At 46.5% G+C, this 72,089-nt stretch overlaps 1 protein-coding gene across 1 annotated transcript; it reads right to left on the reverse strand.

Moving 5' to 3' along the window:
• Positions 1-15,216: 15,216 nt before the first annotated feature.
• Positions 15,217-44,948, reverse strand: Dpt (dermatopontin). Its single transcript, XM_042674466.1, has 4 exons — positions 44,428-44,948; positions 35,403-35,528; positions 22,078-22,185; positions 15,217-16,296 (listed from the first exon to the last, which is right to left on the reverse strand). The coding sequence occupies exons 1-4, from the start codon at positions 44,730-44,732 to the stop codon at positions 16,230-16,232; spliced, it is 606 nt and encodes a 201-aa protein (XP_042530400.1). The 5' UTR covers positions 44,733-44,948; the 3' UTR covers positions 15,217-16,229.
• Positions 44,949-72,089: the final 27,141 nt, after the last annotated feature.

The following is a 72,089-nucleotide window of genomic DNA, read 5'->3' on the forward strand; positions in this document are numbered from 1 at the left end:
TTCATGAAGTGCTTATTCGGCAGCTCTCATGTTTTACAGAAAGCATTTGTGCCTTCTAAAAGAGCACTGAAATTGGACAGTTGGTTTCAACTATTAAATAACCAGAAAAGTTGACAATGGTTTGGATAAGGCCTCCTTGCCTTTGCCCATAGGGATTGGGAAACGATATAGGTAGATCAAGAGGTGAAGCCTAGTAGCTGCAGAACTTCAAGTCATTAGGAGCCTGCCCTCAACATAGATTTTTCTGGGGAACCTCACCCGTCCCCATCCTCCTGCTGGCCCCCAGACCCATCCAGAGTCTGTTTTACACTGCTGTCCATTCAAGGATAGATTGTTCATCTGTGATAAGATGCTATATTGGACTCCACAGTTCGGTATGATGATCTCTAGTTCCCTTCATTCTCCTGAAAATGGTATAATCTCATTTTTCTTTATGGCTAAATGGTGTATATGTATAGTGACTTTTGTTTTCCATTCATTGGCTGAGGGACACTTAGTTAGTCCCTAGGTGTTCTTTTCTTTTTCTCCTGATCAAAGACACGTTTGACAGAGTCTCATTTATGTCAGCCTCCAACTTGAGAATCTTGTATGGTTACTTGTTAGGAGTCATGTAAAGCAGGCTTTATGACTGTAATCTTGGGGAAATAGTATAGTTACTTACATTATTTTCCTCTTCTTTCTCATCTCCAAAGCTGAGACTTACTTTTCTCATAGGATTTTGGTGAGGATACATTCTCTGTTCATAATGATCAATGAATAAGTGACAGTCACAAGATATTCAAGAGTGCTTAAAGCATCTGATTGCTTTTGTCTGTCACTGGTCAGAGACACCGAGGAGCTGACATCTGGCCGGCTCAGAGACAGTCTCTTGATGATTTTAAATTTGACTTGAACTGAACATTTTCCAGGGCCCCTGGTCCTTCCAAACTTCAGTGTGTCATGCAGCCGTGACTCAGCAGTGTTCAGTGTGCACGTTACTGGCAGAAGGTTGACGTAATCCTTGACTCCTTGTTCGCGGCCGCTGCGAGGGGCGAGGGGCTCTTCCTCCAGCGTGCTGCCCTTCTTGGCAGGACGCCAGAGACACCGAGGTGCAGGCTTGGCGGCTCTGCAGCAGCCTCCAGGCCTCAAGCCCAGCAGCCCGCGCCTCTGCGGTGACGGCTATTTATAGCTCTAGTTCCCAAAGCTTCTGAGTAAGTCACCTCAAAGGAACTTAGCAAGGAAAACTGAAAAGCCCGGGAGAAGCCATTTTCTCTTATGTAATTGTGACTTTGACTGCACACATTGGAGACAATGTGGATCTCCATTATATTTCCAAGTTATGGGATGCTGATTCCTAAGGAAAAATAAAAGGAGAATGAACACTCTTATGGGATATCCAGCCTGCCAGTGCTTTATCCAAAATACTGGCATATTTTACCCTTGTATGCCTATCAATCAAAGTTTTCTTTTAAAATAGAGTCAGGGAAGCTGGGTGCTGATGGCTCATGCCTATAATCCTAGCTAAACTCAAGGCACTGAGATCTGAAGATCGCAGTTCAAAACCAGCCCAGGCAGGAAAGTCTATGAGATTCATCTCCAGTTAATCACCAAAATTCCAGAAGGGGTGCTATGGCTCAAGTGGTAGAGCACTAGCCTTGAGCACAAATGCTCAAGGACAGTGCCCTGGCCCTGAGTTCAAGCCCCAGGACCAGCAAAAACAAAGCAAAGCAAAGCAAAACAGAGCAATGCATCAATGTCAACTCAGGTCTTTAATCCTTCCACACAACACAACACAGAAAGTGCCCCACGATTACTTTTCTAGTGCTTCCACCATAATTTGAGAAATATATAAGTGCCTATCTCTAACACACATCTAAACTGAAGCAATGTGTCAACGGTGGTATTTTGGGTCACCGTGCAGGGGATATAACATTCTACCTTTGGGGGCATTTCAAGGAAGTGAAGGGACAAACAGAAGTCATTTCGATTGACTTTGGGGTGAGCACTGCAAAAGGATAATACGTAATAATTGAATAGGATTCACTGTGTTCTTTTAGGAACAAAATCATAAATGTACCTTCCTATATCCAATAGTGTGTAAGTATGTTTTCTGTCAGATTTGATATCATATAAATTAATTTGTGAGGCACTATCTTTTTGTTCTCATATAAAGACTAAATAAGCCAAGAGAATTGATCTATTGATTTTAAGTGATGATCCTTATGCACATTTCTTTCCTTTGGTTGAGTGTAAGCTATTCCCTCTTTCTCTCTCATTCTGTTGTACATATCACCTGATTTGGAAGAAATAGTTGTATTGTCAAAGTTCATAGAGTTCCTAAGCTTTATAGAGCAAGATAATGACAATTTGCCTGGTGAGGGTTAAAATGTGTTGGTGACTTTAGCTAAGTATAACCATCCCACAATACTGTGAAATTTATGTAATCACTTGATCTCAATAAAGAAATGAAAAAGAAGAAAGAAAAAAGATTATCCTTGATAATATGGGTGGGCCTCTCATCTAATTCATTGAAATGCCTTAAAAGCAAAGCACATTTTCCTGAATTCTGCCTGTGAAATGCAGTGTCAATTCCTTCCTGGGCCACAATACATCTTGATTAATGTCACCCCTTCCAGTTTCAAGTTTGAAACTAGAGAAAAGATAAGTTATTGTTATAAAGTACCAGAAAATCTGTGTTCTACAAATTTGGTTCTACATTTGGATAGAAGACAGAACTTGTAAGGGATGCAGATGAATATGTAGCTAAGGAATTTTCCAGCAAAATATTGAGGGCGAAGCCTGGTTTTCCTTTGCTCCTTACAGTAAATGTGAGAAGAAAGAGATATATTACCGAAGAAAATGGTGAGCCAAGAAGAACCATCTTTGGTTTTTTGAGAGGTTCCCACCTGACCTAGATTTGAAAGGATGCTAAAACAAGGAAATGCAATGTTGAACAAATATGCTCTGGAGAGAGGGTCAGGGGAGAGCAGGAAATCTCAGACATGTGGCTCATGGATACACTTACCCAGTGTAGACGCAGCCAGGGGTAGAGAGCGGTTAGCCAGGATGGTTCTGTGGAGAACAAGCTCATCTAATGGCTCTCAGTCTCTTGGTAGACGTCGAGGCCCAAGATACCTTAAGGAATGTGAGGTGCCAACGTGGACTGAAAAGGGACAAGAGACTGAACAAAATCAACGTTTTCCACCCTCCCAAGTCACTGTAGGTAGGAGATGAGTCAATAACACTGCTCAGGGCTGCAGTCATGTGCGGCCCTCCCAACAGAGGAACTATCATTCCCTCGGAAGGGCCGGCTGCAGAACCACAGGTGGCAGGTGACCAAGCAAGTGGCCAGACCAGGGCGATGGGCTGCGGCTGAGGGCTCAGGGACAGTGGTCACGGAGCTTCGGGCCACAGAGGGCATTCTCAGACACGGAAACGCTGGCCTTGGACGACTTTCAGTTTGATGGGGAGAACAGGGTCAGAAAGACCCGGAGCTGCCACTGCAACTCAGGGTAATGTTTACAAAACGCTGGGCTTGTCGAAACCACCTCTCACCCGGCTGCCTTTCATGGTGACTCGACTTCCCACAGCCCAACGGTGCTTTTCTCGGGGCTGTCTTGGATCTCAGCCTTGGGCATCGCCAAGTGTGAGAGAAAGCCAGTCCGTTTGCCGCCAGGAGCATTCTCGGGACCAGGCAAGGCTCCGTGCCTCTGCCTTTCTCCAAGCTTGTCATTTGTTTAGCAATGGTTTGCAAACCAAGTTCATGTCAGCAACGTTCCCTGCTCAGCAGCTAAAATGGTTAGTGCCGAAGTGTGCGCGCCTCACAGAGACGCCGAAAACAGAAGAATGGCGGACCCACCCTAATTCACAAGAACACGGCATTACACAACCAATTCACGTGAGCTGCTTTCTTATTAATGCTTGTGATCCTTCAAAACCTGAATGGACAGTAAAAATAGCAGTATTTGCAAAGGTGGTTGAAAATATGCTTTTTGGAAATCTAATTCTGCTATGGTGTGGGCAATTTAACTAAGATTCAGGTTTTGTGTGTGTGTGTGTGTGTGTGTGTGTGTGTGTGTGTGTGTGTGTGTGAGTGTGTGTGTTGTTTTGGGTCTTTTTGGTCTTTTTCTTTTTTGGAGGTCGAACCCAGGATGTTGCAGTTGCTAAGCAAGTGCTTTGACACGGAACTATTTCCCAGCACAAGACTCAGTTTGATCACTTAAAAAATGGTCATCTAAAATGCCTTGGCTCATTGAGTAATCGTATTTAATTAGATATTATAGGTAAAGACCTTAGTAGATTAACTTGCACGTTACACACTCAAAACTTCCCAACTTTCTTTAGAAGGATGGATATGCTTGAAAACATGAAATGTTAGCCTCTGTTAAAATAGTCCAGATCAACTGGACAATTTTCCCTCGGATGTATTCAGTAGAAGAATTTGCCCCCTTTCAACTGAAGAATCAATTAGACAATTTGACCTGTGCGAACAGAAATTCAATTGATCTGAAATTCCTTGATAATGAAAGTTTTTTTTTTGTTCTAGAGCAACTATGATATTTCATACCATGGATCAGGTGAATACCAATAGAGAGAAAGATTTAAGTTTTAAATTGCAATAGTTTTGTTGTGGTTGTTGTTGTTTTTGTTTTTAATAGATAGTGGGACTTGAACTCAGGGTCTGGGCTCTGTCCCTGAAACTCTTTGTGCTCAAAGCTAGTGCTCTACTACTTGAGCCACAATACCACTTTTGACTTTTTCTGAGTACTTTATTGGAAATAAGAGTCTCATGGAGACTTTTCTGCCTGGGCTAGCTTTGAACCACAATCCTCAGATCTCAGATTCCTTAGTACCTAGGATTATAGGCATGTGCCACTGGCCCTGGTACTTTTTTCTTTTCTTTTCTATTCTTTTTTTTTTCAAGGCTAGCACTCTGACACTTTTAGCCACAGTGTCACTTCCAGTTTTCTGGTGGTTAATTGGAGATACGAGTCTCATAGACTTTCCTGCCCAGGCTGGCTTTGAACCCTGATCCTCACGGGATCCTCAGATCTCAGCTTCCTGAGTAGTTAGGATTACAGGTGTGAGCCACCAGCACTGGGCTGCAATCGTTCCTTAAGGGAGGATATTTGTCTAGGAATTCAGCAATGGGATCCTATGCCTGGAAGTCAGGTCAAGGTGGAATGAAGCTGCCTCACACAGATGAACAAAGCGTAGCTGTAGCCAGCACATGCCTAAGCAAATCAGATGATTCAAACCCTGGGCTGCACCTAGGCGGTCTCTGTGGCTGAGTTACTTCAAAATTAGCTTCAGCAATACTACCTTGAGAAAGCAGCACGGCACAGTCCTTGTCTCCTGGGGATTCACTCTGGGGAAAAGAATGACCCAGCACTTGGAGTTAGAGGCCAGCTGACAATTGCCCCTAACACCGCCAAAAGGCCTTTGAAAACTCTCTTCAGAGAGATTCAGGTGAATAGATCAAATATACTTCATGTCCTAAGAAAGGAGAGAATCCTATAGATATTTAATACGTGTGATGCTCAAGTTATAACAACAGTACACTCAATAAAACTAAGGCAGAAGAGTATAGTGTAAGAGAACAAATGCAGGAAGGAAGCTAGAAGAACACCAGTGAATAATTCTGAATCATCTACATAAATTTTATTAGAAGCTCTCAGAGGCAAAATGCAATTTTAATTAGGATATGATATTGTTTATAAACAGGAATTTTGTCCTATTAAATATAACACTGAATGATGAGGTAACAGTAATCTCGATTAAGACTGTGGCTTTGTTTTACATTTTTAACTGATCTGCTTAAAATCTCTAATTTCGTAAGTCAGACATACTTTTTGGTTCTTCACTAACCTGATTGGTTGTTTGAAAACAACTCAGTCATAATGGCTGAAAGGTGACTGAATTGGTCGATGTCACAAATGCAGACTAGAGAGGATTCTTTACTTTGCATCAGAAGACATAGGATAGATGTGAGAGTACAATATACAAAACCAAATCTACCTTAACAGCACTGGTCTATGGCCTCATGCTACAGAGAATTTGGAATGTTACATTTTGGCCAAAGTTCGCAGGTACCTTTTGCATGGTAGTGCAGTGAGCTTCCTTAAGTTTGGATTTCAGAAGAATGGGTTCAAATTTTAGTTCTGTCTGTTCTAGCTATGTAAAGTTGGGCAGGTCACAATCCCTGAGTACCTAGTTCCTCATTTGTAAAATGAGTGCCATAGTACGCGCAGCATTTTTGGGGAGGAAGTGTATATCTGTTGGCTGTGTTTGGTTCATCGGTAGTTATCAAACATAGCACAAAGCCCTTGATGATGGAGGTGAATTTGTCTTGGACTCTCAATTTCAATGAATCTTTGCTAAACCAATAAACTGACAAACAAAAGAAACATGTTTCCTCTCAAGTTCTGTAAAAAACATTTCCAACTATCCAGATCTTCTGACTCCTACTTGCTCCATTAAGCCTTCATCTAATCAGCTCTGCGGTGGTAAATGCCTGGGTTTTGTATTTCTAGATTATCTTTGATTGTTCTTAGGTGTCTCTTTGTTCTGCCTAAATAAATGCTGAGTATAGAAACCTATTGCTTCATTATTCCCTGTTGCACCCAATATGATGTTATCTCCACAAGATATTTTTGATAAATACTTGTTGACCAATTGCCTGAAAGCTTGCCTGATGAAAGGGAATGTTACATGATGGCTAATGGAATGGAATGGAATTAGCTGTACTGTGCTATGGTGCTAATGCTACGTATCATTAGTTTTGCATACTGCACTCATAAATTGACATGTTGAGTTGAAACTCTTCTGTACAACTACTAAAAGATAATAAAAAGAAGTCTTGCCTTATGAAGTGAGCAGGAATTTTGTGAAGATTATTTGATTTTATTTTCGAATTACCTTCTATGGTATCATCAGATTTTGGTGTTTACCAAAGAGCAATATATGTATGTATGTGTGTGTGTGTATATATATATGTATATATACACAGAGAGAGAATCATATCTGCATATATAGTGTACATATGGAGGTTGGAGGAAGATGGTGGAGGAGAAGCTGGAGGCTAAACAAGCTGTCGGATAGAAAGCAGTTTTAGTGTTGCAGTGTAATATGCTGTAGGGGAGCAGCACATGCTTGGGTCATAGTCGGGCCCTACATATTCACTTGCTCTGCAATTCACCGGCAGCCCAGCCTCTTAGCAAGATTGGTTGAGCACCAGCAGCACACTCAGGCACACTCAGTATACTGCTATTACAAGTAAGCTTCGCTGCTGGGTTGATGGGTGCACATGCCCACGGAGCCAAGGCTGTGAGAGTCAACACGATTGAGCAGTCCATGCAGGGCCTACTGAAACCAGCTCAGCACAGTCCACACTGGCGTCTCAGGATGGCATAGAACATTCTAGAATACTCATGCCTTGTAGTGATTCAGACATGACTCTGAATTCTTCTCCACTGCATAGAGTCTGTTCCCCTGAGAACATAGCTCAATCTCTTCGACCTCTTAGTTTTCTCATTGGTGAAAGGAGGCTAATGATAGCCACCTTGGAAGTAGACGATGAATATTTAAATGAGGTGCAGGTACATTCCTGAGTAAAGGGTCTGGCTCAGGGTATGCATAAAAGTCATTAGCTGCTGTCATCCTCATTATCTAGGATCGTGTGTGTGTGTGTGTGTGTGTGTGTGTGTGTGTGTGTGTGTGTGTGTGTGTGTGTGTGTGTGTGTGTGTTAGAGCCACAGGTGAATCAGAGACCTGGAAGGAACCTCAGATGGACAAAGGACTCACAGGGGATTCACAGAGGCCAAATGCCCAAACCTGCCCCGAGGCCCTACCGCGTGGCAGTTAACACTGACTTTGTAGGAAAGGACCTCAAGGTGCTCTTTTCTCTGCTGTATGTTTTCTGATCTTCTTACTTTCAGTGAGACCTTTGCAATGTCTTATAGAACAGAACCACATTATTTCATGTCCTTAGACTAGGTGTTGAAATTCCTTAACTGAAAATAAAGGCTAATGAATAGTAATTTACCAGACTAGACTCTATTCGAACTGTCTAGTTCCAGTTTGGTTTCCATCGGGGATAGCCTGCCCACTCCTTAGATAACATGAAAAACGACCATCCAGCAATGCGGCGGGCTGGATGTATCAAGCCAGCACATTTCTGCTAATGGGCTGAGCATCCCGGGGCCTGAAGCCTCCGGAGAGTGCCAGTTCACCAGGCAGCGCATTCCACAGGGCAGTTACACAAAGATACACGAAGCCGAGGCTCGTGTGGAGAAGAGGAACCACTGGGGAGGCTGAGAGAGCAAGAAAAGGCAGCTGCCGTCCCACCCGACAGACCAGTCCTGATTTGGCCTAGAGCGTGGCGTTCAGATAGCATTGAGAGGACAATGAGACAACTCTCAGTGCTGGAGATGTGGTTTCCCACCATGGGCAAGATCTATGTTAATATGAAAAGCAGGAACAGCAACCTCATGATTTTCAACCCACAGACTTCCTTACAACGCCATCCCTCCCGAGGGTGAGACTTAAGATGCTGGAATCTATCTGTCAAGCGCTTCTTCCTGTTGGTCAATAGACACCGACGGTACTTCAAAAAGCAGAATTTAGAGAAGATGCCTCTCCTTAGTCCCAAAGGAAACCTTCAATCCAAGTTGGCATAGCAGAGACAGCTGGACTTGGACAACAGTTGGACTTGGGCTCAAAGTCCATTCCTGTCAGCGGTGTGACTTTCGTCAAGGTGCTATTTCAGGAGCCTTTCTCCAGCTCTCTACAGTGACAGCAGGCACCTGTCTGCAGAAGCTGAGAGTGTTCGATGGCAGCCTAAGAGCCGGCGGAAGCGAGAGCCTGCTGAGCACCATCCTCCCCTCACAAAACCACTACGCGAGAGCCCGACAGCATCTGTCAGCAAGCTAAGAGCTGACGGCTCTTCCTTCATTTGTTTGTGTTTGGGGACAGGGTCTCCTCAAGGCTGGCCTTGAACTTACAATCCTCCCTCCTTCACCTCCATTGTAAGGATTCTGTGCGTGTTTCTCACTGGAAGTCTTAGATTCTAGATGGATCCCTGTCATTTCCGGGTGTTGGACGTCACCAAGGCTCCCACTGAGTGACAGAGGATTCCCTCCGTGCCTTTGGGGGCAAAGACTTCCTCAGGCATCTCTGCTGCTGGCACGAACCTTCTGCTGCCTTCGCTCCTTCCAACTTCATAGGTTCACCTGCCCACCATGATCCTCTAGCTCAGAAGAAGCATACCCTTTCCTGTGCATGGCATTCACTGGGCTCGACCTTCTTTTATTCATCAGCCTTTCCAGGTTCCAATTCTTGTACCCCTCTCTAGACCCAAATACACCTGTCTAAATAAAAAAGTGTATTTTATGTCTCTTCATTTGGGGTCAGGAACAAAATAGGTGATTAATAAGTAATACTGTATGATACATTATGTATATATCATAGATACCTTGTGTGCACAAAAACTCAGCCATGAGAGATGACCAATTTGGAACAAGCAATGTTATTCTTGGAAGAACTGAGTCCTCAGGATCACCTGTCTGTTTGTTCCCAATGTTTTCAGCTCTCTGCAGGGATCTGTGGAATTTTGTGGGGTCTTTTTTTGGGGGGGGTTGCTCACTGTTAAATAGAAGAGAACCAAGAGCTCGGCCTCACCGCGTGAGTTTCTGTGAAATCTCTCCCGTATCGGCTGCGCAGCTTCACGGTGGAGAGATGCTCGGGTCCTTCCTCCTGGAAGCCTGTGGGTGGAACCAATCTGCATGACACGTCCTCCTGTGGTAGGGGACAGGAAGGTGTAACTCAGAGCGTGTTCGGCTTCCGAGAACATCTTTCCTAGGAGATCATGGCTAATGAGCTCAGCTTTGAGTCACCAAGAAAAGAGGCCCACAGAGGCAAAAATTAACGGGTGGATTGATATGGTTCTTATTTAGGGATGGCATTCATACGTAGAATGTGGAGATATTATCAGATAGCAGGAAGACACGTGGTTTTGAGCCAGCCCAGATACCTAGACAAGCTATTCACCTTTCAGTGCTTTACTTTTTTTGCTGTATGAGATAAAAGAAGTCAACGACCTTGCGTTAGCAGGGTTAAATAAATCAGTGCACATACTGTACTTTGAGCAGTATTGGGCACATACAACCTATGGGATAATATTGATAGTTTTAGAAATCTACATTGTGAATCATTTACTTTAACAATCTGCGCCTCACAGACCCTTGATCCTTGGTGTATTCAGAGGTTGGTCAACAAGGCTTGATTTCTAGCAAGTGCCTAATATTGTGTGAGCTACTGAGATCATCATTTCAGTATAGCTCATGGTTTGTAAAAACACCTTAACTGCTTCTCAGTTTCCTAGGATGGTGAAAGTTTCTGAAGGTGAAAGTGGTAACTGTGACAGACCGTATGCTGCGAAACTCACTCATCATCAACAAATCGTTCTTTAAAAGATTAAATTTAAACACAAATCTAAGCTGGAAGCCAGTGGCTATTTAGGAGACTAAGCTCTGAGGACTGCAGTTCAAAGTCAGCCTGGGCAAGAAAGTCTGTGAGACTCTTATCTCCAATTAACCAGTAAAAAAGCCAAACGTGGAGTTGTGGTTCAAGTGGTGGAATGAGAGCCTTGAGCAAAAAATGCTGACAGCTTACCCATCTTGAGTTTAAGCCCCAGGCCCAGCACACGTGTGTGTACACACGCTCACATGCACACACGCACATACAGAGTCTAAGAATGTCGGGGAACAAGAGTAGAAGTTGGCATCAATCCTTCTTGGAACCACAGTGCCATCATAATACTTCACATTTTAACGGAATCTCATAATTGTCCAAGTGCTTTTAGACACACTTTCAGTATCAATTACTGAGAATGCTGGCTCATCTTCTCACTAAAAACTGAAGAGCAACCAAATAGCGAGGTGAAATTGATAGCATTTCTCTTGATTGTCACCCTGTGTAAATCACCCTCCTCCGCACAAGAGATCCACGGTCAATGAGTGACACTGATTCCTGAATGGGAGCCAGGCTGAGGCAGCACCCCTGGGTGAAGTGGAAAGGCAGACCCGGAGTGCCCGTGAGAACCTCAGATTCGGGGAGGGGCTGCGTGTGGGGAAGAAGCCAGCTCTCTCCTTGGCCCTGACGTTGAGCGTCTGGGTGAGAGGGCGAGAGTTGGGGAGGAGGTTTCCAGCGACTGTCTTCAACGGTCCTTTCGCACTGGCCACATGACAGGGTGAACATCTGTTCTACTGTCTCTGGGGACAGTGAGAGACGTCGGAAAGTGCAGGTAGTTCTGCATATTAAATTACAACCCACCAGGCAGCTGTTTAGATGAAAGGGTCTCGGTTTATAATCTCATTCTTTCCGTGCAGTGGCCATCTGGTCACCTCTCAGCTGGAACACCACCCTAGGGTTCAACTGCTCGGCAGCCAGCAACTATTTTTGTTCCCTGAGCTTAAAATGACTTTCCTCTTTTGATGGTCAGCACCATCCATGCTAGTTGTTTATATGCTGGCAAAGGCAAATGGTATAAGAAGGGCAAAAAGCAATGCATGTGCATGCTCCAGAGAATATAATAATTTTCATTTTGCAAATGAAAATTTGTATTTTGTATTTGTCTCTGAAAGTATCATTCGTCCACAATGGTAGCTGGACTTCCTGCTTAGGCCTGCGTTGTGGTGAGGAGAGGTAACTGGTCACATACTGGTGGATTTAAGTTCTTAGCAGGAGTTAGAGGTGAGTAACAGAAAACCAGCAGGTTACTGTGTAGGGATTACATCCCCAGGAAGGCTCTGGGAAGGACTCCACATATCTGACCTCCCTGAATGATTCCAGAATGTTAACCCTGTGGTTTGACTAAACAGAGCTAAGCAGAGGTGCTTTGATTAAGATTGATTGGAGCTTCATAAGGAGAGTGTACGCTATTGACCATATCGTTTCTGTTCTGGGGGCCACCATATTGTGCATAGCTGTGTGGGTATGGACTGCACTGAGCAATGTTTTATCTGATTAACAGGAAGAGAAGAAATGTAAGCATCTAGATCAGGTCCCAGTTGAACACAGAAAAACTCCATTCTTTCATGACAGATGAAAATTGTTTGGAAGATGGAAATGTCTAGGTTTCTTTTCCTTTTCTTTTTACTTTGTGTATTCATTAATACCTTTGTGAGAATGTAGTCATCTGAAAGAAGTAAAAAAAGCTTTGAAGTTTATGTCTGAGGCAGGTTGAAGATAAAGACAAGATGTGGGAAGAAGAGCCAGGATGAAGGGAATACCTCATCTGGCCAAAGGAATAGTGCATGTGTGCATGGGCGTGTGTGTGTGTGTGTGTGTGTGTGTGTGTGTGTGTGTGTGTGTCTGTGTGTGTGTGCGTGTGTCTGTGTGTGTGTGTGTGTGTGTGTGTGTGTAAGAGAGTGAGTGAGAGGTATGTATTTCCTGTCCATAAATTCTTAGGACCATGAATCCCCACATTAAGAGTTCTAGATACATGTAATAAATAATAAATTGCAATAACATAAAGAGTGCCCTATCTATAGTGCTGACGTGAACTGCCAATCCTGCTTTTGACATAATGGTGGGACTCCCGGACCTCCTTCGTGAGGCTCATCGTCTGGAGGAAATTTCCTTAACTTGAAACATTGTTTTATGCCTATCATGGGCTTCTTTCAGTTGTCTGAAGTGGCACGTTCGAATCCTACCTCCTTACGACCCTCTCTTGAATGCCATCTGTCACTGACCCATCCAACTATACTATAATGCTTTAGCATATTTCCTTTTATCTGGCTCCTTTGGTTTATAATCCTCTGAGATGCAGGAGCTGTGCATTGATGATGCAGTAACTGAACAAATGAACGAACGAATCAGACCCAAACTTAAGTGAGTTCCACTATCTTATGAACTTTTTTTCTTATTATTGGAAAAACTCATAAAATTCCTATTAAAATTTACCTTACCTGAGGAACTTTATTTTCAATCCAAACTAATACTGTTCCCCTTCTCTTACTGCATTTATTGAGTGCATTTTATGCATAAAACATGTGCCCTCATTTAATTTTTACAACGATGTCATGATGCAGAAATTAGCCTCTCTACAGGGAAGCAAATACAATCAAGAAAGGTTAGTCAGAGTATGTTTTCTCTTATATCCAGAAGCTAGATCTAAAATATACAAGGCATTCACACACAGTGGGACCAAAGAAGAATATTCTTAGGGTAGGAACAGAAAGGGCGCACTACCTATGTGCCTCTGATCATATAAAATTTATCAAAATCAACTCTAGAAAATGGAAATACAAAGGTTTTTTTTTTCTTTTTTACTGTTTTGTTTTCTTTTTGTCTTATCTATCTTTGGGAGGGAAGGGGGCACAGAAATGGAGGGACCAAGGGTGAACCAACGCAGCAGTGGTACTCACGAGACACTGTTGAAAATGAATTATGCGACGTGTGTGTGCGATGAAGGAAAAACGGGGAGAGGGTGAGGGAAAGGTGTAACCATTCTGTCTACCAGCTTTATCACAGCAATAAAACTATTTACAAAATGAAGGAAAGCTTGGTAACGTGGCCAAGGTCATGAAGCCAGAACGCGACAGGAGGGATTAGAGCCCAGACCACAGTCCACAGTGTACTGCTCACTGCAGAAAGGGCCTGGGCCCTTCGTGGCCCACCGCAGTCTCAGTTTCATCAGAACGCTTTCCTGTACTCAAGTTCATGGCCTGCTTTCTCGCTGGCAGGCTCTGTGACAGAGGAATCTTATTTCTCCTCTTCACATCATCTCATCATATATGACCACCCTCTTGTGAGGCTGGTGGGAAAGAGATTCCTGTCTGTATTGGGCAGAAAAGCAAATGGCGGCCTTGAGATTTACTATTATAAATCCACTCTCTGTTGGAGCCAACAGCAGGAGCAATCTTCAATCATAGCTCCAGGCTGCTTCTCTCCAAAAACAAAATGCATTAGCATTCTCCATATAAACAATTCTGGGTAGATGGTAGAGTTCATAAAGCTTTAGAATTGTAAGAATGTGCTCGATTGCCTAGACTGGTGTCTTACTTTTAGAAAGACCTCCTACAAGAAGGCAGTGATTTCTCCTATTTTCTGAAGATGCTTAGCAGAAGGTGACAATGAAGAAAAATAAAGAACTTCAGTTGGATCTGGGATTTAATCCTCACGTTGATACTTGGTACTCACCGTCTGATACATAATGTTAAGTGTAAATTATTCAGATTCAAACCAAGCTGACAATGTTCTTCTTCTCATCGCTCTTGGCCTACTTACAAAGCATAGTTTCTGTCTCTGTGAAAATCTCTGCTCAGCCCCGTTGCTGTAGGCTCTTCTGGCTAAGCTGCTCTCGCTCTTCCCTGGACATGCGTGTTCTCCTGGAGTTTCCTCCCGCTGCAGGCCTCTCCTCAGCTCCCCCTTTGCTTTCCACTACTCTGATGCCAACCCAGCCAATCAGCACAGTTTGTCTTCCTTCCAGCTGTGCACCCCATGTCCGACTATGGCCACATCTGGGCTGTCATCAGGAACCGCTGCTGCTATGACTAAAATATTAACGACTCCCTCTGTGAAAAGTCACACCAGGCAGCTTCTGACTCTAAATTCAAGTTGCTGAGGAGGCAGAAACAATGAAATGGAGGAAATAAAACAAAATCCCAGTATGAGAAAAACCGGGAGAATCTCCTTAGCTCTGCGTGCCCGTCGATGGGCTGGGAGCTTCTGTAGTGGGGAATGTAGCCATCACTAGCTGAGAGTCACGGTCTGAACACCTACATGGGTGTGTAACAAAGTGTACACTAGAGTGCTGCGTGGCTGGTTCTGCTGGGCTGATTGGGAGAGAGAATGCGATCTGAGAAGAAAAGGCCAACTCTGCTAATGAAGGACCGAGGATCCTCTTTTGGCTAACATGATACCTGACATGCATGGGGCGTGAATGGTTTGAAGTCTACTGAAGAACAATCACGCTCAACTCAAATCCAGACACGTGTGGCTCCAGCTTTCATCCAGTCCTTAGGTAAAGTAAGGACGTATCGGGTCTTGTTTTGATTATCTTATGCCCCAACCACTCCGTCATCCACATCATTGCTTTCCTGGTGCTGTGACACGTCGCAATGCTAAGCAGTATTTTCAGAACGGGTCAATGACTACAAAGGAGACACGTAGAAAGTAAAACACAAAAGGCTCTTACTATTTGTACTACAGCGAATGTTCGTATTTTTTATTTGTTTTATAAGGAAGAGAGTACAAAAGGCTGGGGGCAGAGACATCACAGGAGAAAGAAAGATGGTGCTACCTCTGCACAGGACAATTCTCAGCTGTGCATGGGGGCAGTGGCTAGCCGACAGGCCGGGTGACGTGGTCGGCAGTGCCCTGTGGCTTCGGGATGCAGACACCCTTCCTGGGAACCTGGGGCTGCCTCTGCTTGCCAGTGGCTCCATGGCCTTTTCCATTTCCCAAGCCTCTCCAAGTTCCCAACCTGATCCCCATTCTCTGACCTCCTGGGGGTGAGTTTTCTTACCTGAGACTTCCTCTTATGGGTTCTTCCTAGCCCTGAATTCATTTTCATCACCGAGTACGCTAACACCCATCTTTGAGTTCAGGGAATTCTTGAAAGTCTTTCCGCACTGCCCGCAAATCTTTCCACTCCCCTCCCTCTTGGAACTCAGAGCCAGCCCTGGGGTTGGGGGCAGGAGTGGCTGGGGGGGGGGGGGGGGAGAGCAGGTGCAAGTCGCCTCAGGCCGAAAGCACACTCTTGGTGAGGACCCTGGAATCACTCAACCAGACCTCGCTAGAGAGCACCTACTGCACTCCTTCTCGAGCTCCGCCCTGCACTTCCTCCAAGGTCACCATGCTGAACTTGAAACTCATTGTACAGGAAAAGCAGTCCCAAGGCTCTTGGGGGAGGCTGGGGACCAACATGCATGCATGCTGTGTACGTGTGTGTGCATGTGTGTGTGTGTGTACACACACATGTGCGCTAGGCAGAGAAACTATTCTCCATCACTTGTCAGGGTCAGTCAGGAATGGGCTGAAAGTGAGCAATATGGTTTCATTGTGGATTTGAGTAGATGGCTGATACTAGGTCAGTAAGGCCCAGGCGGCTGGCCACGCAGCTGCCGGTTCAGGGGGAAGGAAAGAGAGCAGCCAGGGAGCTATAGGCGTCCCAACTGAAGTTAATGTATGGAAACGCTCGGAACCAGTGGCCCCTTTCCTTCGCCCAGCTTTGGAAGTTGGCAAAGCTAAACATTTTCGAATTCGCAGTCGTAAGTGGTCATCCGGCACATGATGAACTTCCACTGGCGGTCCCTGGGGGAGGAGAGTGAGAAATGAATGTCAGCCAGGCTCCTGTCATAGGAAAATTCCCTGCGAGGGAAGCAAGGGAGGCGGCTGGCGGGACCCCGGGACAGAAGGGCCCTGATCTCCCTGTGTTCCCAGAAGATTCCTCTGTGGCGTCTGCAGAGAACTGAAGAACTTTCACAAGGCTGAGGCATCACCTAAAATCATGCTCGGTGACAGGCACCTGGCGTGGCTGGCGGTCAGCCCTGCGCTGACCCCAAGCATGTCCAGGGTGTAGGAGTCAGCGGCTGTTTGAAATCCAAGTGCTTATTTAATGTGGTCGTTTCATTGTAGAAAGCTGTTTAGAAGGCCACCCCTTTCCTCCCGGGCTCTTTGCATCGTGGAGCCATTATTCTGCACCGGTCTCTAGGGTATTTATGCATTTCTCTCCCGAAAGCTTTCTTATAGAGATATAAAGTGAGAGGAAACATCTTTAGAATTGCTTAAAGTAAAAAAGAAGCTGTCTGGCTCTCTGGCACACCGGAAATGGAATTATCATTTGTTTAAGAGGTGGGATGGAGTATGTGTCTGCTCCTGGGTGCTCATTTAAGCTGCGCACACAATTCTCCAGCGCACGTCTTTGAGAAGCTGGGCAAGACAGTTTTATTGATATTTGCTCCTAGAATTGGCAACGGAGGGTGTGGCTTCTTCAAGATGTTTAGCAAACTATGCTCTGCTTGTTTACTAAATAAATGTATTTATTACGGCCAATTTATTTATTACAATATCAGGGAGCAAAGACAAACAAGAACCTATGGCCGGGAATTTTTTTAATTTTATTTTTTTCTCTTTATAATATTAGAGTTTGAACTCAGAGCCTGGAATTTGCTAAGCAAGTACTGTACCATTTAAGCCATGACCTCAGCCTGTTTGCTTTGGTTATTTTTCAAATAAATAAAAAGTTCTTGCATTAATGTCCCCACTGGCCAGGATTTCCCTTCTCCTCTTTATGTTTCCCGTGGAGCTGGGATGCCAGGTACATGCCACAATGCTCAGCTCTTGGTTGGTTGAGATAGAGTTTGGCAAAAACTTTTTTGCCCCTGATAGTCTCAAATCATACATTCCTTCCAATTTTAGCCTCTAGATCTTAGCCTTCTGGAAAGCTAAGATTACAGGTATGAGCCACCAAATCTTTTATTTGTACAGCTCTTTTCAGAGGCCATTAATTAATATTGAGAAAAATTTACAAGCAATCCTAAGAGGACTGAGATATCTGGTTATCCTCTAAGACAGCTGTTTCCAACTAGGGATACATGTGCTATCCTAGATCTCTCTCTCTCTCTCTCTCTATCTATCTATCTATCTATCTATCTATCTATCTATCTATCTATCTATGACAAGGTCTATAAAGTCCAAACAGTTTTGAGTGCCACAATTGGGAGCAGGGTGCTAGAGGCAACCTAATGTGGAGGTTAACCATCTAGAATCACAGGATAATATCGAACAACGAAGAAGCATCAGGCTCCAGCTGTCAAAGCCGTGTCGGCTGAGGGGTCTACGTCAGGAGGAATCCTGGAGAGGTGAGGAGGAGAGCCCTTGCACTGACAGCATTTCCCCATCTTGGGAACTTCACTATCTTCAGAAGAATGGAGAAAACCCAGATGGGGAGTCTACGCGCTGGAGATGAGCGACAGCAGCAACGCGGGCAGGCTCGTTTCCTCGTGGGGGGCTCGTTTCCTCGTGGGGGGCTCGTTTCCTCGTGGGGGGCTCGTTTCCTCGTGGGGGGACTCGTTTCCTGGTGGGGGGACTCGTTTCCTGGTGGGGGACTCGTTTCCTCGTGGGGGGCTCGTTTCCTCGTGGGGGGCTCGTTTCCTGGTGGGGGGACTCCTTTCCTCGTGGGGGGCTCGTTTCCTCGTGGGGGGCTCGTTTCCTGGTGGGGGGCTCGTTTCCTGGTGGGGGGACTCCTTTCCTCGTGGGGGGCTCGTTTCCTCGTGGGGGGACTCGTTTCCTCGTGGGGGGCTCGTTTCCTGGTGGGGGACTCGTTTCCTCGTGGGGGGCTCGTTTCCTCGTGGGGGGCTCGTTTCCTGGTGGGGGGACTCGTTTCCTCGTGGGGGGCTCGTTTCCTGGTGGGGGACTCGTTTCCTCGTGGGGGGACTCGTTTCCTCGTGGGGGACTCGTTTCCTGGTGGGGGGCTCGTTTCCTCGTGGGGGGCTCGTTTCCTGGTGGGGGGCTCGTTTCCTCGTGGGGGGCTCATTTCCTCGTGGGGGGACTCGTTTCCTGGTGGGGGGCTCGTTTTCCTTGGTGGGGGGACTCATTTCCTCGTGGGGGGCTCGTTTCCTGGTGGGGGGCTCGTTTTCCTTGGTGGGGGGACTCCTTTCCTCGTGGGGGGCTCTTTTCCTGGTGGGGGGCTCGTTTTCCTCGGTGGGGGGCTCGTTTCCTCGTGGGGGGACTCGTTTCCTGGTGGGGGGACTCGTTTCCTGGTGGGGGGCTCGTTTCCTGGTGGGGGACTCGTTTCCTCGTGGGGGGACTCGTTTCCTCGTGGGGGGCTCGTTTCCTCGTGGGGGGCTCGTTTCCTGGTGGGGGACTCGTTTCCTGGTGGGGGGACTCGTTTCCTGGTGGGGGACTCGTTTCCTGGTGGGGGACTCGTTTCCTGGTGGGGGGCTCGTTTCCTGGTGGGGGGCTCGTTTCCTCGTGGGGGGCTCGTTTCCTGGTGGGGGGCTCGTTTCCTGGTGGGGGGCTCGTTTCCTCGTGGGGGGCTCGTTTCCTCGTGGGGGGCTCGTTTCCTGGTGGGGGGCTCGTTTCCTCGTGGGGGGCTCGTTTCCTCATGGGGGGCTCGTTTCCTCGTGGGGGGCTCGTTTCCTGGTGGGGGGCTCGTTTCCTGGTGGGGGGCTCGTTTCCTCGTGGGGGACTCGTTTCCTCGTGGGGGGCTCGTTTCCTGGTGGGGGGACTCGTTTCCTGGTGGGGGACTCGTTTCCTCGTGGGGGGACTCGTTTCCTCGTGGGGGGCTCGTTTCCTCGTGGGGGGCTCGTTTCCTGGTGGGGGGACTCGTTTCCTCGTGGGGGACTCGTTTCCTGGTGGGGGGACTCGTTTCCTGGTGGGGGGCTCGTTTCCTGGTGGGGGACTCGTTTCCTGGTGGGGGACTCGTTTCCTGGTGGGGGGACTCGTTTCCTGGTGGGGGACTCGTTTCCTGGTGGGGGACTCGTTTCCTGGTGGGGGGCTCGTTTCCTGGTGGGGGGCTCGTTTCCTCGTGGGGGGCTCGTTTCCTGGTGGGGGGACTCGTTTCCTCGTGGGGGGCTCGTTTCCTCGTGGGGGGCTCGTTTCCTGGTGGGGGGACTCGTTTCCTCGTGGGGGGCTCGTTTCCTGGTGGGGGGCTCGTTTCCTGGTGGGGGACTCGTTTCCTCGTGGGGGGCTCGTTTCCTGGTGGGGGGCTCGTTTCCTGGTGGGGGGCTCGTTTCCTCGTGGGGGGCTCGTTTCCTCGTGGGGGACTCGTTTCCTGGTGGGGGACTCGTTTCCTCGTGGGGGGCTCGTTTCCTCGTGGGGGGCTCGTTTTCCTTAGTGGGGGGCTCGTTTCCTCGTGGGGGGACTCGTTTCCTGGTGGGGGGACTCGTTTCCTCGTGGGGGGGCTCGTTTCCTCGTGGGGGGCTCGTTTCCTCGTGGGGGACTCGTTTCCTCGTGGGGGGCTCGTTTCCTGGTGGGGGACTCGTTTCCTGGTGGGGGGCTCGTTTTCCTTGGTGGGGGGACTCCTTTCCTCGTGGGGGGCTCGTTTCCTGGTGGGGGGCTCGTTTTCCTTGGTGGGGGGACTCGTTTCCTGGTGGGGGGCTTGTTTTCCTTGGTGGGGGGCTCGTTTTCCTTGGTGGGGGGACTCCTTTCCTCGTGGGGGGCTCGTTTCCTGGTGGGGGGCTCGTTTTCCTGGGTGGGGGGACTCATTTCCTCGTGGGGGGCTCGTTTCCTGGTGGGGGGCTCGTTTCCTGGTGGGGGGACTCATTTCCTCGTGGGGGGGCATCTCTCAGTTTCCATGGTTCTGTTATCCAAATAACTGAAAATTCCCAATCTACCAGAAGTTGGGCATTTTAATTAACTAAATCTATTTCTTTTGTAATATTTTTGGATGAAATTCTTTCTTCATTGTTTCCTATCCTTTAAACCAAGAAACACAAAGCGAGTTTCCTTTGGGACCTGGGGACACTATTGATTACCCTGTTATACTGCTACTAAGTTTTGCACTCCAGGGAATACTTCCCTGGTAACTAAGACGCGCTTCCATATTCTCTGAGTTCCCAGGGCTTTGCTTTTGCTTCATTTTCTTCAGTATTTTTGTTGTGCATGTCCTACCGTTCAGTTATTTCTTCCCAAAGATGAAATGAGTTTTAGTGTAACTGATATTCTCATTCTAAATGGTTGTTTCTGAGAAATAGGTAACAGTTAAAGCTTCATGTAAAGCAAAAATAAGCAATGTGGGAAAACTCAGGGTGTTCTCCTATAGGTAAACATGGAATTTTTGCTTATGGAGTCTGATAATAAACAAACAAACAAATAAATAAATCTTTTCCATAGGAAATTGCATGCCATATTCAATAAGTTAAACAAAATGCAACTTCATTTGGAAACATAATAGACAAAACCACACTCAAATTTATCCTAACCTCATTATCTAGTGACTTATTGGAAGCTTTATTCAGTTTGCAAAATACGTATTGGTAACTTTCCAGGAATTCACTTTTGCATAATGTGATTATCACCTAACTAAAAGTGGTCAAAGCGACTTTTACTTTCTGACATTTATTCACACCTCTCTGTAAGTTAATAGAGGGGCTGGCTGGAGACCAGCTGTGTGTAAGGACTATATTTACAGGAATTCTGTTCTTGCTTTCTTCTTATTGTTCTAATGTATTTAAAAGAGAGTTACAAGGATGATTATGAGAAAAGGAATAAAAAAACAGTGCCCTATTCTTTTAAAAAATCTATTTTTAAATAAAAATTTTAGCTGTATCAATGAATGACCCATGAGTCTTCTGTTTCTACATGTGGCTAGTAGGTACTATGGTATGAACGCTAATATTCCTTTAAAATTATTTGTTGGAACCCAACATCCAATGTAATGGTTAAGGGGGGGTTTGGGGGGGGGCTTGAGTTATACGGGCTCACCCTCATGAGCGGATGGATGCCCTTATAAAGATGATGACGTGTGCTGATGTTCCCTCCGCCAAGACCTAGAACCCAGTGGGTGTCTGAAGGAGAGAGCCCGCACCGGACGTCACATTTGCTGTGATCCTGAGCTCGGATTTTCCAGCTTCCAGCTCTGGGAGCGATGACTCCTCATTGCTGGAAAATCCGTCAGTCTAAGGTGCTGTGTAGCAGCAGCGCGAAAGGCCCAGGTGGGTGGGCTTTATGTGTGTCTTTCCTCCCTTTCCTCTTCTCCTCTCTCTCTTTCCTACAGCCTGAAGGGGTGACCCGTGGAGCCCGGGGCTACAGAGGGTCTGGTCTGCTTCTCTCGCCATTTCGCTCTCTCTTTTGGACACGTGCTCTTTGACACTGACTGTCGGGAGATCCTGAAACACTAAGTCAGGGATAGCAAGTCCAGGGCTGGGCCCGGAGCCCGCGCTCGATTCTGGGGAGGAGCTGGCTGCCTTGTCAGGTGCACTCCTGCGGGCGCTGCCCCTCTGGGTGCCTGATGCCGTCCAGCCAGTCCTTTGGTAAATCCTTCGTGAAATAGGAAACTAAAACCAGGGGAACCCCCAGGCAAGGATTTCGGCACACAGGATCCCCGTCTTCTGTAAACCGATACCCGCTGGCAAAGGTCATCCTGCTCACCTTTCCACGGCAGAGAAAGTGGTGGTGGCGCCTCTCATGTAGTACTCATAGTCATAGGAAATCATGTCCATGTCCTCCCCATAGTGGCCCGGGTACTCGGTTGTCAGCCTGTGCGGAGGGAACACAAGGTTACCGGAGAAGCCAATAAACACAATGTACCCCTGCAGCTAACACAAGTCATGCATGAAAAAGAGATTAAGTCTGAGAACATCTTGGGTGATCTAAACCGCCTTCCACTCATCCCAGCCTCCATCCCTGGCTGGAAAAAGGTAGTACTCTTCTGCTGTTCACCTTTCTCTTCCTGACCACGAAGCTGTATGCTGGGAGGCATGCGGCTAACTCTGCAGGCTTTGAAGCACTATTGAATAATATTCATATGAACTCCAACTCCAGCCAACTCACCTAAGACAATGTTTTCAAACTATGGATTATGACTCACTATTAGATCATAAAATCAGTGAAATTGGAGAAATAAAATAAAAATGGAAACACATCCAGATGAGTCATTGTAATGCAATAAAGGTAGATTCATGTGGGTGGAATTTTTTCAAAGATATGTATGTATTTATATGATACAAATATTCTGTGGTAGTTTGTATATTTCTTATTATAACTAATAATCAAAAGGTGTTAGAACTATGTAACTAAAATGTAGACTTTAACAAAGGGAGAAATTTCGTCTGTCTACGTTTTTCAAGCGGCTAAAGTACATAGTGAGTATTTGTTAATAAATAAATGGCTTTGAGAAAACCAATCTGTTTCCTGATCTATAAAAGAATGAAAGTGGCTGGGTGCTGGTGGCTCACACCTGTAAACCTAGCTCCTCAGGAGACTGAGATCTGAGGATTGTGGTAGGAAAGGTAGAAAAGTCGGTGAGACTCATCTTCAATAAGCTACTCAGAAAAAGCCAGAAGGAGTGCCGTGGCTCAGGTGGTAGACAGCACTAGTCTTGAGCAGAAGCAGCTTGAGAACAGCACCCAGGCCCTGAGTTCAAGCTCTAAAGAGAAACAATCATCATATAGAAATCTTACTGCTACTAATAAAAATATATATGATATAATGGTATGTGGCAGGACAGGGTTATGAGAAGCTATTTTGTTTCATCGTTGTCATCTTCTTCCTCTTTTTTCCTCCTCCCCCTTTTCCCCTCCTTCTCTTCTTCTTCCTTCCTTTCTTCTTTTTCCCCCTTCTTATTCCTTCCAAGATTGAGTCAATATTGGATCTCCTAGTATGTGATTGATTCTCTAGAGGACTCATTGTGGTTCCTTCTAGAATAAATCTAAAATCTCCTAGTTCTCATGAAGGTTTTGACTCTGAGGGTCTTCCCAAATGCTGCTTGTCAAACAGCTGAGTAGCAAGTTTCAATGATTTCATTGGAATTTAGGTTTGCCATAGTGTATCAAAGAAAGAAAGCTCTTCCCTTCTGCAGACCAATGATCTTTCTCTTAAGATTATAAAGATTATCATGAAAGTTGGAAAAAACTTGCTTTATAACTGGAAGGGGTCCCATGGAAGGGGTCCCACGAAGATCTCAGTGCTTAGGTTCAGCAAAATTAATGGTTAGCTCAAAAGGATGAAGAATTAGCCAGCACTCTAAATGCTATTCCCTTTCATAACCATTCTTTCCCCTTATTTGTCCTTGTTTTTCCATTCGTCTTAGGACATAATGATACTGTTAGGACAAGTCAGAACAGAGTAGATTGCATATTTTTGCTTGATGTGATCATGAAGGGAAAGGAAAAACCCACCTTGTGTTTCTAAAGGGATCTGGAAGCAGCACTACTGATTCGCAATGAAAACATAAGGTAAATAGCTCATAAATGGACATAAGAAGGCCTTAATCAGTCCCTTTGGTTTGTGATCTCTCAGGAGTCTAATAAAGACTATACTAAAGTTGACCCAAAGAAAGGGGGGATTGTTGAAAACTTGAGTAATGTAAACAGGGTCTGGGGCATTCTACTCATTTCAGAGAACATAGTATCTTTTCTAGAATATTATGGAAGCACTCTTTGGATACAATATATAAAAGTGATTTTTCAAACTAGGCACCAGTGGCTCATACCTAATTCTTAGCTATAATCAAGAAGCTGATATCTGAGGACTACAGTTCAAAACCAGCCTGGGCAGAAAAGTCTGTGAGACTTTTCTTACCTACAGTTAATCACTAAAAAGCCAGAAATGGAGATCTGAATCAAGTAGTAGAGCACTAGCCTTGAGTGGAAAAGCTAAGCTAGACCATGACCCTGACTTCAAGACCCGGTACTGGCACAAAAAATATTTTTCCAACATTTGTATTTCTGCCAAGGTAGTATCTCTATTTGGCAATAACAAATTAGGTTAAATCCAACTGCCAAATCCATTTGAAAATAATTGGGCTACATTCTTCTTAAGTTTTTCTTGACCACTCAGATCTGCTTTCAGTGAAAAATGAGAAAGTGAAAAGAAGTTTAAGATTCCAAGGGTGGAAAACATCATCCAATGTTTTCTAGCTAAGATTCCCTGTCTCTTTGTGTTTGGTAAAGAACAGGCAGGAGCTTCCTGTCAGCTCAACAGTTTTTCTTAGAAGCCTTTTTGCAGAGCAGATCTTGCTGTCCGTTAGATTCCAGAATATCCTGAAGAAGGTGATATGTGTTCCTTGGTATGTTTCCATCTCTGTCCCAGCCAGGTTTAGGTTTTTCTTTTGCTTCTTTCTTTGTTATTTTTTATTTTGTGGTGGTTGTTGATTCATTGTCATCATAAACCATGAGATCAAGTTTAGACTAGTTTACCCAGATCCCTGGGTTAAAATGGACATTGATGGAAGTCACGCGTACTTCGTGAAATGAAAAACACAGAGAAATAGACTCAATCATTAGTAGGAAGACAATGTCCCAAACATTATCCACAGCAAAAACTTTGGTTTCAATGTGAGTCAGGATTGTTACATTTTTTGAATTTAGTTCTTCATATCATCCTCTACACATATGCATGTGCTTCTACGTATGTATACACAAGCATACTCTCTCTCTCTCTCTCTCACACACACACATACACACACACACACACACACACACAGTCCTAATAAATGCAAGTCCTAGTAATAGATACTCAAAGAGAACAATGAGTTTAAACTTTCAGATCTAGATATACAAAGAAATAGAATGATCAGGGCTTCATCTGCTGTGATCTTAGCCACCCTGAGGGGGAGTGGGGGAAGAATTCACCGGCTCCAGCTTTCTGGTGAATTACTAGGTCAGGTCAGGCAGATTTTCGGCAAAGCCACTTCCTACTGGGCATTGCCACCATTTCTGGACCAATTAAAACAAACAAGCCTTTGGTTTGGCAAGAGAAAGATGAAGGCAGGTCAGAAAGGATCTTTTTTTCAGATGATTGAAATGAGTTCATTTTTAAAGCACTTAAGAAGCACTGTAAGGAGTCTTATCTGCTTTCAAAAACCTACTTTATGGTGTGTGTGTGTGTGTGTGTGTATGTGTGCGCGCACGCACACATGCGTGCGTGTATGTGTTTGTGTCCATGTTCACTGTCAGATGGATGTTTATTGTCTATGAGGGTGTAATTTTTTTCATGTTTTCTTAGCAAGAATCAGTTGCACAAGGTTTCGCTTTAACCTGCTCGTGTAATGCTCGCAAACAACTTGAGTGGAATCAGCGCTTTTGTCATTTTCCCTCTTCCCTTTTACCTTCTCAAACCAGTCTCAGCAAGCTTCACTGGTCTATTTTCATGCAAGTACATAAAGTATTTTGGCTATATTTGCCTAGTAGGGGATAATGTTTCATTTCCCCATACTTTTCTCAGTGTCTGCTGGCAAGAAGAGAAACAATTGCTCCAAAGCTAAGAGAGCACTTATTAACATAAGACAACTTCTTGTGTTAGACAGGGTTGAACAAGATGAAAAAAAATTACATCTGATTTTAGCTATGAACTAAAAAAAAAAAAAAAAACCCAGTTTGAATTGAAGGTACTTTTTCAGGTTGATATAAAGCTCTCCCACCTAAGATTCTTTATTTTTGATTTTATAGTGTTATTATAAAGGCGCTACGCAGAGGGGCTACAGTTACATCCGTCAGGTGATGACTACATTTCTTTTGGGGCAGTGTCACCCCTTCCCTTGTTCTCGCCCAGTTTTTCCCTCCTGTCCCCACCCACAAGTCGTACAGCTCATTTTCTACATTGTGTCTAATGAGTACCACTGCTGCATTTGTTCACCCTTTGTCCCTCTGTTTCTGGGCCCCCAATACACTCCCGAAGAGAGATACATGAACAAACAAGACAGAAAGAAGAAAACAAAAACACCAATGAAGAAAAAAACTCTTGTTTCCATTTCCTGCAGTTGATTTTGATAACTATTATTTTATCTAATCATGGGCATACAGGCCTTTGCCTCGTGTTCCTCCCCTAACAGTGCCATCTAAGAGGGTTAGGGTGCCCAAGCTACCAACAGACCTAGGCTCCCTCAGTGGTCATTTGCTGACCAATACAAAGTCATAGACTGCTGAGTTCTGAGAAGTGCCATGGCTTAGAACAGAACACAGAGCTGAAGTTGGGTATTTGCTATCACACCCACTTTGAGGAGTGGAAGAGAAATACAATTTGTTTCTAGAAGGAAGTGCATTTTATGCAGCAAAATTCCAGTTGTGATTTCAACATAAAGTGACTGAGCCAAAGATTGTGTGAAAAACCACCTGTACTAGACCCTGTTGATTTACTAAGGGATTAGACCAAAAGTCAAGCCACAGCGTTGAGCTCCATCCATTGGTGGCATGCAGAGACTTGGGGTAAATGGCTCATTCCACATCACCCTGGGAATATTCACATCTCCTACCAGTGAGCGCATGAAACAGGGCAGACTCCTGGCCCTGTTTAGGGTTTAACAAACCAGAATGATGGAACGGAGGCGGCCTTTTAGAAATAAGATACAATTGGTGGGTGGAGAAATAGCTACAGAATGTGAGTGCAAATGTAGAGAGAAGAGAGGGAGTGGGTGAGGGAAGGAGGGAGCAATAGAGCGGGTTAATCTGAGCCAACTATAATGGATGCATGTGTGTGAAGCCACAGTGAGACTCCCTGGACAATTAAAATATCTCCAAAATGGAGGCCAGGAGTGTAGAGAACAGGTGTGTTGGGCATGGGAAGAGACTGAAGAAGGGTTAATATGGTTGAAGTACACAGAACAATGGAACCTATGGAAGTTGTTTTAGAAAGAGGGTGAGGAGAGAGAGGTGAAGGACAGAGGGTGAACGTGACCAGGACGCATGATAGGTGTATATGGAAATATCTCAGCAAAACCCCTTTGCACAACTAATATATATATATATATATATATATATATAGAGAGAGAGAGAGAGAGAGAGAGAGAGAGATACATATATGGAAAAAGGAATATATGGAAATATCTCAACAAAACCCCTTTGCACTATGTATGTGTGTGTGTGTGTGTGTGTGTGTGTATATGTGTGTGTGTGTGTGTGTGTGTGTATATATATATATATATACATATATATATATATATATATATATATAAAACAGAGAGAGAAAAGAATGTATAGATGGAAAAAGGTATGTATGGAAATATTGCAACAAAATCCCTCTGCACGTGTTTTCCAAGATACTTTTTAGCATTCAGTTCATTCTCATAGGACATAAAGCCCAAATGTCCTGGATACAAGGAAACTAGTGGACACAAAGAAACAATGGATACCAAGAAGCAAGCATTCTGGCTTCCCCCAGGGATGTGGATGGCCAGAATTTCTGCAGTCGCCCAAATGCCTTTCTCTGCATAGACAGCCTGAGCCCTGCCATGCGAGCGAGAATGTCAAGCATTCACATCCGGCATTTGGGGAGTTCAAATTTCGACCCGTTCAGATATGTATCGCGACACGAGGAGCACAGCTGAGGAATGTCTGTGGCTTCCATGAGGGGAGGATGGTCCTTAAACGCCTTTCAAGGTGCTCTCGTGGAACTGAACTCCGCACTCTGTCCAGGCCAGGGGCGGCAACAGCAACTTCTGTTGGAGCTCCCGCGGCCTTTCATCCACTGTATGGCATCATACAATGGCTAGCACTCCTCCCGGGGCCACTGCACCTCCAACCTCTTCCCTCCAGCATAAGCAACTACTGTCTCTTCTGTTTTTACCATTCGATGCCCATTGCTGTACCTCACCTAGACTGAGAGGGGGTTTGGTACTATGCCAACCATGTGAAGGTCGAGGGACACGTAATGGTATCATAATGTCTATGTGAAGAAGCAATGCACTAACCCGTGAGCACTGGGTAAACATTACTAAACACATTTTATTAGCATCGTTCTCACTATTAGGAACTCAACCTAAATCTGTGTATTGTACCTACTTTGTATTTTATGTCCATTCAGTAGCTGATGAGACCAATGGAGGAAAGAACCAGTGGCTCTTGACTGGAGTCAAGAGCAGTAGGAAGCAGCAGGTGGTCATCATGTAGTTGAGAGGGACTGGCTTTGAGTTCGCTGCTACTCCGACAATCGGCCGCCTGCCTCTCCGAGGTTTGAGCAGAGGCAGAGAGGTGCTCCTGCTGCACAAGCCAGCAAACGCACGCCCACATGGCCCACACGGTCGGTAATTGCACCAGCCACTCCAGCTGATGAAAGGGAAGGGGGATTTTGCGCATGCCCAGAGGGGCTGTTTGTTGTCTGCCACAAGGAGAGTTTAGCAGTGGTATCAGTTGTCACAGAGGATCTAAACCCTCTCAGGTGTAACAACCAGCCCTGCTTTCTCCAAACACAGACAACTCCAGCTCTCTAATAACAGCTGCCTGCTTGCGCAGAGAATCTGTCCTTCTCAGCCCCCTGGCAATTGTGCTGCGGGAGGCCGTCAGAGGTGACAGACACCTCATTAGAAGGACGTGTGAGCTCTTCCTCCATCTCCCATCCCCTATTACAGGGCCGGTCTTGCGAAATCTACCTCATCTGGTACTAAAATCTGGACCAAGAGGTCAGGAGCTCGATGATTAGGTGCTGTGGGCTTGCAGAGAACAGACAAAGGGCGTTGCTTCGCTGATTCTGCTTTTGTTGACCACAGCAATCCAGGAATTAAGGAAAAACACTCTCCTGTTTAGGACTGAATGGGGGGGGGTCTCAGGGAGAGGAGGAGGCAGACACTGGAGAAAGAAAAGCCCGAGTCAGAGAATCTTAGTGACGAAAAACAGTGCGGAGACCACCTACACTGATGTTGTCAAATGTGTTATCCAGTGAACCTCGGAGAGACCATGGGCATAGACAACAGCCGTGGCGTGCACAACGAAGTCGCTTAATTCAAAGGCTTCTGTTCCTGGGACACGCGGAACTCACCTGGCCAGGGTCGGGGCGGTGGGGAGCGTGCAACAGCGGTGCTGGGAGGAGGGGAATGGACACCATCTCCAAAGGCCTGTGGCGGCTTCAGCGACATGTGTTTGTGGTTTACAGACCGCTGGACAGAGAATTGGACTTCTTCTCTACAAATAACTATGCATACAATGTGCATAGCCCTTCTACCCAATGAGAAACATTAGTAAGAGCATGTCCACATCTGCCAGGAATTCACTTTCTTGCCAGAGTTCAACAAGAAACCGCCCAGCCTGAAAGGAGCCAGCACCTTGGATCCCACCAAACAAACAAATCTCACACTCCTGTGGGAATTGGTGGATGACTTTTTGTTTTTCCCCCAGCCTAGAGTGATGAGTTTTCTGAATCCTTAAATGCTCACAAGCCTAGAGGTGCTGGACATTCTCTTAGCTCCTTCGGAACAGCCTTGGACCCCATGCTGTGGGATCGCTTTCAATGCGGGAGGAGGGAAGCGGTCCCCACGCCTGTGTGCCCTTCTGGGGAAGGTAATTCAAGCCATTAATAGGATACAAAGAAGCTTTCAACCATCAGAGTTACCAGTGTTTTGCTGTGTGAAGGGTCAGGAAAAGTCTTTACTTGCCTCTGCAGGGCTATTCAAAAATTCAAATAAAATAATGTCCACAAAGTCCTTACCAACTATAAAAAAGGACCATTTCAATGCGGGGTTCCATTATTATGACTGTTCCTAGAGGTCCACGGGCTGCCGTTATTTGTCTGACACATTTATTAAGGGTCTATTTTGGGCCAGGCAATGTGCTGAGACTTTGGGAGAAATAAGATCTAATTTATGCCCTAGGGGTTTCGTTCCGTTGAGAAAGGTATGACGTCATGACTCAAGGCAATTTAAAGATGCCACTGAAGTGTCTAGACACCCGTGGGACGGTGAGTCGCACACTGCGTGCCACGGCACTTTGTCTGCACACATTCTGCTACTTCTCCAAGGTTTCCTTTGAAAAAAGTTCCATTTCCCTCAGCCACTGGGGTATCTCTCAGTTCGCTCACCATGCTGCTGGAAACAGAGCCGGCCAAGCGGAGGAATACTTTGGATGGATCTGTTTCCAAGTTGACTTTCTGTGTTTGTTCTGAGGAATTTTATTCTCTTCCCTCATCCCATGTTTATGTCCAAGAAGCCTTATGTCTGTGTGTGTGTGTGTGTGTGTATGTGTGTGTGTGTGTGTGTGTGTGTAAGAAGAGGAGGAGGGGAGGGGGTGGTGAGGGGAGGGGTAGAGGATTGGGAATAGGGAAAAGAAGGGCACTGCAGATTGAGGTTTAGAGTAAAGTGTCAACTCAAGAAAGGTTGTGTACTTGGATTTGGGAAGCGTGCACTTTGTCCCTACATACATCATCATTGGTCATCTACTCCTGAGAGACACTCGAGAGAGCACTGTTGACATTTATGGCAGGAAGGAAATGGAGCATTTGTGAGGAAGTACTCGTTTGCAGCCCTCCACGTGGTAGCCACCGGAGTCCGGAGTATCATCAGAACAACACACACACACACACACACACACACACACACACACCTGGCTTTTGTAGACTTCAGCCCCCAAGTATACAGGAAAAGCTTGAAGTCACAACGCTCGGTGTTGGCACAGACCACAGCAATCCATCAGAACCATCCATGGTTTCGATGGCTCCGCTTCATCTCACCCCACCTCCATCCACCCTTTCCCTGCTGTCGGTCAGCTTCCCTGTCTGTCTGATGGCCTAGGGCCTTGAGCGCTCCCTGTTGCTTTGTTGCTCTGTTTGTCCAGGGCCCAGCCAGCCGAGACCAGCCAGGCCTCACGCAGCCCCTCCCACTCGCTTTGGCAGAGACACTGGCTGCTGTGGTATTACGTGGCTGTCACAGCTCTCTCCTCTGCTGGGGACAAGGAGTCAGTGTGACACCAGGAGGTCAGCACAGCTGCTCGAATTCTTCTCTTCCATGAGAGAAGAATTCAGGCAGGAAGTGGAACACACTAAAGGTATAATTTATCCTAATGGATAAATTATTTTAGAGGTGAAATTGGTCATCCCAGAGAGGTAGAGAGCCGCCCAGCATTTCCACGCCAGCCCACGCTTTCCTCGAGGTTATAAGGTCTTAGAGCATCACGCCCTGCCCCAAGAGCAGCCTACTTTGACACGAAAGCTGGACGTGAATTACTCAAGAATTACTCTGCACACGCTACTACCCATGACCACGTGGGGGAAACCCAGCGTGTGGAGGCAGAGGGTGGGAATTTGATAGCACGACAGGATCGTAATGACATGGTAATGTTCAACAACAACAACAGCTCTTGATCGAAGGAGCCCACGGTCATCTGACTAGATGGACCAGAACTTGTTTTTCGTTTGGCACCAGTGCAGGAGGACATGGTTAGGGCAACATTCCAAAGCAAGGATTCTGGTCCTCGGCCTTCTCCTCATCAGTTCCCGTCGGTAAGACAGTTCCCTGTCAGTAAGAGCTGGAAGCAGGCCTGAGAGAAAGCTCAGGGCTCTCAGCACCGCCTTCAACCGGGGATTCTCCAGTTAGGTTCCCTTTACCCCCCAATCACTTCCGTCCAACTGTAACTTGTCACGCACAGCACTGACACCCCAGTGGACAGCTTCCTGTTCCTCTGCGTATCACACTCCACACACAAGCTCTGCCTCCTCTGAGGTGACCAGGCCCTGGCAGATCTTAGGCAGAGTCTGCTCTTGAAAGGCCTGTCGTTAGTCGGTGAAGAGGCTCATCCCTCCCACACCTGGACATTAAAAAGGAGTGTTTTAAAACCGGCTAGCTCTGTGTGCTCGTAGCCAGCCACAATACCAGTCCTGTACTATCTCATTTAATCCTCTCAATACAAACATGGAGTAGGATGAAGTCCCTCATCTTTCCTTCAACAAAGGTTATAGTTTAAAGGGCTTTGTCCTACATTAGTATAAAGATCTCAGAGCTTATATTACAGGGCAGAGGTGGGAAGAAGAGAGTGGAGAATAAAATATCAGGTAAGGAAACTGTATTGGAGGGGGAAATCTCACCTTGAATTGCCTGTCCGTCAGAATCATTCTCGTGCACATCCATTGCGTTAGGAGTCAGTTAGGGTGTGGGGCAGGTGCTGGGCCTCAGGGATGGGGGGGGGGGCAGCCCGCCCCGAGGCTGCTCATCCTCACGCCTTTCTCCGGAAGGTCCCTTTCCCTGTGTGACTCGTGTTCCTTTGGAGGCTGATCAAGGGAAAGACTTGCTAGTGTATTCAGTGCATCAACAGATTGAGGGCTAGGTTGTTGCTAGCTATTCCAGAGAATCTATTTGCATTTTATCTGGTTTCAAATGACTTACAGCCAAGAGAAGCTGGTTCCACTGTGGGAAGTGTGATTTTCTAGAAGAAGGGGCTGAGGAAGGCCAATTCTTCATGCCCTTGAAGACTGGCTCCTACCTGCTTTCTCTCTGGCCTGTGGAATCTGCATCCTCTTTGAGAATCGTTCTGGATCTGTTTCATCTTTTACAGGGGTGGAGGCATTGTGGGGCTCACACCAGGAAGGGCTGTTAAGGAGTTTAACGATTCCTGGAATCCCCAGAAAACTTTTACGTAAACATCCTTGAGTGAATACCCACCCCCTCACATGCACACACACCTTAAAGTCAGGATCTAGAGTTTCCATCTGATTTTTAACTATTTTAGAGACTCAGAGAACGCAGTCATGATTTTAAAGGCTGCATGGAGGTTTCTTGGAGAACTAATGTGACTGCCTAGGGGCGGAGCAGCCAGTGTGGGCAGGAGAGGCGGAGAGAGGAGGACACTGCAAAGAGGGAGCCTGGAACGGAGCGCAGCGCCCACTCCAGCGCGCCCCTCACCCGCCACGGAGCGCAGCCCCCACTCCAGCGCGCCCCTCACCCGCCACGGAGCGCAGCCCCCAGTCCAGCGCGCCCCTCACCCGCCACGGAGCGCAGCGCCCACTCCAGCGCGCCCCTCACCCGCCACGGAGCGCAGCACCCACTCCAGCACGCCCCTCACCCGCCACGGAGCGCAGCGCCCACTCCAGCACGCCCCTCACCCGCCACGGAGCGCAGCGCCCACTCCAGCGCGCCCCTCACCCGCCACGGAGCGCAGCAACCACTCCAGCACGCCCCTCACCCGCCACGGAGCGCAGCCCCCAGTCCAGCACACCCCTCACCCGCCACGGAGCGCAGCCCCCAGTCCAGCGCGCCCCTCACCCGCCACGGAGCGCAGCCCCCAGTCCAGCACGCCCCTCACCCGCCACGGAGCGCAGCGCCCACTCCAGCGCGCCCCTCACCCGCCACGGAGCGCAGCCCCCAGTCCAGCGCGCCCCTCACCCGCCACGGAGCGCAGCCCCCAGTCCAGCGCGCCCCTCACCCGCCACGGAGCGCAGCGCCCACTCCAGCGCGCCCCTCACCCGCCACGGAGCGCAGCCCCCAGTCCAGCACGCCCCTCACCCGCCACGGAGCGCAGCCCCCAGTCCAGCACACCCCTCACCCGCCACGGAGCGCAGCCCCCAGTCCAGCACACCCCTCACCCGCCATGCAGTGCAGCCCCCAGTCCAGCGCGCCCCTCACCCGCCACGGAGCGCAGCCCCCAGTCCAGCGCGCCCCTCACCCGCCACGGAGCGCAGCCCCCAGTCCAGCACACCCCTCACCCGCCATGCAGTGCAGCCCCCAGTCCAGCGCGCCCCTCACCCGCCACGGAGCGCAGCCCCCACTCCAGCACGCCCCTCACCCGCCACGGAGCGCAGCCCCCAGTCCAGCGCGCCCCTCACCCGCCACGGAGCGCAGCGCCCACTCCAGCACGCCCCTCACCCGCCACGGAGCGCAGCCCCCAGTCCAGCGCGCCCCTCACCCGCCACGGAGCGCAGCGCCCACTCCAGCGCGCCCCTCACCCGCCACGGAGCGCAGCCCCCAGTCCAGCGCGCCCCTCACCCGCCAGTACAGCTACAGGCTCTGATTCACAACCTGTCACAGTTGGACCCTTCTCTGGGCAGCCAGGAGACTCCTGCTCCATCCTACAGCTACAACTATCTGCAGACTGCAAGCTGATTGCAATTCGCCATTACTATTGAATATGCTGTTGGTCATTATTCAAAAAGAAGAGCGCTAAGCTTCTGGAACTGCCCTGTGTCCCTTGAGATGCTAGTGTTCCTCTCAGGCTCCTGCGGAGTCACACCGTCTGGTCATAGGAAGCAACTCATCAAATGGTAGAGATAAATCACGCCAGCGATCTGAGCGTGGAATGTTGCCCAGACTGTGATGTCTCTCCAAGGCATAAATGACTGGCTTGTACTTTAGACCAAAGGAATTGGGATGTAGTGTGTTATCAACAGCCAAGGTATCTATCTGTCTCTGTCTGTCTGTCTGTGGGTCTACACCTACATTCTCTTTCTCCCTGTTCAGTTGGAAGTCTAGAACAGGGCTCTGGCGTGAATCTAGCAAGGAGTCTCACAGGGAAATGGATTCGGAAAATAGCATCTTCCCGTTCCACCTAAACCCATCTACTAGCTCTGAACCATCCGGTAGGGTCTGCAGGGTGACAGGCTCCCATGCGGGAGAAGTTGCCCTGAGCAAGGGACAGTCTGCGGGCCTCGGGGGTGAGGCTTGGCCATTCCTACGAAGTCACTGTGAGAGGGCGGCTACCGGTCAGGCCACTCGCGAATAACCCTTCTTAATCTTCACAACAAAACCGGAGATTAGGCTCAAGGCTTCCCTTGCTCAGCCAATACATGCTAGTGCGTGCCTGCTATCTGCCCCAGCCTTTAATGCCAAAAGGCTTACGGGAGCATCGATCGGCCCAGGCCCTCCCCAGTGTGGACATTACGGGAGCATCATCAACCAGGCCCTCCCCAGTGTGGACGTTCTGCTTAAGCAGTCATTCTCTTAGAGATGACGATTGTTTCCAAGTTAGTAGGTGACGGCGTAGGCCTGCCCGAAGCCTGAAACATGGACCAGAGAACCCAGGGCAGCTCCGGGACCCGTGAGGGAGGAGGCTGGCTCCCGAACTCACCAGCAGGAGTACGGGCACCTCTTGCTGTAGCGGCAGCAGTAGAATTGCCACTCTCGATCCAGCACAGACTCAAAGTAGCGGCTCTGGAATCCCGACACCAGTCCATTGTTGGAGCAAGTCTGGTACCTGCAGAGATAAGAACCCAAGGACATTAGTGCATAAACATACCCTTCCCAAGCTCTGCCCGCCACCGTTACGCATGCTCGCAGTGGCTTAAGCTCCTAACAATTTGTCCAGTTTGTAATATATAAGAGGCTTTGTTATGTTGTAGAAATGACCTGTGTTCCATGACTCAGACTCTTCACTAAAAGGCGTGTGGGAGACACTGCTCCTGAGGTACTTCTATGCATATATCATTAGATGAGAGAAGACATAAATGAATGGTTATGAATTTTACAAGAGTATCTTCCTCATGCCATTTAAAAGAAGAGACGATAGAAATCAAGGTCACTGGATTGAAAACCAAAGAAGGCAAAGACAAATGTGATGAATCAATGAACTTTAAACCAACTTTTCATTGTCTCCTACACAACACACAAAGCCCAGATGGGTCCAGAGGTTTGTCCAGGAAAGCGAGGCCGCCCCCTGTCGCCGCTGGCACAGGCTCCTTCCTTCCACGCGCCAGGGCGGTCTCGGAACTCTGCTCTCAGCTTTTGCAGAAGGGCTGAGCTCTGGAGGGGTCCTCACAATGCAGTCACGGCCACCGACCCCAGCTTCCCTCCAGGCTCCCTCACTGTCCTGGCTTGGTCTTAATTCCTCAGATATGGTAACTCCTCCACTCTGGCCCACAAGCCACACAAAGTTTTACTTCCATTCTACCTGTGCGGGTGCTGGTCTAGAAATTAGGCTTAAAAAACAAAACTATGATTATCTTTATGACACCTTTCTAACTAAGTGTTGGCTTGGAACAGAGCAATCATTTCTTCTTTCATTCCATGTCCACTACTTTCTACCATTCCCCCAAGCCCATACTACCTTAACTCTGTACTTTTTACTCTGTAATACCCAGATTTTATCCCACCTTATATGGAATGCCCTAGCATGCTCTCTGTTGCTATAAATAGTACCATACTGGATAACTTATAAAGAATAAAGGCTTATTTATTTAGCACGTGAGTCGGTTTGTTGGGAAGCACAAGCGCGTGGCACCAGCCTCTGGGTAGGGCCTTCTTGCTACGTTATAAATCGTGGTAGAAGAGATTACAGAATGGGACGGTGCGCTAGTTAGGGTCTCTTCCTCTTCCTATAAAGTCGGCGATGGTGTAATGATCATGTGAGCTTTTCCTTCTATTCCCAACTGCCTGCCTCAGACCCAAATTCTATCAACATATGAATTTAGGGATTAAGTTTTTGACCATGACCTTTGGAGAATATAATCAAACAGCAGCACAAGCCCTTCCAAAATTGCTCTCTAGCTATTTCTATTTCTGTGCATTTCCTACCCATTTGCTAACCATTGACCTGCTCCCTCTTGTACATTGATAAGGAAAGCAGTTATGGCTGCAAGATAAATTTCAAGAAAATATTGTAAATAAAGTAGGAATGAGTAGGCTATGCTGATGTCTGAGGGAAATATAACTCACATTCAAACCATGTGCAGCTAGAGTTCCTTTTATTCTTCCTCATTATATATCTGCCCAAACTAAATAGTAAATATTCCTGTTGTTGATTGGAAAATGTCTACTGTATCACTGGCATTCATTCATTTAGACATATACACATTCAAATAGGCATTTCTAAGTTCATCCACCCACTCAACTGCTTAACACAAGGCTATGATTTTAATCACTGTACAAAGTTAAGAGAATAGCAGAGAGATGGGCTTGATAGTTGGTTAACCATTCTCTCAAGACTTGTAAGAATTTCTGGTAAACTAGAGAATTTATCTATTGGAAATCAATAATACATATACTATTCTAAATGGCCCTTTGATGATCTAGCCGTTGGTAAACTACATCATTGGTCGCATCTTGTCAAGACTATTTCCACTTGGTGAGCCTTTTGGGAGAGCAAACGATTGGCCTTCTGGGCAGGTCTGTTCTAACCTAAGCTTCAAGTGGTAATGTCAAAAGTTTGTGTCCCCAAAGAGAGAAGCTGTGTCACATTGTTTCCCATGGTTTCCCTGCAGTGACTGTTGCTCTACTTTTGTCTGTCCTAGGTACTCAGACCTCTACAAGGGACAGAGGTGCCATGGTGGTTAAGTTCCCTTCACTACAAATACATGTAGGCAGATAAGGAGAGCTGTCTCATGAAGTCCTCCTTCAGAAGCCAATCCAAGTGCCACAAGTCCCTCACCAGCTGTCAGCCAGGCAGTTGGCCCCACAGCCTGTATGGGAAGCATAGTGTGTCATTTTCTCACAACCACCTCAGATAACACTCCCTGGTGAAGAGTGTTTGGACTGTACAGCTCTGACCTGAGAACACAAGTAATGCATAACAGAACACCATACCCCCCCCCCCCCAGTTAGATTGCCTCTTCACTTTGCTCGAGCGAGCCTGCTTGGGAGTTTGGTGGTGTGCAATCATCCCTTCTGGAATTGGATTTGGGCAGGGGTGTCTTTTCCCAGTGTGGAGGGTAGCAGCGAGGACTTGCTCGGCGCACGGGCTGTGTTCCCAGCCTGGTGTCCTGTGGTTAGCAGTGTCCTGGGGTTAGCAGTGTCCTGTGGTTAGCAGTGTCCTGTGGTTAACGTCCATCTTTCTGCCTCTCCTTTCTCCCCCAGGAAATGAGGGCCCCAAATGGATGCTCCCAAGTGCTCTTGCTTCGGTCTCTCTCACACTTTTTAAAAGCTTCTTAGAGTCCCCTGAGCCTCAGCCACAGCTCACTGCAGACGGACAGGCACAGGAGCTGGGTGAGAAGAGATAGCTCAAAAGTTAAAAAGAAGTGGTTCAGGTGCAAAGACAGGCTGAGGTGCTGAGCCACTTCCCTGTGTCTGCTTGCTGCTCCTGGACCTGGGCAGCACAGGCCCCATGGCAGCTTCCTGGGTAAGCTGTCTTAGCCCCGGCTGAGTTCTGAGTGGACACCGTGGGGACTTCCCCGGTGGGGTGGCGGCCTGGTGCTCGGCTTCCGAGCCCTTCTCCTCCCCTCCTTTCTCCCGTCTCTTGGAAGGCCAAGAATCAATTTCACTTTCACAAGCTGGAGCGATATCAATCCCGCTCCACCTGACACTAGAAGCTTTCTGCAAGGAAAATCATAAGGCAATTACTCTTCCTCTGACAACAACATCTGAAGCTGTGTTCTGAGAAAATGGGTTTTCTGAAAATGGCCCTGAAAGCAAAGACAGGAAACTTTTCTGTGGCCACAGCAGTGAAACAGAACCAACAGAATGCACCAGCACTATGTAATCTGTAAGGAACTACAACGTAGGTAATCTCCCGAAGAACACACAGCCATTGAGACAGACCCGCTCATTTTAATTCTTAACAATTTTAGATGTGTAGCGGGGCTACATTTTAGGAATTGTCCTGATTCTAAAATTCAAAAACTTTCAGAATCATACCTATACAGAAACACTTGCACACAGAGAGAAAGAGAGGGGGGCGATTTCTAATTCCCTAAAATTCTTTTTCATGTATGTGTTTAACTCGGGGCCTCACACTTGCTGGAACCGCTTGCTTATCTGCTTTCTATCACTCGGCCCATGCCTTTAGCCCTGCTTTTGCTGGTTCTTCTGGAGATGGAGTCTTGCAGACTTTCTGCCTAGGCCGGCCTTGATATGCAACACTCTGTCTGGGTCTCTGCCTACAGAGTAGCTAGGAAAATAGGCATGAGCCTCCAGTTCTCTAAAAATCTTGTATCGATTGGGAAGATTATCCTGCAGGAACAGCCTAGACCTTTTTTTTTTTTTTTTTTTAATTTGCAATTTGCTTGTTTTCGGAAAGCTCAGGTTCCCCCAGACAATTGATTTCCCAGTCCTTAAGAGTGACCTAGATGGAAAGGACCCTAGACCTGCCAGAGTCTTGTCTCCCACACCCAACCTTCTTGCCCTCAGAAGTCATTCTGACAGGGATTTGATGACTTTAAGCTCAGAACTCATGGTAGCTTTAGCTAAGTAAAACCAATCAACATCTCTCTCCACCTGTGGCCCTGGGCAGCAGACCGGCATTGCAGTCCCTAGCAAGGGACAGGCAGGTTCCCAATGCTGTCAGGTCATTTTCCCCGGACTAAAACAGTACCTGCTTCCCATGACTGTGGCAAAGAGTAAGATTAGACTCTCAGGAACTCACGGGCACTGCCCATATGTCCTTAGCATGCACTTTTGTTAAAGTTCATGATAACAAGCACTGAATTTGCAAATGAATGTCCCAATGGGAATATGTTATAAGCCACAAAGCAGTAGGTAAATTAAGGCCAGAGTCATAGCGGTTTCATTTATTGTGGTGATTTCATTTATTTTTTTAATTGTATCACTCTGTTGGCTCTTATTCTGAAGATACTACGTGAGAAGATTGTTCTACATCGTACCGAAGGCTCCTACTATTTAACATTTGGATTCTTGGGTTTTGTTATGCTCGGTGTTCACCTCTTAAATTCCCAGTACGAACACGGCCAGCCTGCATTCTTAGGTATTTTTGAAACCGTTTTAGATGTGCAGAAAAGTTGTAGAGCTAGGATTCATATCAACCCACTACCTAACTATGCCTGGTGCTGCTTTCATAAATAGGGTGAATTTATGAATGCCAAGAAGTTAACACTGGTGCAAACCTAAACTCTAGATTTTATTTGGATTTCACCAATGTCCTTTTCCTGTCTCAAGATCCAAACCAGGACCTTGAACATTTTTGTCTGGAATAGTGAGAGCCATGTAATTTCAATATCCTGGAATATTTAGTCAATAAGGCTTTTGAAATTAGAGTTTACATTCCTCCTTTTCAAGCTTGTTGAGGCATTAAGACTAATTAAGAGAATGTAAATGCAATAAAGAATTTGTACCATAATATTAACCTGTACCAGCCAACCTCTGTGCATATTTTGGAGACCCCAAGAACTTTTTTTTTTTTTGGATCCGGTCGTGGGGCCTGAACTCTGGGCCTGGGCACTGTCCCTCAACTCTTCAGCTCAAGGCTAGTGCTCTACCACTTGAGCCACAGCACCACTTCAGGCTTTTTTTTTCTGCTTATGTAATGCTGAGGAATTGAACCCAGGGCCTCATGCATGCAAGGCAAGAGCTCTACCACTGAGCCACCTTCCCAGCCCCCCCCCCCCAAGAACTCTTAAAAGAGTATCTTGCATGTTAGTAAATGCAACAAACCCGAGTGAAATGCTGAGCCCATATTACAGATGTTAGCAACATATCCCCTGACCCCCCAGAAACCATAGGCTTCTTTGTTGAGGTCAGTGGGACACTGGCTGGGAACTGCACCCCTGGAAACACTAGCTCAACTGCTTTAAGCCTTCATGCTCATCGAGCCCTGTCATGTGCCGGCGTCATTTTGGCACTGGGGACACAGTGGTGATAGGACAAGGGCCCCGTGGAGTTCATGAAACGTATGTTTTGTGAAGGAAACAACCAACACAGGAAGCCGGTAGTGACAGTGTGCTGTAGGAAGTAAAGCATGCTGAAGGGGTAGAGGCCAGGAGATGCTGGAGCAGAGGAAGCAGGCACTGCACACACTGAATATTCAGGACCGGGAATTGGAACCATGGCTCTGTACTTCATGGAGCCTTGGTCTTCACTACAGTCAGAGTATGGAAAATGGAGTTTCTGCCCAACATATTCAGCTTCAAGTTTGCCTTGATACTAACAGAGCTCTGTTGGATAGCTTCTGTTTCTTCACTAGGTGGACTTTCCTTGATGGATTTATAAATTCAGCTCTGATATACTGTCACTTTGAGCTGACGTTCAGGAATTTCCTTGAAGTAGAGGGGAGCAAAACAGTAATCAGTAGACACAACATTCTTCCTGAATTCAGACTCCGGTAAACCTCATGTGTCCAACATAAACCTCATCAACTTCCACGACATCTTAACTGATTGTCAGTCAACAGGATGCAATGTCTCAGGTGTTTGTTTAAGATTCTTTTATACTTTCTTTCGTAAGGATCACACTTTCTGAGATGAATATCACAACTTCATTTCCTTCCTTCTCCTTTCCCTTCCCTCATCTGTTTCTCTTCCCCTTCCTCACATTTTCCCTCTTCTGTCTTCCTCTCTCTCTCTTTAGCCCTCCCCCCCCATAAAACAAAACCCCAAATGCCATGGCCACAGAGGTGATACTGATGGGAAAATCACTAGCACTTAAAGCGCTCACCACACCCCCTGACAGCTGTATCTTAGCACTGTCTTTCTTGCCAACCCCAATGGGTCATCTCCCGGCCCCTCCCCCCAGAACAAACACACATGGTAGTCTCAAGAGAGAGCCTGCGACCAAGTCTATGTCTAGCACGATGCCTCCAGCAAGCTATGAGCAGCTATAAGGCAGCACCTGTTAAAAGATGGAGGTCCATTAGCGAGTTTCTTCAGCAAGTCAAGTTTTTACCACAACTCTATTGTCAAGTTTTTATTCCACACTCCTTCTCTTCAAATAAAACTGAAAAGCTAATTTCCTTACACAAGGCAGCCGAATGGCACTAAATCATCAGCGACTCCTCCCCCAGAACAGATCAAGAGCCTGCAGCCGATGGGAAGACGTAATTGCTTCTCAGCCTGTGAGCAATTTCTTTCCTTCTAAATTTTTCACTGGGACTGGAGTCTGAACTCAAAGCCATAATCATCTTAAAAAACCTGCCTGGGGAGTAATTGGTATCTCTCGTGAGGCAGCTCAGCCCTGCAGAAGAAGCCGTTTGGCATGTTTCTGAGCTCTCAGCCCTGTGATTCGGATAAGAAGGAGGCAGCGGAGGGGGAAGGAAGGCAGGAAGGATCCCTGGACCCTGTACAAGGAAAGCAGAGCAGGCGGAGACAGGGGCGTTTTTCTCACTAGACTCCATGGGCTCTGGTTATTCACATTCATGGTTTCCCCATTTCACTTTTCCTCACCCTGGGCGGTTACGACAGACCAGCCACAAGCTGTCAAAGTTCAAACTAAACATCCGTTCCTTCCTGTCCTACCAGGATTGGCCACGAGGACCCACCAATGCTGAACGATGCCAAGTGCACGTTCAAGGGTGAACGTCTCCTCTGTGGACCTCTGGGTTCCAGTTTGAGAGGAGGGCTCCCCGCCCACTGAAGTGGGCACCAGAGAGCCGAGCCTTGGACCCAGGCCACACGGCACACCGTCCTCAGCGCAAGAATCCAGAACCAAGCTTCCTGACTCATCCAGTGCTTTTCCTTTAGGATGGGAGCAATCATAGCAGAGTGCTTTTTAACTAGGGCTCCAAAAAGAAGGCGTCCCCACCCCCATGATGGTCCCCCAAGATGGGGGGAACAGAAAGGCGTTTGTCACGAAGTCATCACCATGGTTTGTGCGGGTCATGAGCCTGGAGTCCAGCCTCCACGCAGGCCTGCTCTCAGGGCCGGCCTTTCGTCTGGAGGGGCTTGGGATCATTAAATCTGCTTGCCAGAGGGAGCAGGGTGGATGAGCACCTCCCAGGCAGCCTGGTTCCAGGGCTGAACTTCTTCTGTGGTCTTGCAAGTTCCATCTCACCCAGCCTGAGCCACTGGCCTGGTCTGCTCCTGGAGCCCCAGCCGTGCTGACAGGGCTGACGGGCCCGCCCCCCGCTCGGGGCTCACATCAGGGGGACAGCAAGCCCCCAGGGGCCGGCCCCTCAGGGTATCTAAACTGAGATTTTTCTGGGCCCAAATCCCCCCCCACACACACACACACCTTATCTCTACATGGCAGTAGCAATTTGTCTGCCTAGAAAATCATTGATGGCTTTGTTCTGAGCATTAAATGAGATAATCCATAGAAAGTGCTTAGCATGGCGCCCACTCAGGGGCAAGCACTCAATAAATTCCAGCTGCGTCTACTGGAGGCTCCTCTCTTGCCTGGCCTCTCTACCGGCTGGCCTGCCCATTTGTGTCTGTTCCTCTTAGGTCCCTGGTGACGGTCATGCGAGCCCTAGGAGTTTCTGCTCAATGCCTCCCAACTCCTCAGCCCACCTCTGGACCCCCCTGCAGAGCTGTCTGAGTTGCTTTCCAGACACCACGGAGGGCCGCCTGCCTGCAGGGCCTCCTCATTCCTGTGCCTGCCGCCCCCCCCTCCAGGGTCAGCCTTCACCCTCTCCCCCACCCCTGCAGCCAGGGTCTTCCAGGCAGTTGCGAATGCATCGTCTAACCATCAGTGGCCACTGGGATGGGCTGCTTCTGACCAAGTACAAGGCTGAGAAGGGAAGTGGGACCCTCCGACCCACAGAGAAGCCCAAGCCGGGGCGTTCCATGCCACTGACAAGGACAGAGTGCGGGAGGGGGGATGTGTGGAGGGGAGGAGGGGGAGAGAGGAGGGAGAGCCTCTTCTGTAAAAGCTTTTAGTAAACTAATTTCCAGCAGCAGATCCCAGGCAGAGAAGCAGCTCAGGACTCCAAACGGAGACCACATTGAATCAGAGCAGCGAGAACTCTTTAACTTCCCTTCACATCGAGTCTTCGTCCCCTCTGTCTGTTCACTTGCTCTAAATCAATATTCTTTCCCCACGCTGTACGTGCTGGGGACCAACTGTTTCTTTTTCTCCCCTACTAGTCTGGACCAAATGCTTTTGTAAAATGGCAAATCATTACAACATGGAAACGACATTCCAATGTCACAGCGAAGTTCAATCCCCATCAAGTGATTTCAACTTCTGTACCTGGCTTTCTGCAGTCCGTGAGCATTGCAGATTCTCACTAGCCCCTGAACCGATCTGAGCACAGAGCCACCTCTAGAAGGGAAAGAACCACAAAGACATCTCTCTGCACGGACATGCCCTTGCCTTCGGTTTGGTCCAGTGACATGACCCAATCTGCACCAGCCCTGAGCCCGCCAGAGAGCACAGCGATACAGGCCCAGGTCATATTTGCTCAGGTGATGGGCATTGTGGTGCCTTGAGACTCAGACATTCCCGGGGGAGACGTGCAGCACTATCCCCACCCCTGAGTGGCAGCCGCCCCTTACCATTCCATGCCGGCCCTGTTGATCTCTTCCCACCAGCATTCCGTGGGCTCCCCGAGGCTCTGGGAGGTGGGCATGCAGGCGTAGTTCCACTGTCTGTCAGAACCTTCCTTCTTGCTGAAGATGCTCCTCACCGCCACCACCACCTGCCCGTGGGGACACTGGTAGCTAAAGCCCTGTCTGTTCAGATTCACCCAGCCGTCATCGCCGTAGTCATGGTACTGCTGGTACGGGTACCCGTAGTCTCCATACTGGCCCCAGGCCACGGTGAGCATTGACAGGAGCAGCCACAGAAGAACAAGGCCCATGCTGCTTGGGTTTAGGCAAAAAAGAGTGATAATGTCACCCTGGGCTTGCTGGGCTGCCTTTTATACAGCTGCGGCAGACATGTGGCTTCCAGATGTGGGGACAGGATCCAACTGCAGTGTGTCATGTCTGAAACCAAACTTCCCCATGCGGAGAAACCAGCCCTAAGCAGATCCAGCTTGTTTTAAGGTGGAAATGCTAGGAATATGGTGGGAACTTGTGAACTGAAGGCAGTCCCCGGAAGAAGGACAACTTTATAGAGAGGTTGTAAGAACCAACTGCTTCTCCCGCCTTACAAACACTGGCCCTTAAAAGAAGCTCACTCGCAGCCTGTGCATTCTCATCTCTCAGCATCCGCCGCTCACTAGTAAACCTTCATAACCCTTCTGCAACCCAGCCTTCTAGGATTACACAAGTCACCAGGCAGTGATTTCAAAATCAAACATGGTCGCTGAAGGGACAGAACCATTTAGATTCCTGTGAACCTGGATGCCTGTCTTTGTTCAGTTCTCAGCTCAACATCTTTCCGCCTTCAATGTAAGCAAAGGCGTCTTGTCTGCGGGGCTACACTCAGAATTCCTGGGCTACATACCGAACTCTGGGTCCTTGGAGTCAAAGTTGGGCATTATTTCTCCACAAGCACCTGCTTTAGCTGCTGAAATTGGACACACCCACATGCAGAAGCCATGTGCTGCTCTCAGTTAGATGTTTTAAATCCCACTTTTTTTTTTTAATAGTTTTGGTGTTCTTTTCTTCATGCTGACTTTCCTCTCCCTTGAGGTACAATTTATATTAAACAAGAGTTATCATTTAAAACCATCTCTCTTGCTGCGTGCTGGTGGCTCACGCCTATAATCCTAGTTACTCAGGAGGCTGAGAGCTAAGGATCTCAGTTTGAAGCCAGCCTGGGCAGGAAAGTCCATGAGACAATTAACTACGAGGGAACCAGAAGTGGAGCTGTGGCTCAACGTGGTAGAGCACTGGTCTTGAGCAAAAAAGCTCAGGGACAATGCCCAGGCCCTGAGTTCAAGCCCCACCATCAACAACAACAACAAAAAAGACAGGAAGGGAGAAGGAAGGCTATACATAAAAATAAGGCAAGTGTGTGTGGGGGGAATGCCCTCATGTGTATTAGGCACGACTGCTCTGATGGTTATGGTTATGGGGTGAGGAAAAGTGGCTTCAGGCTGAACTTCCGTGTGAGTCTCAATTTTCTTCTTTAGCATGATCATGTCCCACGGCTTCTCCCCCTCAGTAACTGCCAATGCGGGCAACGTAGCCCTCCTCAAGCTCAACTCTGGCGTCTGGTGTGCTGGCACAGCTGTTCTCAGCACCATCCGCTCTTAAAAGTCACTTGGGAAGCTTTGAAAAGTATCCATCGTCGGGGCCATCCTTAGAGTCGGCGGCCCAGCAGCGCCGAGCCGGGCTCAGGTGACAGGGTCGTTAAAGTGAGATCACTCTTGTGTTCATATAAAATAGTCACATCATTCTGGGGTTCAGCCAGGGTGGAGAGGAGGACCACTACTCTGGAGATGTTCTCTGTTTATATCTTGATGTTCATGAGAGCTTGTATCTTGCATTCTTAGGAGTTCTGTTAAACGTTAAAGAGCTCATCTTTATCCTACATTGTTGATTTTTCAACATTTTCCAGACCTTGTCCCTATACCCTGCAGATTTCTCACCTCTCTCTAACTCTCCTCTTCCTCCTCCTCTTTCTCTTCCTCCTCCTCTTTCTCTTCTTCCTCCTCCTCTCTTCCTCCTCTTCCTCCCCCCATCCTTCTGTCTGTAGTGCTTGGGACTGAACCCAGGGCCTTGTACATGGAAGGTAAATGCTGTCTGTCTTGAGCTATCATGTTTGGTGAACTTTCTGGAATATGTACAAACCACTGTTTTTATACTTTAGGTCCATCTGGGTGTAGATTCCTATTACTTGGGAATGAAAGCAGCTCATCCTGTGCAGTAAGTATCTCAGGGGATGCAGAAGCACGAGGCCTCAGGGAGAAGGCTTCCTAGGGCAGACTAAGGTCAGGACAATGCACTTAAAGTTTACCAAGGGATTTCAACTAGGTTGTTCTTTTTCTAGCTTACTTTTTTTTCCTTCCTCTTTTTTCTGCTCCTCCTCCTCCTTCTCCTTTTTCTCCTTCTCCTCTTTCCTCTTCACCTCTCCCTTCCCCTCCTACTTCAATAGCTTTATTGAGGTTATTAAGGTACAATTCAAATACCATACAACTGCACTTAAGGCTCAGTATGGTGCAGTTATACAACCATCATCACAATCAATTTTAGAACACTTAAGTCACCCAACAAGAAATCCTATATCGCTTTAGAAGTTTTCTGTTTCTGTGGATTTAATATTCTAGACATTTTACTATTGTGCTCATAACCATCTTCTTTTACTTAAGTGAAAGAAGTTGTAGCATACATCTACACTTCATTTCTTTATATTGCTACAAAATACTGTACTCTAATGTGTGTGCATATATATTGTATCTATATATAGTTATATCCAGATATACATATCCATATATGGATATATACTATATCTGTGGATACTGCATTTTATGCATTTGTGAAGTTGAGGAGCATTAGGATTGTTTCTTTCTTTTGGATATTATGTACACTGGCATAAAAGTTTTTATGTAGATGTTTTCATCCACCCAGGAGTAGATTTGTTGGGCTAATGATCACTTTACATTTAAAACCTTTCAGGAACTACCATTTTCTCCAAACAGCTGTACAATTTTCATCCCCCAACAGCAGTGTCTGAGAGACCCACATTTTCCCCACATTGTAACCAACACTTGTTTTGCAGGCTTGGGTTCTTCTGAAAGCTGTGCAAACCCACTGTGCAAGGCCTACTCCACTGATCCTGTTTGAAACCTGAATCGACTCTTATCAGATAGCTTCCGTGGACATACAATCTCTTCTGGGAGATCTGGAATATATGGTCTAATCTCTGATTTCAGATAGAACTCTGAGGATGGCCTGAAGAACCAAGTCATTGCTCAAACACAGTTATTTTTATACTTTCAGGATTGGAGTAGATCTTGCTAAACACTTGCTGGGAATAGCATAGACTCCTGGGTTTATTTATAGCAGACCAAAATCCATTGAAGCATTCTAGGTGTGACCTCTTGGCCCCCTGGACACCCTGTTGGGTACAGTTCTTCCTGGTCCCTGGACTGGCAAGTATAATATTCATTTGAACATGATCTGAGTTTATCTTGGCATGAATTGAAGTAGTAAGGCTAGCTTGATGATGTCTGTTTTATCGGTTTAAAAATGGAACAAATTGCTTAAATAGGGATACAGGTTGACCCATTTTAACAATGAGATGTACAAGACACTATGTCGAAAAATGAACTTTACAATTTAAGTGTGTGGGGGGGAGGATGTAGTTGTGGAGAAAGGATGGAAGGGATGGTAGGGGAAAAACAAAGGAGGAAGCAACAATGCTTGATAAATGTACTCATTACCTTGCTCATGTGATTGTAACCCCTCTGTCGGGTATTTTCATAATAAAAAACTTATTTAAAAAAAAGAAATATAACTATAAAAAATGGAGGCACTGAAAGGTAGAGGTGCACCCAGAATTTGAGAGAAGTAGGTGAGACACCCATGAGTGTGAAGCCCTCGAAGAACCTGCCAATGCTCCTGCTCAGTCCCAAGAAGCTCCGCTGGGTCTCTTGAGGACCTCACATTTCAGGGCTTGCTGTAGCTAGACAAGATGGCGGACCCTGGAATGACTTGGAAAAGCTACCTCTCATCAGCCCTCGCCCTCTCTGAGCAGCCTTCCGGCGTGAGGTACAGCAGTCAGGATTTAAAAGCAGTCACTTTCCTTAAAGTAATTTTCGTCTTTGGAGAAGATAGTACGTCTTCCCATCGCCCAGCTGGTTTTGTCCTCCAGCACTGTGTCGCTCTGCCTTGTCTTCCAATGATGCCTGGCCTACTCTTGAACGAAGAGTCACACGGAAGCTGGTTGCGCTTTAACTGAGGTGTGCGCACACGGGGGGTCTCCCAGTTTGTGGCTGTGTTCTTCAGCTTCCTGTCAGCATGGCACTTTATGCTAGCTGTTGGTCTCGTCGTCTGCGGAGCCCAGTCTCTGCCAGCTCTAGACACATGCTCCCACTCCAAAACACTGACTCAGGGAGGGCGCCAGACACTTGGGACAGTTCCCGCAGGAGTCCGCTCACGGCACCTTCCTCCCTCCCGAGGCTGAATGCTGGCGACAGAGCCCCGGATCTGCCTTTGGAATGAGGTCTACCTTGACCTCATGCATAGCAAAGTTCAGGACCACAGGCAAAGGTGCATATTTATTGCCTGGGAATGCTTCTGATTTCCCAAGAATGACATTGACCCCAGGCAGGCTCTGCCAGTGACCGGGTGGCTGGTCACACTGCAGGTGCGTCCGGGCTCTGTGGCACACGGCTGGGCTGAGGGCACCGCAGCACAGCTGAGCTCGCAGGAGCCCACCCGCCACCTCCCGGCCCACGCCGACAGTGACAGTGCAGGACAGAGGACCGCGGCGAGGGCAGCGCCTCAGCCCCTCCCATGCCTCCACACACCGCACGCTAATGAGGCCTATTTTCTACCCCAGTGCCTTAAAATGCTGCAATATTAACACTTACCAAAATAATCCAACTCTACGCCAGTGAGCTCATGTCTCCTTGGTCAAAGCAGCACTAATAGAAGCTGAGACATATCTACTGCATTGCCAATCCCTGAAGGGGTGTGTGTGTGTGTGTGTGTGTGTGTGAGAGAGAGAGAGAGAGAGAGAGAGAGAGAGAGAGAGAGAGAGAGAGAGAGAGAGAGAGGGAGAGAGAGAGGGAGAGAGAGAGGTGCTCACACATCCATGAGCATACTTCACTCTTAAGATACCATGAAAATTACGTAATCTAGGACATATAACCCACTTGGAACAGCAGAGCATACTCCTATAGTTCAACAAATAAGATAACAGCAACAAAACCCCAAGGTCTCTTTCAAGGTGACATGCCAGATGGCCTCTTGTTTACGTCAGGATTTCTTTTCTTTCCCTACTCTGGGTCCCTTCCTGCAGGGACCTGGTTTCTGGCTGGGCTTGGCCAGTGGAGCGCGCTCTGTGCTCACAGCGTGTGGAAAGACAAGAAGAAGAAGCATCAACAGATGAACTGCACATGCGCTCTGCTTGCTGGGCAGAGCCATCCTCCAAGATGGAAGCCTCCACTTGGATCCAGTCACCAGCTTCCTCTGCCCACCACTTCGGGACGAGCAAGATGGAGCCCTGGCTGCTCATCACTATCTTTGGCGCTGGGGTGTTCACTCCGAACCCTCAATTCTCAAAGCATTCTGTCTAAACACCGAGTTTGGCGATCTTTGCCCTTAGAAAGTCTAAGATAAATCTTTTTCAGAAAATCCCCCAGCACTGTCCTCACACGGATGGCTGGGGCTTGTCCCTAGGGCTCATGGACCTTGTCCCTGGAGGTCTTCTCCGGCATGAGCCAAGGAAACACCTCTCACAGATCCGCTTGCTATGACAGCCCATCTGAGGGCGGCAAACACTCTTGGACTTGTTCTATGGAATGTCAGCTTCCTATTTTTCAGGGACACATCCTGTCAGTTTTATAAGAGGGAATTGACGCTTACAGACAACCCTGCCCGAGGTCACCTAGCTAGTGGGAAGGGTCTGTTTTGAAGTCTTCCGGAGCACAAAGCTGCGTTCTCACACTGAGTCCCAACACAACGCGGGAATCACGCGGGAGCTGCGTGGGCTGCTTCCTGGCCTCATTCACAGACCCATCCAGCTCTAAAGAGGGACTTAGAAAACGAGAGGCGACAATGGATTTGTCTCTTCTCTCTGCCCAGAATGCTTATCCCTTCTCCCTGCTCCAGGAAACTTCCTTCTCCTCCAGATGTTGGTCCCTGAGCAAGTCTTCCTGACCGCTCTGACTCAGAAACTCATTGTTGTAAGATCCTCTTTGCGATCGTTGTCCCAATTGTCATTCTACACTTCCTTGTATCATCATCTGATGCTATCTGACATCCTGCTCTAGGCTGCACACTCCAGAAGGGCCAATTTCTAGCACATGGCTACTTTCCCAGTGTATAGTATCAGCCCTGGAAATTGTTGATACTCAGTAAGCACAGGTCCGGTGTCTGCTGTCTGAAATTGGGATTCTGAAGCCCATGACCTCACCGGTCACTCTCAGTCTTTGGCTCTGTAAGTATTACATATCTTCAAAAGCAAGGGTGTTTGATGCCTCCCAAGACACGGATTGGAAAGAAGAGTTTTTTGATCTATCACCAGTTGAAAAGATGACCCCAGTGTATCTGAACTCTTGCTGTCTACTGGGCTAGAGGACAAGTCACCCTTCTGCTGATGCCTACAGCTCAGTTCACAAACTGGTACATTGGTGGCAGTAGCTGGATCAACATCTTGCATGGGTGAGACAGAAGGAAACAGACTGACACTAATGAGTTAACAGGACTCTTCATTCTTCTCATTTCAAGTCTGTCTCCCCTAAATAAAATGCCTTTAGGAGTCACCAAAACAAGATCTGAAGTGGTCGCATCCTTCCCGATAGTGAGAGGCAGCCTGAGTTTAGGCCCAACACTTACTGGGTTAATGTGGAAGTATGGAATGAAGAGCATCCATGTTTAGTCCTTCGTATACGTAATCTCTTTTCTCTGATTACTTGAACTACAAGTGAGATTGCACAGTTGTGAAAGGCGCCCCACACTCAGCCATTCCTGAATGTGCTGCCTTACACAGGTGGTGACAGGAAACATTCCCCCTTGTACGTGAGCTAGACCTATGAGCAGTCACAGTGTGGCTTTCAGGAAGTCCACGATTTCAAGCTGTGAGAGCCTCCACAGCCCTGCTCACAAGGAACCAAAGCCTTCTGTAAATGCCTCCTTGGCCACACTGACAGAGTGACCCCCTCGCTTAGGTTTTCCCTTCGGTGAGGGAAGATCCCTCCCCTGGTTTAACAATGGTGAAGTTAACTAGAAAGGACAGAACTCTTCCTGAGCAACCAGAGCTTTCGTTCATGGCTAATCAGAAAGGAACCAAGAACTGTAATGTTAGCATGTCCCTGGGAACTCTTGAAATGGAATGTATTACATAAGCATGAATTATTACTGCAGTTGGAAGGAAGAGGATCTGATACAGTAGGAACATTTTAGGTGCTGGAAGAAGGCTTTGAGGCAGGGCTAATTGTGGTGCTTTGCTGTTTCCCCTTCATGACAGGCTTTGTCTCAGGACTTTGGATCTGCTTGTCAGCCACCTGTCAGGCTGATGAGAAGGGTTAAAGACAAGAGCACTTTCTCTGGAAGGCATGTCTTTTAAAATGCATCCATGGCCATTAAAAGTGGGATGTGACATACGAAGTACCTTGTGCGTTATTAAAAAGGCTGAACATTCTTTCATTCTGTTTCTGCCTGAGATGTCCTAAGAAATAGTCACCTGAATGAACCAAGCACTTAAATGTCACTAATTCTAGAATGATTTCATTTGATTGTTAAAATATTGTTAAAATCATGGTTAAAATGTTTTTATTTGATTAAAAATATTTTTTGCCACTTTAACTGGAATTCTAAGAATACTATACCTAGCTTTGAAAGAAGTGCTTTCTTTATTGTGAAAATACTGTACAGAGGGGTTACAATTACATGGGCAAGGTAATGAGTACATTTCTTATGAAGCATTGTTGCCTCCTCCTTTGTTTCCCCTTCCCATCCCTTCCCATCTCCCCCCCCCCCCACTCCCCTACTCCCTCCCCGTGACCAAAGTTGTAAAGTTCGTTTTTCGACATAATGATTTGTACATCTCATTGTTGCAATGGGTCCACCTGAATGGCATTGTTTCCCCACTATATTTGCACACTTATTAAAGCAAAGACATTTATTACTAGGGATCTTGGCTATGTCACTAAATTTCTCTGAGCTTTATTCTTTATTTATTAAACTAGGGAATTTGCATGAGATGAGTGGTTTTTTTCTAATACCAGCATTCACTGATTCTATATTTCAAATATATTCTTGCAAAACCACACTTTTCCTTAAGCATTAACAATGGTTCTGTCCCTGTAATTTTAAAGCCACCATTAAATTATTCATTCTGGAAAAGAATAGGTTATTGAGAAAGATTATGAGCTGTCTCCTCAGAGTCTGCTCTCGGTTTGCCCGAGAGCCTATGACACAGTCCCCTGCAGTACTTGTAAGTACCTAAAAACGTTCTGTGACCATTGCTCCCTCCTGCTCGTGCCTTGTCTCAGGGCAGAGAGAACACTCTTACTGTCCTTGTCCCCACTCCCACCTGCAGACTGCAGCTTCAACCACCTCCCTTTGAGGCCTTGCCCCGCCCTTGAAGCCGTCTAGAGCCCCTCCCAGACATTCACATTTCACAGGTCTATTACACCACATCCTAAGCTTTACTGTGGTGCCTAATTTTATTTTTAGTACTTTTTCTGGACTGTAAAATCCCTCAGGTGGAAATGTTAGGTTATTCACCCTTAAGTCCCATTTGTAGACTAGTACATTGGCTTTTAATTAATGCCTATTATTCATTGTTGCTATTATAGGATTTTGAACACTGAGCAGTTTCAGTTTAGAAATAATACTTCATTTCTGAGTAACATTTTAATATTCATGGTTGCCAGTTGGTTCTTCAGAGTGCTCATTATTATAGATTGCTGCTCTATAAATTACAGTGTAGGCTAAAAGCTAGTCTACCAAAAGGGCCAACTGAGAAACATATTAGTTTTACTTTTCTAGGATAGAGAAGGTAGTACCTTTTGCAAAGTCTCTCCCAAGTTCTGAAATCAGAGTTCTTTTCTACTTCCCTCGGGAAGCCTGATTCTCTGCTTAGCAAATGAGATTTAAGAATGAATTACATCTGAATTGAGCTCTTATTGAGCTATTAGGTAGCAGTAATATGACTTTTCCTTTCTTATTCTCTTATAAATATCCTGGATCAACCCAGCTGAGGCCAGGACACTTCCTGAAAAGGTGATAAAGGAACATTTGTTTTGTTTATGGCAAGTCTAGCACAAAGCTTAGAAACTCCTCAAATCCAAACTCCACAGAGACTTATCCCTAAATTTTGACTCAAATCCTTTGAAATCATCATGCAACCTGGGCACATTAGTTCATACTTGTAATCCTAGCTACCCAAGAGGCCAAGATCTGAAGGATTTGAGTTTGAAGCCAGCCCGGGCAGAAAAGTCTGTGAAACCCTTTCTCCAAAATTACCAGCAAGGGATGGCACTGATCAAGATGCAGCTACTATAGGTAATTTTTAAATCTGTTTAAAAATGCAAACACACACACAAAAGTAACCAAGAAAAAAGCTGGGCTGGAGATGTGCCAGCTGAGTGAACAAGCCAGTAAAGGAAGTGTGAGGCCAGTTCCAAACTCTGCTGCTAGAAAAAAAGAAAAGAAAAGAAAGAAACCTCACCAAGTCTTTGATTAGGTCCATAAACATCTTTCCTCTCTCTAATGGATTAGAGAGGCTGGAAAGAAATTGTTGAACTTCACAGCAAATTCCTGCTCCTCAAAGGTATTTGATATCTCCTGGAAGTAAACATAACCTAAATCTCCTCTATTGTAAGAATTGGGATAATAAAAACCAGTTCTCAGGGCTGGGAAGGTGGCTCAGTGGTAGAGCGCTTGCCTTGCATGCATGAGGCCCTGGGTTCAATTCCTCAGCACCACATAAGCAGGAAAAAAAAAAAAGCTGGAAGTGACTCTGTAGCTCGAGTGGTAGAGCATTAGCCTTGAGCTGAAGAGCCGAGGGACAGCGCTCAGGCCCAGAGTTCAGGCCCCACAACTGACAAAAGCAACAACAACAAAACAAAGAAACAGTTCTCAAGATTACTAGGAGGCATCAAAGTTACCTGCACCCAGAGTGCTCAGGTGTAGGAGTGATCTGGTGTATGGTACTGCTCTCCACTTGGGAAGTATCCTTTCATTGTTCCTAGACTTCCTCCATCCTGTGCTCTTTGACTCCATTCTTCCTGCTCATCCAGTGAGCACGCAGGTGCAGCCTGGAAAGCTGTCCACTACCTTCCTGTTAGAAACCTGCTCACAACAGCAGGTGTATGGTGGAGCGGGAAGAGGAGGGATCTGGACTTGGATGAGGGCCTTTGGCACCTGAAATGATTTGAACTTCTAGAGTAAACCCAGTTGTAAAGTAGCAGAAGATAATAAAGAATGTTTACTATCATTCCCAAATCCCACAAGAACCAGACAATCAAATGGAAGGTGGATTCTCAGTCATAGATTTTTGATGCTAAACCCATTTCAAATATCATCCAGAGCACGGTTAAGGTAAAATTTGGGTAGAATTAGAGAAGAGCCTACTTTATTGGGTTCTTCTTTGAAATGAGAAAATGCCTATAAAGCTGCTGAGCACAATTCTTTGTAGGAAGCAGTCAGAAAGTGATGCCTATTGACTAATTAGGCCATAAGAGCTCAACTCAGATGCATCCTCCCGTCTGAAATAGCCCTGATCACTCTAAATGTAATTGTTCTCTGGGCTAACATAACACGTGTGTAGAGTTTCTTTTCCTCATGAAATCATCTCATTGTTGTCGAATAATTAGTAGTTCATATGAAACCCCAAAATCTGCTGGCTTCTGCCATTGTTTGCTTACAGTCAGGAAGGGTACATAGAAAAGGCTCAAAAGCTAGTGTTGAAATGAATAAAAAAGATTAAAAGAAACACAGAACTCCTTTGGCAAAACAGGATTAACTAGAAACGGAGGTGCTACGTCCCTCACAAAACCACCTACATCAGCAAGATGCGATCCTTGTTTAACGATCACCCCGACATGCATAGCCAAGCAATTGGTAGAAAATCAGAAGAGAATGAATCCCGCCAGGAAAAAAATCTACTTCCAAGGGAAACGCTGAGAAAAATGTATGTGCTAGAATAAAATGACAGAATCAGCTCCCAGAGTTAATATTGTTAAGCCAGTTGTTTAGAGAGCATTAATATGGATGAATTAGCCCATTTCCCCCAGGTCTGCCAGAAAAAGGAACAGGGAACACTCAACTCCTGACAGATGGTTTAGCCAGATATTAAGGCTATACATGGGAGTACTTTTCATGAAAGAAAAGCAGATACCACTTCCTCATCCCGCTGGGGTCAAAGGAGTCCAAACAATGGACACTGGTACCATGTATGCAGACACACAGTGAGAAAGAAAGGGGGGGGGTGTTCAGTTCATGAACATCTGCCCCCCAGGACAAGCTTGGGAAGAAAGTGTCTCAGAGATACAATCCCAGCTCCTCCTCAATATGAAAGCGCTGTTGCCCAGTGCTTGTGGCTCACGCCTGTAGTCCTAGCTACTCAGGAAGCCAGGATCTGAGGATCGTGGTCCAAAGCCAGCCTGGGCAGGACTCTTCTCTCCAATTAATCACTACCAAACCGGAAGTGGCGCCATGGCTCAAAGTGGTACAACGCTATTGTTGAGCAAAAGAGCTCAGGGACAGCGCCCAGGCCCCAAGTTCAAGCCTCATGACTGACCAAAAAGAAAAAGAAAATACCTTCGCTATTCCTTGCCTGAAAAATTGAGGGGATCTTGGAGTGTGTGGAAGTGGCTTAACTTCTTATGTCCCCGGACGTCCATTGACTTCGGCCCGTGCTGGGCTCTGTCTGACATGTTGTTAACCATTTAGGTCTGTGAGTAACTCTGAGCAGTTTCTAACTGGTAAAATGAGGTAGTTCATATAGTTCCTCTCGCATTTGATGGCTCTTAACTCTGAAGATCTTAGACAACCTTGAAAAAATCTGATGGAAGCTAAAAATCTTCTTAGGAGAAGGCACATACATTTGACTTTTACTACACACTTTCTGGGGTTTTATGGACAACTTGAATCCACTCGTGGACCAAGGGCCCTGCCCTAACCTGTTCTTCCCTAATATGTTATGGCTACAAATTCGTATCAAGAGGGAGTGAAACACAATGGCATTAGCTTCTGCCCTCTCAAGCTCAACTTTTATTCATGTTTTAAAATATTTTAGTTATCTTTAAGTAGTTGTACAGAGGAGTTGCTATTCGACGGAGCAGTTTATGAATACCGAACACCTTGATCAATGTCACCCTTTTCAACATTTTCACTCACGTAATACAAAAATTTGATCAAATGGATTAGAACTAGTAGCTTTATGTTTCCAGATATTTGTTTACGTGAATTTTCTTAATGAATCCAACTTTCCATATGCGGGAACAAATACAAGACAGGAAAGGATAAATCCGTTTTGATCTGCATCAGAGAGAGGGAGAGACCCTAAGGAAGGATGGAGAGCTGAAAGGATGTGTGGTAGACAGGGAGAGGCAGCCAGGGACCCCGGGCGCAGAAGCACGCTTTCTGGGGGAGCTTTACCTTCTTCTGCTCCCTCAGCAATTCCTACTGGTTGCCTAAAAAATAAAAATTATATGTAGCACACTGGTCTGAATGTGTCAGTTATCTTATTTTGAAAACTTTTGCACATGGTAGGCAGTAAAAATATTTGTGGAATGAATGAAATTATCACCAACACCCATGAGCCATATGATAACTAAGTTTAAAATCCTTCTCATTAAAATGCAGTTCCAAAGCTGAGCCCCTCTTCCAGCTGACTGCCTTTTTAAAAAATTATTATTGGTAACAGTCTGACCATCTCTCCTGAGCCAGTATCTCGAAGGTCATTCCCTGTAATTCTGGAGACGATGCTTCTCTCTGGTCATGGAATCTTTGCATTTCCGATTCTTTGCTTTTGATTGTGGCTACGTGAGCAATACACCCATTGCTATTACTAACAGACATTTACGGAACAGTGAACAAGTGTCAGGTATTAGATGAGACCTCACCACATCCGTTCATGTGCATCAGGGGCATATTAACAATGTTTTCATTTTACAGACGAAAGTCCTGGGAGTTCAAGGTCATCCTGTCAGCTGCCGTGGGACAGGCTTCTAACCTCCGTGTGCTTGTAAGCCAGGGCTCCTCCACCCTGTGGCGGCAGCCTGGGCTGAGAACACTCAACCAAGATTGCTGACGAGTGAGAATCGGTTCTCCATATTAACTGCCAACTAGCCTTGGGTCCTAATCGACACTCAAGCCCGGGTGCCACGTGGGCTCCGTTTACTGTGGAACTGTAAGGCTCCTGGACTCCAAAGGCTGTTCCCAGAAGAGCCTGCTGCAAAGTCACCAAGCCTGGCAGGAGGTGGGGCTCACGTCACACTGGGTGCCAAGGGAGGGGTGACAAGGAAATTCTGAGGCCTGCCAGCGACCTTGATACAGCTTCCCCTCTGCTCCCCTCCCCCCCACTCAGCCGCCTGCTTGCTGTGTTCTCTGGCTGCCTGGGGGCTCCTCAGTGCCGTCCTCTGGGGAGGAGATCTTGCCCCCCCGGCACTTCCTGTACTCACAGCCTCCTTCTTCTCAGCCAGGCTGGTGGAAACCGCCTCTCACCAGCCACCCGACCAGAGCTGTCCTCCCCCCAGGTCCTTCCTTCAGTGCACACCATCAAGAAAAGATCTGGCTTGTGCTAGTCATACCAGTCCAGCCAGGGCCGCCCTGGGGTACAGCCCCCAGAGAAGCTTGGCTTTCTGAATACCTCCTATGCTCCACGCTCTTCAGAGGGGCAAGGCCAAAATGTGGGAGCCAAGAGCTTGCTAATAGCTTGAACTACTGATTACCCAGGGCCAGCTCTGAGTTCATGTGTGTGTCCCTGCCCGTGAACCTGGCATTTAAGCAAGCACTCCCATTTGCTTATCGGTACGCTGCTGTGAAGATGATCAGATATCACGGATTGCCCAACTAGGGAGGTGTGACTTGGCTAGATGAAGTATCACACTCAAGGCACACCTTAGAGAATGTGGGAACTGGTTTGCCTCCAGCCTATGTGCCTGTAAGGCTGATTTCCCCGCTCTGTCACGTTGCCTTACGGCCTGTTCCTCTTGCTTCCCTCTGCGGTGGCCAGTGGGCAGCTGAGGACCCCGCCATGCTCTGCTCTTCCCTTGAGCCCAGCAGGGCTCCTGAGCTGGCTTCTCACTTGCCTACTTCCCACTGCAATCCAATCACAGTCAGCAAAACACTGCACTTGGTGCCACTCCTTCATGAAGCAGCCTTCCCCTGATGTAACCATGGCCTGTGTACGACTCCGTGACATCTTGAAATGTGCCTACATGTTGTTCCCAAGCCAGTGCGGCTTCTCTGTCCTACAGCGTGATCTAACACAGTACCAGCGTGTCTGGGTTTGCCTTGTAGGCTGGTCCCAAACTCTGTCAATGAATGTCCATGCAACATAGACCAATCAGGTCCTCTAAGCCTGTTCGTTAGTATCTTTGATATCAACGCTGCGAAGGCTCTCCTGTGTAGAGTTAGTTAACCCAAGTCTCCTGCCTGGGTATTGCATTCTTACAAAAGCTGGACAAGCAGAACTGGATTCCCATAAAACACAGAGTCAGTTTCTCAGGGAAGATTCCCGCCACCAAGCCAACCACCCCCTGCCATTACATTATCATGGGAGATTCTCCTTCGTGGCTTCTTGTTCTTGGCAAACGTTAGCTCATTCATTTCCTGTCTTCCCTATTAGTCCCATACACTTTCTTATATGTACTTTCCTGCCTTTCATTAAAACAAATGTACAATGAGCTCAAGACGTTGTTAGACATCTCCAAGCTAATCAGATCACCTATGAGTCAGGGTTTCTGGCTGCCTTATGGGTTAATTCAATTCATCTTTGTGGATCTAATAAAAACAATTGAATTAATTATTTGAGATTGATTTGGGGATTCATTAACATTTATTGAATATCCATAAGACTGCAGATACTTCATGTATTCATACACACCCATAGACACACATACACATTATGCACACAAACACATATATGTGTATACCCATGTACACCCAAACCACACACACACACACACACACACACACACACACACATGCACCATGACAAGGCCAATTGGAGAACCATAGAGACAGTTGTCTGGTGACAAGTGCTTTAATAATGACGTAAAAAAAAGTTTTATAAAAGTACCAAACAGGAAAAGCAAGCTCTCCCTTGCGATCAGAATGACAGGTAGTAATAATGGCAGATATTTCCTGAGGTACAAGCATCAGGAAAACAGAAAGCACTTCATACACATTATCTTCACCAGTGTGACAAGAATCTTTTGAAGTGGATATTACTGACTGTAATTCAAAAAAATAAGAAACAGCACCTCAGCGATGGATACTGTCCAAGTATCCATCTCCAACCACTGTGGAGACGCGGAGTTTGCACACACAACCACTGTGTGCTCCTCCACCGGGAAAATGACGGCCACATTCCCGCAACGAGCCTGGGGCGCACCAAGCGTGGCTCCCGTAATCACATCTCGAGAGTGGATGGGACCACTCTCGAAGCTTGGGAAATGCAGCCTCAATGTCATTTCATCAGATTCCAGAGCCCACACTCCAGTGTGGAGCCTCTGCTTTAAAACACCACGATGGAACTCAGCCCAGTGTTCAGAGTACAGCAGAATTTGGCCAGAGGAGAAAGGCATTCACATTGTAAGTGTAAATCTGAGCAGGAGGAGGGAATCCAGTCATAGAGCAGTTAAAATGCATGGACTCCAAAATCTCTCTAAGATTATGGACACCAGGACTCAACCTAGATTAGCTAAATCAGAACTTCCGGGCAAGTTATTTCTGCCACTGAAAACAGTCCTGACTGGGGCTGGGAAGGTGGCTCAGTGGTAGAGTGCTTGCCTTGCATGAATGAGGCCCTGGGTTTGATTCCTCAGCACCACATAAGCAAAAAAGAAAAAAGCTGGAAGTGGCGCTGTGGCTCAAGTGGTAGAGCGCTAGCCTTGATCTGAAGAGCTGAGGGACAGCGCCCAGATCCAGAGTTCAGGCCCCACGACCGGACCTAAAAAAAAATTAAAAAAGAAAAAAGAAAACAGTCCTGACCTGAGTGGTTTTGATACTCACAATAATTTGATACCAATTACTCCAGCGCCAATTCAAACGGATGCTAGAGAAGGGAGAGGCTGGAAGGTGTGCATTCACGAACCAATCCCCATTCTCTTATTGTTTTCTCTACCGTTGTACATCAGACACATGCCATTCCTATCACTGAATTATTTCAGAGAAGGACGCAGAATTCTACCACCGTTGCTCCCAAGGCAGCAGTGGGAACAGGCCAGGGTTCTTTGTCACTCCCCCTCGTGGCTGGGTGGATGGAAGGTCTGCACTGAAAGCAGTCAACTTGGAGTCTGAAAGACTTCAAAGCATTTATCCCAGGAGAGGCTACTTTCTAAACTTGCAGTAGCTGCTTCTAGTTAGATGCCAGTCAAGGTTATTCTTCTAGCAGCTTCACCTTTGTTACCTTGGATCCTCATGACAGTTCGATAGACACATCACCGTTATTTGTGTTTTACAGCTGACCAAAAAATTCAAAGAGATGGTCGCAATTCCAGGGATTGAGATAGTAGAGTTCCAGCAGTCTCTGCAATTCGATTCTGCTCCTTCGTTTCGTGTGACTGATCTCAACTGAACAAAAATACAGGGAAATACAAGCAGGGACCCTAAAGGTAGGCAAGCTCTGAGTCCAGCAGCTCTGGTGGAGACAGCAACTCATTCCTGCTGACTTGGTGACTGCTTCTCCTGCTGGATTACACTCAGCGAGGGAGCCACCAGCTTTCCAGAAAAAGAAAGAGAAGAAGAAAGAAGAAGGTTCACTAGGAAAATGGCCTTGATGTTGAGTTGCTGTAGGCGGGCAGGGGTGGAGAGAGGAAAATATCATTCTCTGGAAATTTGTTTTTTTTTTACTAAAATTTGGCCTTCTTTTTTACTAAAATTAATATTATCCATTTAATAAAAAGCCAGTTTAAATCTGAATGTTTATTTTTACATGATATCACATCTGTATTCTTTTACCATCTGACTAAAATAAGCTCAAATTATTTTGGAAGCATGTACCCTCACTAGGAGTCATTTCTATGCAGTGACATTGCTCACTGAGCTGACGGCAGGGGTTCATACCTGTAATCCTAGATAATCAGGAGGCAAAAATCTAGAAGATCATTATTTGAGGCCAGCTGCAGAGGGGAAAATTGCATACCCCATCTAAAAGACAGAGAGTAAACCTGTTAAAGGTAGGACTAGAGGTGTGGCTCAAGTGACAGAACACCAGCCCTGTAAGCACAAGGTCCTGAGTTCAAACCCCAGAACAGAACACACGGGGGGGGGGGGGGCGGAGGTGAGGAGAGACAAAAGGAGACTGAAAATCATAGATCAACCAAGGTGTCCTAAATAAGAGCCGTCAGAAACAATCAGATTATAGAGTGAAACACAACACAGGACTTCAGACACTGGATTTCTCAGACACAGCATGATAGAGTGAGTATATTTAATATGTTTAAAGCTATAAAAGAGGTACCAAAATTACTATCCAAGAATTAGGTATTATCAACTGACAAGGGATAGCAAATGACCCCAGAGAGAATATCCACAGGAGAAAATGTAATACTTGAACCTTGAGAGCTCAGCGCGTCAGAGCTGGCGGAAAGGACACCGAAGACAGAGCTGGCCAGGACGCAGCCAGGAGGAGCAAGGATATGGCAACATGCAAAGGCATTCACGATGAGGGCTCAAGGCCGAGCCCAGGGCTGAGTTCAGAATGAAAATGGAGGAAAGGCCCCACACACACACACACACACACTCACACACACTCACACACACACTCACACACACACTCTCACACACACACTCACACACACTCACACACACTCACACACACACACTCACACACACACACACTCACACACACACTCTCACACACACACACACACACTCACACACACACACACACACTCACACACTCACACACACACACACTCACACACTCACACACACTCTCACACACACACACTCACACACACTCACACACTCACACACACTCACACACACACACTCACACACACTCACACACACACATACACGCACACACTCACACACACTCTCACACACACTCACACACACACACTCTCACACACACTCACACACACTCACACACACTCACACACTCACACACACACTCACACACACACTCACACACTCACACACACTCTCACACACACACTCACACACACACACTCACACACTCACACACACTCACACACACACACTCACACACACTCACACACACACATACACACAGAGTGTATATATATATATATAAATATATATATATATATATATATATATATATATCAGAATTTAGGGCCATGTAGGTTCTCTAGAACTTGTCATGTCCCTGGCCTGTTTGGCTTTTGTTCATTTTTTCAGTAGTAGCTTACATTCATTCCTTGGGTCACCCTAAATCACGACCTTCCTATTTATGCTTCCTGTATAGCTGGGATGACGCTCAGCTTCTCTTGATTGAGATTGAGAAAGGGTCCCTCAAACTTCTACTGGTTTCAAATTTATTTTGTCCCCAGTTCCCGTCTCCCAAGTGCTGGGATTGTAGGCATGCCTCACCATGCCTGGCTAAGGATGAGCAATGTTTAAGAATTGATCATTGGCAGAAAGAATAATAATACCCAAATGGGGCTTAGGTTTTGCTGTTGCTATGGTTTCCACCCGTGCATCACTGCTTCCAGATTCTGCTAGTAATGCCTTTGATGGAAACAGGCTGCTGGAAAAAGGATTCCTCCAAGTCTCTGCTCCAACCACACCCCTGGCTGTGCTTGTGGGCCTGCGTGTCGGGGACGCTCTCTCCTTGCCTTGGCAGCTCACTGCTGTGCCCCTCGCCGGGTGCTTACCAGCCTGGTTTTAGGTGTACCCTGGGTGTTCTGTTGTGTGAGCCTTTCTCACTTTGACCTTGCACACTCCCATAACCCAGCGCAAAGCCTGTTTCTCTCCACTTCCCTTAGGGACAGAGCTGTGGGATTCATTTCTACTGCTGTTGTTTTTGTTTGGATTCGTCCTCTGTCTTCGCTTTTGACAGGGAGGATGAGGAGGCGGCTGCTTCCTGTCTGATGCTTTTCCCACAGTTGACCTGCGCCCCAAGCGAGGCTCTGACCGATCCCAAGCACAGACTCAATGCCTTCCCTGCGCTGCTGGTAGCAGGCATGCGAGGGAGACCTGCAGAAGCACTTGCCTTGCACCCAGAGCCACAGACGCGCCTCCTCGGAGTTCCATCTTTCATTGCTGCCTACACTTGACCTTTAGAAAATAATTTAATACATAAATGATAGCTGCCTTTACTCACCAGTTTGTCGGGCCCACTCTATCTCTGTGCCTTTCCACATCAGACCTAGTGTGAAGTCCCACTTTTCCTAAGCAGGTGCCCGGCAGCTCAGACAGGTCCAGGACTAAGGGATCTAAGCCAACTCCCGTCCCCATGCATCCAAAGCCTTCTCCAGACCTTCCTTTGTCAAGATGAATTTTGCCTTCATCATGGAGAAAATTCTGGAATATTAAAAAGGAACTTAACTAAGAGATAGAAAATGTTATTTCTTTTTAAACCCAAGCCTATTACATATCATAGCAAGATTTAGGTATCTGTGTTAAACAAATGATTCAAAAGGAGATTATTATTGGCTACTATTTTAAGCATCTGGCAGGCAGAACAGCAGAATTATCGTGCATTCTCATCTCTGGAGCTTAAAATATAGATAAGTAAAAGTATAGGTTTGGAACTTTGAGCTGTCACTATGATTGTGAAATTACTCAGCTTTTCCAGGTGTCAATTTCTTCTTCATACTAGTATTCGTACTAGTTACCTTGCAAGATTATTTTGAAGACTTAAAAGGACTATAGTGTGTAGAAGAACTGAGCCACCAGCCCAGTACAATGAGTTCACAATTAATGTAGCTGTGATCTTCAGCTTTGCTGAGCATCAGTGGCTTCTGCTGTTTGTTGTTTCTGGATATGTCCATCATTGTCCTCCAGGGAGTGGAGGAATAACAGCTACTCAGCAAGAAGGAAGAAGTCACGCTTCATGGAGGCCTGGGGGAACCAAAAGCATATTCCCTCAACACTGCAGTATATTTGGTGTCTGCTCATTTTCCTTACTCTTTTTTCTTAACCTCTCTTTTGGTTTTTGGAACAGACACATGCATGGATGGATATAGAAGCTAGGAGGACAGTAATCCATCCACAGCCCCGTATTCTCCAAACATGTGCCCATCTCATCATTGGTCATAGTTCCTAGGAATTAGCTCAGCCTCTTATGGAAATGAAATTCAGTGGGGTGAATCAAAGGGGGACATACAAGTGTCAGAGGGAGAAAGAAAACATAGGGAAGTAAGGGAAGGGGAAAAAGATTTAACCAACACAGCCAATCAATCTCTGTGACCTCGCATTCTGGAAAGACTTTAGAGAAAGATGGATGATGAATTTGCTAACACAGCCCATCACAGCTGTTTATAATAAACCAGCTTCAAACCCATTCCATATAAACTCATTTAATATTCTTCTGTGGCAGATTGATGGGCCACGCTATAGATAAAAGTAAGTAATAAAAACAGGCTATCTTATCATCAATAAAACACATGCTTCTGGGCTTCAGCAAACTTGTTAACAAGCTAAGTAAATACTTCTGTAGGGGCCACTGTACCGTGAGGTGCATGCACAGTGACTCATACCCAAGGTGCAGTCCTGGTCACCCCAGAGTTTGACAGATGTTACCAAGAGTGTGAATCCTGAATTATAAGGAATGAGTAACCCCTTGCAAAATAAAATTAGAGCTCTGAATAAGTGTGAAAAGTTGGTGAGGTAATTAGTCATACTGTTTAAGTCACAGACAAGTAAGGCCAGAGCAGTTTATTTAGAGAGACTACCTTCACAACCACATGAATGAGAGATGAATACCTAATCATAACACAATAAGAGAGGGATTTAGGGGTGCGGTGGCAGAAGGCACTTTATTATTAGTACCTACCCAAGAGCTACAGTTTGGGGAATCAGGCTTCTGATTCCAAGATTTATATTCTTGGGTAAGTCCTCATCTCTACCTCCTCTCCCCTGTGGATGTCTTGTCTCTTGAGAACAAAACGTGATCACAGTCTCTGCCTTGTAGATTTGCTGTGAACAGGCCCTGAGGAAAATCCTTTGTAGCAATACTACTGGTTGCTACCCAACGCGGTCTCCTACCTCCTGCTGGATGACGGGTAATCTCCTCCACAATGAGCCTGCCCCTCACCAGCCTTGGTTCTATTATTTCTGGAATCTCCTCTCCAGAGACTTCTAGAGATGTGCAGTAATGAAGTCTTCTTATTTAAATTAGGGTTGTTCTCCTATGTATTGAACCCCAATTCCACACTGAAAGGGTCGTGAAGTGCCTGATACATAGAAGTCACTCATAAGGGACATTATTCATAATTCTTGATCCGTTCCTAACTTCTCATGATTCCCTCGATTGCAGCCTTTGATGCCGGGAGCACTTCCTTTCCATGAAAGTTTCTTCTCTTTTGCCAGAGGCAACACTACCTTCCAGTTTCCTTCTCAAGTCTTAGACTGCTCTTTCTCAGCGTGGAGGACAGATCCGCTTGTGTTGCTTCCACCTTAACCCACACGAATTCTCAGGGCCCCCTGCGCGACTGGTCTCAATTGCTGACCTCGTCCCGTTAAGGGCTTTGTGACTCTTAGATTCTCACCTGCAGTATCTTTCGACCATAACTGAAGGGACCCAGGGGCCTTCCTCGCCGGGCCGTCCCAGCTGGATGCACCAGCTGCCCTTCCTGACCTGCTCCCGCCAGTTCTTCCACCCCACTCAGGGGAATCACGTCTCGCCACGGTTTCAAGCCAGAAAGCAACAGTCACCAGATATTCCTGTTCTCTCTCCCATCCCATAAACCATCAGTTTATTGCTTTAATATCCTCAAACCCGTTTCCTTCCTTTTATCTTCATGGCTCCGGGTGGCTCCGCATTTGTAACCTTCGTTTCTAACCTGGATCATTGCCATCGTTTCTTTGCCCGATATTTGCTCTCTGTTTTTCTCCTCCTCTGCTCCATCCTCTAGATGGGTAGCGCGACATTTCTAAAATATAAATCTCATCAAAGCACCACCCTCGATGTTCTCAAGGTGGAAACATAAACTGAAGAACAGGCAAGGCCTCTGGGTGCCTGAGCCTGACGCCTTCACCCCAGCGATATTTGAAGTCACCAGAGTGATTTAATGCACGCCAATGCCAGAAGCTCGCTCTGGAGGTTTTGACTCTGTCAATAAAAGGCTCTCTGAGTGGTTCTAACACAACCAGGGTGAGGACTGCTGCCCACAGCTTAAGTACCCGCCATCAACACGGCTGCTTAACTTCGGCAGTGGCACTTTGATGAATAGGTGATATTCTCTGAAACTTCGGCCTTTCGTAAATGTTAGAAAGGCCTCTCTTACTTCAGTTAACACTAGTCTCCAATGTCAGCTCCTCCCACCAGGAAGCTATGTGGGCCTGAGCTGTGGGTGCCTCACTCTGAATTTCCCACAATGCCAACTGCTCTCCGCTAGGCCTCGAACTCAATGTAAAAAAATCTGCCTACCTTTCATTTAATTGTTGTGAGCTTCTTTAATCCATTTATTTCTACATCTGAATCCTTTGAGTCAAGGATAGTTCCTGCAATAAATATAGGTGGATGAAAGGATGAATGGATCCTGTTTGAGGAAACACACCATACTATGCACGCACACACACACACACACACTGCTAATAATCACCAATCACTAATTCTGTCTTACCCACTAACTAGCCAGGGAAACAGCCTGGAAGACCAGTAGCCCTGTACCCCTTATGGACTAAGCACAGATGCAGTTGTAAAGTGACCAGAGCTCAGTGTTGGGTTTCTTTTCTCTTCCTCCTTCTCGCTCGCTCGTTCCCGCTGAGGGAAGCCAGTTGCTATGGAGTTGGCTACCACGTGAAGAGGCTTTCACAGCAAGGAACAGAGGGAGGCTACCGGGAAACGGAGGCCCGCGAGGTCGGTCCGTGAGTCTGACAGCGGTTCCAAGGCAAACAAGGCTGAATTCAGTTGCATTGGGTTGTTAGTCTGACGGTCTTCAAGGAACTTATTCTGCCAATGGCCACCATCAAGCAGGGACACAGAGCCTGCCCCTTCAGCATTCAGCAGACAGACGGTTCTTAAGCCAAAGGCACCCACCTAAGCAAAGCCCTGGCTTTTGACCCACAGAAATTATGAGAAACAAATGTTTCTTTGAAGCCACTGAGTTTTGGAATAATTTGTTCAACAGCAATAGAGAGCAAATACTCTGCTTGTATGGTTTTAAGCAATGATTTAATATGTTAAGCTCTGGTTGTTTCAAATGAGAATGATACCACCCACTCCTTGGTGAAATTCAAATGATAGGATGCAAAGGGAAAGCATCACACAGTAATGTGCTACATAAAGCTAGATAGCCCATCCCTGGAAATATTATAAGGCAGGTAGAGTACTTTTTATGTTTAGCTTATTACCAAGTATCATGGGATCTTAGAAATAACAATAGAAATAGGTGTGTTGGCTAGCTTCATTGTAAGTAGTGGGATGATGCTGCAGGACCCAGTTGTGCATTTAATTACGTGAAATTCCCATACACACTTCCCTTTTCATCTTATTAGCTGATAATTAACACCTGTAGTGGAAGCGATGGCACCCTCAATGGGTGGTTTTGTTCTCTATTTGTGTCAAATCTAAGCACTTCTCTTCTCTATTTGGTACCTATATCCAAAGCTTGAGCGGCTGCCTGGTCCCTGGGCCATGAGAAAGAGTGGGATCTCAGTGAGAGTCTCTCCCCCACCCCCAAATCCTCCCTGAGAATTCCACAAGCAATTCAGTGTGGACTCAGTTTCCAAGGAGCTACCATCGCAAAGTCTTGGAGGAAACTGGAACCAGGAACTGTTACATAAATAAGTATTCTTCAGTCTTTAGGGGTGGAAAAATTAATTTTCAAAGAGCATCAAGAATTGATTTGTGTTCAAATTTATTACCAATGCTTTCGAACATGCTGTCTGTGACTAGAAGAAAAATAACAACACATGGTATTTGGCTACAAGTTGTAACCATTTATATAGTGTTTTCTATCTCACATAATTTCACAAGATCAATTATCCCTTTGAAAATCATTATTTGTAAAGCACTAGGCTATTATTTGTAAAGCACTAGGCTTTGTGTTGTGGGGAATACAATGTAGGAGAAAACATTCTTCTTCTTGTTCCTCCTCCTCCTCCTCCTCCTCCTCCTCCTGCTCCTCCTCCTCCTCTTCCTCCTCCTCCTCCTCCTCCTCCTCCTCCTCCTCTCCTTCTTCTCCTTCTCCTTCTCCTCCTTCTTCTTCTTCTCCTTCTCTTTCTTCTTCTTCTTCTTCCTCCTTCTCCTCTTTCTCTCTGTCATGTATGGTATAGCATAAAGGACCTTACCAGAAATAGTTTCTCAATCTTCGATTGTCCAGACTATAAAAGCACCATTCAAACAAATGTGTTTCCATTATAAATCAGCCACCCTGTGGTGTCTGTTGTAGCTGCATGAAACATACCAAGCCACATGGGAAGGAGCTTCTCAGGGCTGGTCCTGGGCTGAATGAACCCGTAATGCTGACAAGCCATCGGGCTCCAATCATTAGGTAGGCTGGGGCAGTGAGACATAGTCTAACTTCAGATGGCAGTCAGTCTTACGTGGGAAGTAGGCAGGACAGTAGCTGTGTGTGAACAGAGCGAGAGGCCTGCCCTTTGGTGAGAGTGTGTGTCTGGAGGGTCTCAGCACCCTCTCTGGGTGATTTGATGGGTGGTTCTTCCTCTTCCTCCCCCTCCCCCACTAGAGTCCAGGCTCTCCACCATTACAACCCCACTGTGCGTTCACACAAGGCAAGCAGGGGACGGTGCTGACCGAGCAGCTTCAGCTGCGCGCCTCGGGCGGACACTGCTGCACTTTCTGTGGGCAGTAAGTGAACTTTTCATGTTCTCTGCCTTTCAGAGTCCCGCTTAATCTGAACCAATGAAGAAGACTGAGGGTTTGAGGGTAACTTAGTTTTGAACCTGCTGCATCAACTCTGTTATAGCTGAAACGTCTTATTTATTTTTAAAAATGATTTAAAAACCTTCTATGAGCGTGAGTTCACTGTACAAAGGAGTTTCATTGTGATAGTTCTGTAGGTGCGTGGAAGAAACAAGTGAGCCGCTCACGCCAGCAAAGACAGGCCGTGGTTCATTTCTCCCTCCCTCAAGCTGGGCAGGCTCTCCCCACTCTACTCCAGACCCTGTGTCCTGGGGGACGCTCGATCTCTTGCTCTTGAAAGACTCTCACATGTGGGCATCCAGAAGCAGAAACAAGCATCACGGGAGGAGCAGCACAGTCTTCAGAAGGGCTGAGGACACGCAGCCTTTTCCCCGCATCAATTTACCGAGGCTCCAAGAAGCAGGCAGCCCAGTTCTCCAGGCCTCCTTAAAGCTTGGGACTCTTGGTAGAGTTCAAGTCGCTCTCCTGGAGTCCGGCCCAGAGCAAAGCTCTGGCTTTGGGTTCTCTGGACCAGAGCCATGCTAATGGCATTTGCTACTGCCAGCATGTCAAGAAGAAACATGGAAAAAACCCGTCAGGCAGGAACACACACAAGCGTTTCTAGGATACCCCACCAGGGAATCTTCACCACTCACCCACAGCCAAGGGAACCCAGGCCCCCACCCTCTTCCCTTCCCTCTTGACTGGTTAGCATCAGTATTGCAAAACCGCCAAGTGCTTCAAGAGACTGAAGAGCAGCAGCCCCAACAGGATCAGAGCTCATGAATCCAAGAGCTGGATCGGAATCTATTTTTCTGTGGGGCTTCCACGTTTTCATAAGCTTAGGAAAAACTTCTGCAGAGACAAATGTGACTTGGTGTTTGGTCTGCCCTGTTCTTTAAAAACCTTTTGGCGTTTAGGTGCAGAAATTGGCTTAATAGTTCTCTTCTTTCAACTCACAGCATGAAGTCTCTTGTCTATTGCTTATTGTACTGTCTTTTTCCATTCGTCTTCCATTTCCCACAGTTATCTCTTATCAATCAGGAAGCACTCTTTCTAGGACACTAAATGTATCTTATTAATAGTTTTACATGCATCTATGAAGCATGTGTAGTAGTATTTTAACTTGTTGAAAAACTGGTGTCTACTAACTTTAAAAATTTTTTCCATGTGAGTATTAAATGGCATATTTCAGTTAAATTTGTATGTATCTTGTTGCTAATAGGGTTAAGAATCTCTTTAATTTTGGTCATTCAGGTTTCTGCCTATTCCTACTCTTTATCCATGTTCTTGATTCTCCAACAATGGTTAAAAAAAAGGACTTTCTTTTATAATCTCATTGATTTTAATATTTACTAGCATCTCCTCCTATTATGATTCATGTTAACTCTGTTGAGTCCATGTTGAAAAGAAGTCTCATGTTTATGCAGTCAGCTCCAATCAATTTTTTTGCCTTATTCTTTGTGTAGTGTCTTATGTTAAACATACTTTATACCCTAAAGTCCCTGTAGTAGCTTTGAAGTTTTGCCTTTTACACTCAGGTCTTTAAGCCATATGACATCTCTATGGCAGGAAGTGGAATCTAAAGGTTTATTTTTTCCATAGCGTGAAGAAGCTTTTCCCGGCCCATCTCTTCAACAGTTTACTCCTCACATTAACCTTACATCAAGATTCCTGCCAGGATGCCCTATTCATGAACACTGTACTCCATGTTTCATTTATCATTTATGTACTACATTGTGTTTGGTAGGGACAGTTGCCCTTTTGCTCTGTGTGAGTACGTGTGTGTGTGTGTGCATGTGTGTACGTGTGTGTGTGTGTAATCAACTCTTTGTGAATCATTCCTCTTCAATATTCATTTTGGAATCAGTTTCCCAACTTTCTCAAAAATTTCTGCTGGAGTTCACATCAGAGCAAAATTAGTATCTTATTAATTTAGGGAAGAGCTGGCACATTTATAATATCAACCAGGTCCATTCACTATCAAGTTTGTGGTTGGTTTTTTTTTTTTGGTCTGTGTATTCCCTACTATCACTATTTGCAGAAACATACAAGATTTTTTATGTCAGTATTTAATTTTTATTATCATTTCTTGTTAGTATTGATAGTATGGATCTCATTTGAAAGACTGTTTTGTTCAGTACTAGTGGACTACCATTCTGTGGGGTATTGATGTCTATCTGACTCTGTTTATTAGGCATACAAGGAAGGCATATTAATTTTACTACTAAATCCCCTTGGATCTTGTCCACGCTGAGAGGTTCCTTAGCTGGAATGTTGCTTTTCACACTTCGTCATTACTATACGCACCTAAGTACTCTACATGTACTGCATCCTAAAAGCGTTCAAATTTGACTTTTTTATTATCCACACTTTACACATTTAAAAGAGGAGGCCAAGAAAGTCACATAGATTA

Source organism: Dipodomys spectabilis, unplaced genomic scaffold, assembly GCF_019054845.1.
Source record: "Dipodomys spectabilis isolate Male_0828 unplaced genomic scaffold, ASM1905484v1 ptg000019l, whole genome shotgun sequence".
Classification (NCBI taxonomy): Eukaryota; Metazoa; Chordata; class Mammalia; order Rodentia; family Heteromyidae; genus Dipodomys; species Dipodomys spectabilis.

Excerpts from the sequence above, each read along its gene's own strand:
- Dpt (XM_042674466.1), bottom strand. The coding sequence starts at position 44,732 with ATGGGCCTTGTTCTTCTGTGGCTGCTCCTGTCAATGCTCACCGTGGCC. Across the intron at positions 35,529-44,427 it reads AACAGGGCCGGCATGGAATG|GTACCAGACTTGCTCCAACA; the intron begins GTAAGGGGCGGC and ends TTATCTCTGCAG. Across the intron at positions 16,297-22,077 it reads ACTTTCTCTGCCGTGGAAAG|GGACCGCCAGTGGAAGTTCA; the intron begins GTGAGCAGGATG and ends CTCCTCCCCCAG.